Consider the following 72,089-nt stretch of genomic DNA (forward strand, 5'->3'; position numbering starts at 1 on the left):
GCTCGCCGCTCCCGTTGACAAGGAGCCGTTACTGCTATATGTTGCTGCTAATGTTCGGGCGGTCAGTGTAGCTATTGTGGTGGAGCGAAAGGAGGCAGGTAAGGAGCATCCGGTTCAACGTCCGGTTTATTACATCAGCGAGGTGCTCATTGAGTCCAAGCAAAGGTATCCACATTGGCAGAAGCTGGTGTATGGAGTCTTTATGGCAAGCCGGAAGCTTAAACAATATTTCCAAGGGCACTCAATTACGGTGGTCAGTTCTGCTCCTTTGGGAGATATCATCTAGAACCGGGAAGCAACTGGCCGGATTGCAAAGTGGGCCATAGAGCTGGGGCCGTACGATTTGAAGTATGTGCCTCGGACAGCGATTAAGTCCCAAGAACTTGTTGATTTCATCAATGATTGGACAGAAATGCAAGCACCTAAAGAAAAGCCAGATCATACATATTGGACCATCCATTTTGACGGATCCAGGCAGCTGGAAGGCTCGGGGGCTGGAGTCGTATTAACTTCCCCACGAGGTGATAAGTTTTGTTATGTTCTCCATTTAATGTTCCCTTGTACTAACAATGCAGATGAGTATGAAGCCTTGCTCCATGGTCTCTGGATGGTTAAGTAGATGAATCTAAGTCGAGTTAAGTGCTTCGGTGACTCGGACCTTGTGGCCCAGCAAGTGTCTGGCACTTGGGACTCCAAGGACCCACTCATGGCAGCATATCGTCGTGAGGTGGATACTGTCGCAGGTTATTTCAAAGGTTATCAGGTTGATCACGTGGACCGGCGGAAAAATGAAGCGGCAGACGCTTTAAGTCGGCTGGGCTCTCAGCGCAAACCGGTCCCACCCAATGTTTTTCTGGATGTGCTGCACAACCCATCGGTCAAGATCCCTGGTGAAGAGGATTTGGCTATTCCTGATCTGGAGGCTCGATTGGTGGCGGCTCTTCATGTTATTCCGGATTGGACGCTTCCCTACCTCGCGTACAAGAACCGGGGTGAGTTGCCAGAGGATGAAATTCTAGCAAGGCAGATAATCCGGCGATCCAAGTCCATGACTATCATCAACGGCGAGTTGCATCATTGCAGTATATCAGGGGCTTTCCAACGCTGTGTGTCTCCTGAAGAAGGCCGTGAAATCTTGCGTGAGATCCATGAAGGAGATTGTGGTCACCACGCCGGTTCAAAGTCTCTGGTGGCTAAAGCGTTTTGCCATGGTTTTTATTGGTTAACTACTCATGCTGATGCGGAGGATCTGGTCAGATGGTGTGATAGTTGCCAAAGGTTTTCAAGGCGTGCTCATGTACTGGCTCAAGAATTGAGAATGATTCTGATTACTTGGCCGTTTGCGACTTGGGGGCTGGATATGGTTGGGCCTTTCAAAAGGTCCAAAGATAAGAAGACCCACCTCCTGGTGGCGGTTGACAAGTTTACAAAGTGGGTGGAGGCAGAACCTGTTAGCAAGTGTGATGCGGCCACGGCGGTTCAGTTCATCAAAAAGGTGATTTTCCGGTTTGGCTTTCCGCACAATATTATCACAGATAATGGTACCAATTTATCCAAAGGTGCTATGAAGGAGTTCTGCGAACGAGAGCACATCCGGCTCGACGTTTCATTAGTGGCACATCCACAGTCTAATGGTCAAGCAGAAAGAGCTAATCAAGAGATATTGAGAGGCATCAAGCCCCGGATCATGGTTCCTTTGCAGAGAACGCCGGGTTGTTGGGTAGAAGAATTACCATCTGTGCTATGGAGTATCAATACAACACCCAACAGATCAACAGGATACACACTGTTCTTCATGGTTTATGGAGCAGAGGCGGTTCTCCCCAGTGATATCCGGCATGATTCACCTCGTGTCACAGCTTATATTGAAGCGGACAACAAGACAACACAGCAAGACGCTTTGGACCGGTTGGATGAAGAGCGTGACATCGCAGCCGCCTGATCGGCGATTTACCAGCAGGATCTTCGTCGTTATCATAGTCGCCGGGTCAGAACCAGAACCTTTCAGGAAGGAGATTTGGTGCTTCGGCTCATCCAAGATCAGGCTAACATGCATAAGCTATCCCCACCTTGGGAGGGGCCTTTCATGGTCAGCAAGAATCTACACAATGGACGTACTATCTGATCGATATTCGAGAGCATAAGGACTCACGTACATCAGAGGAGGAGACTAACAGGCCGTGGAATATAGCTCATCTTCGGCCTTACTACACCTGAGCCATTGGCTATACTTATGTACATATTACGACAATGTATATATTATGATTAAATATAATAAACCGGAACCTCAGCTAAAGCGGGGTATCTGTTCTTTTACATCATGTGAGGTTACACGGAGTTGCTCTAAAGCGGCCTCCGGTTTACCCCTTGAGTTTGCTTTGCTAAAAGCATCGTGTTATATCACTTGGAGGATTGGTCGTGTCCGAACCAATACCATGCCTCTTGATAGGCGAAAGCCACCAGATCACTTGGGGACTTGGTCATGTCTGAACCAGTCATGCCTCTTGGTCGGCCTAAGGCCACAGAATCACTTGGGGGCTTGGTCGAACCCGAACCATGACCACGCCATTTGGTCGGCATAAATGCCACGATTTCATCTGGGGACCTGGCTGACTAGAACCATAGTTACACCTAACGGGAACTTGGTCGTGTTTAGCCATGGTAACGCCATTTGATCAGTTTAAATAAAACTTTTTCTTTTTGCATCACACTTTTCTTTGAAGGGATTTTTTTTGCTTTTCATTGTGTTTCTTAAACCGACAATTTTTTTTTCAATTGAGGGAACACAGTTCATGTCAATCCGGAGACTATCTGACCGGTTTGATCCATGTTGTTAACATCCTCTTATGGAGTAACACGATACGGTTTACAATGGTAAACCGGCATCATATATATATACAGGAGCTGTCATCTCCTCCAAACAGTGTGGGTTTACAAAACTCCGCTTCAAGATTGGCTAAGCCAACTTCACGATCAATGACGGCAGGTATTATGTATCTCAAAAATTTGGTCATATACTTAAAATTTTGTTTGATTTCATATATGTAGACATCATATTCCGCCTGATGGTACAACCGCGGTGGCACTTGACGAATTTTTCATTTCAGAAAGTATTTGGAAAGTTCATGACCACAGGAAGAGAAAATTATGCACGAAGGCATATCAACATCAAAGGTATCAGCTAGCCTATTACAAGGCAACATGGTGCCCATAAATAATGTAATTGTTTTTCGCAAAGAAGAGGCAGTTTTTAAACCAGCTTCCGGTTCAAGCTTGGTCACCAGCCTGGCCTGATGGTTGCGGGTCATCCTGCGCCGCTTCAGCCTCCGTGTCCCTACCCAGTGGCTGGAAATCCACAGTTGTCCAGTCGATTCCCATTAATGCTTGAAAAACAGCTTCATCGTTGATCAGCAAGGACGAGTCAATATTGGGAGCGTAAGTATGCTTACGGATTGGAGGAATCAAATTTTCCGATTCATGGATTGGTGCAGCTATTCGCTTGTTCTGACTGTCGTATTGCGCTTGATAACGAGACAAGTCTGCTTCCTCAGCCAACTGACAAGCTAGTGGATGCACCTCCCGGTTTATCGCTCGTAGATCCGCTTCACCAAATTCTGATCCGTCTTCCTTCAAGCTGGGATAGCCCTAAGCCGCTTCAACAGGATCAAAATCTGGCACCCAGGCTTTTGCCCGGATTAAAGCATTGATTGCGCCGGTTCGAGCAGCAGATTTTTTTAGCTCTTCAATCCGGGCAGGAAGCACCGACAGTTTCATCAGAGTTTCTTGAATCAAAGTAGGCGCCGGTTTGTTATGAGAGGCGGTACAGATGATCCGCTGGGCACCAGTGTACAGTTGTTCAACCAATGTATAGGCGGCTTTTAGCTTCTTCCGTACACCTGACCCCAAGTGACCAATGCGTGTCCCTGAAATACCATAAAGGGTTAATAAACCGGCGACTTTGTCAGAAGGCAGAGCCAATTCAGTAGGAAAACTGGCTTACCAAAGATAGCAGCAGTCATAGCATGCACGTGTCGCTTTATGCTGGTCAGTTCATCTGCCACTGGTTTTAGTGCAGCCTCAGCATCCTCTACTCGTTTGATCAAAGCTGATTTCTCAGTGGCCCAGTCCGCCCGTTTCTTCTTGAAGTTCTCCTTAAGTTGTTCCATGGCGCTTAAAGCACTGGCCAATTCCTCTTTTGCTTTGGAGGTTTCATCTTGTTGGGTTTTCAGGGCTTCTTGAAGATCGATGACTTGGTTCTCTTTCGTCTTCAGCTCCGCCTGCATGCATACAGATATATGTTTCAACAAATTGGTAGAAGGATTCAAGTACCAACCACATAACAAGTTATGCGCTTAGTACTTGGGGGCTAATGCATATTTGATCTAAAGCGGCCTCCGGTTTACTCCTTCATCTTTCGATTGTTTACAAAGTCCCAAGATCAATACAAGTATTCAACTTGGCACTTGGGGGCTAATGGCTATTTGATCTTCATCTTTCAATTATTTACAAAGTCCCAAGATCAATACAAGTATTCAACTTGGCACTTGGGGGCTAATGGCTATTTGATCATATATATTCTGATGAGGCAGTCTCAGTTACTTAAAGTACCGGTTTAACTACGCTAAAGTTGAAACGGCCCTTGGGCGCTACATCAGCAAAATTCAAAGCAACAAGATTGATATTATTTAAGTCCTGGTTTGAAAGAATATTCTAAACCGGCCCTTGGGGGCTAGGAGAGTCAGGAATGGAAGCATACAAGCAGGAAGGAGCGTATGGAAATTACCTCATATTTGTCTTTCATCATATTAACCAGACCGGCTTCATAGTCACGGCTGGTATACAGCTGGTTCAGATAGCCGGAATGGATATCTTGGGCGTTCAGAGCAGAGTAAGTCGCCAGATCAGCGTTCCACTTGCCTTTACCAAAGGCAGCAAGTTCTTCCTTGGCAGAATGCTTGGATAAAGCGACAGGATTGTTTGGCTCACTATGGCCAGTACCAGTAATGACAACCTCATCATCTTTGGTACCATCGGTTTGCACTGGAGCTGTTGGCTTGTCAGTAGGCTTTGCTGGACCGGTGGAGCTTTCAATCCGGATGGAACCTGTAGGCTGATGGGTAGGACCTGAGGTGTCAGTAGGTCTCTCTTCTGCAATAAGATTGTCATCTTGCTGCGGTGGATCGTTGGGAATATCCTCAGGAATAGCCGCTTCAACATTGGGTGTCTTGTCCGCTTCAAGAATGACGTCATCTTCGCCCGCTTTGTCCAGGCGGGCCTTCTTGCTTGGCCTAGGTTTGGCCCTAAGAAGAATAACAAAATCAAATACAGAATATGTTCTAAGGCAATGTACTGGAAACGTCACAATAAGTATAGCTTACCCAAGCACCGTTTTGAGCGGTGGGAGCTGAGTAGCCGATGATTCGCCAGAAGATGAGTGGGAGGTAACCTGATAATTGGAGTCAGACGGATTAAGAGGTTGACGAAAGCAGCCCGCTTTAGGACAAGCACTGACAAACAGATTAGAGACCTCGGAATGGCGTTTCCGAACCGGACTGTTCGGTAAACCGGCGGAGGTAACTACCTGGCCGCTGTGCTGGGTGGTGCAGCGAGCTTCGTGTTGTTGGGTCTTCATAAGAAGTTTAGGATCCAAATAAGCAAGAGGATGAGAAAATTTAACTTTCCGGTTTTCCTAACGGATTTTTTGTGAAGGCAAAGTTTCTGAATCGGAAGAGAGAATAGTTACCTCTGCGACATCCGCGTGGCTGGCTTCGGCATCATCCTGACAAATATCATCATCAATAAGACGGATGAAAAATAAACCAAGTGAGTCAAGCTCTACCTCAAAGTCCGGATTATCCACCTCATTGTCAGGGGCCGGATTAGAAGATGCAGTGGTTCTTTTCTTATGGGCAGTCTTCTTTACAGCTTTAGTTTTTTGCCGGGTTGCTCTTTCCGGTTTGTCTGGTTTCTCTGGTTTCTCCTGCGGAAGTTTTTTGCTCCAAAATGGATCATCGCCCTGATCATGTAGACACTGATGTTAAAAACAATGACCAGACATATCAATAACAGATTCAGCAAAGAGAAAAATCAAAGTCTTATAGCTGGCGGCTTGTTGGTGGCACAGAAGGGAAGCAGGCCGGTTCTGGCGTAGATGTGTTCCGGTTCATTCAGTATCTTACGTACAGCCTCTGTGATTTCTTCACCGGAGAGCTGGAGTCTTGAGTGTCGCAGTGGGTCATCAACATGATCAGTATACTGGCACATCAAACCGGAGCGCAGGCTAAGAGGCAGTATGCTCCATGATATCCAACAGCGAGCAAGGTCAACCCCTGTTAAGCCGTTGGCCATAAAAGCTCTGAGCTTTGATAGCTAAGGAGCATATTTACTTATCTCCTGTGCAGTCAATCTTTGTGGAGAAGGGTGTGTGTTGCTAAGCCGCTCCGGTCGAAAGCCAGGCAAGGGATTCTCACCAGCAGGGGAGGTGTCCTTGCAGTAGAACCATGTTTGATTTCATTCTTTAGGGTGGCTATGCAGTTTGGCGTGAGGGTATGTGACCTCTTTCCTTTTCTGAATCGCCACACCACCCAACTCCGTATTGGAGCCATCAGTAAATTCAGTATGACGGTTTAGATGGAATAGCTCTCTGAACAGTTCCACTGTGGGCTCCTCTTGAAAGAACGCTTCACAGAGTACTTGGAAGTGACACATATTGGTAACAGAGTTGGGGCCGGTATCTTGTGGATGGAGCTAGAAATCGGCTAAGACATCCCGATAAAATTTAGAACCGGGCGGCTTAAAGCCCCGGGCTAAGTGATCTACGAAAACAACAACCTCTCCTTCTCGAGGTGTAGGATGGCATTCTTTGCCAGGAGCCCTCCAATGGATTGTATCCTTGCTGCCTAAAGCACCAATCAGGACTAAATCATCCAGTTCAGCCTCGGTGACGCGAGAAGGAACCCAATTGCACTCATACACTTGCTTGGCCATGACGGAATCTACAAGGTAAAAGACCCCGGTTCAAAAATGCATTGATTAAAATGCACTGGTATGTACAATGTTAAACCGGAAACAGCCCTATCTAAACCGGAGTTTCATGAAGCAACCTACATCTGGCGGTTCAACAAGGGGACTAATGGCATATACCGGTTTGGAAAATTTTCTATAAGGTTAAACCGCCTGACCTAAACATTGAAGCAATTGAGATTGCGGATGGTTAAGTATGCAGAAACAGGTTTCACAGGATCTTGTTACAGCATTGGATCTGAAGCAAGTTCAGAAAATAAGAAAAATAGTCGAAGATTTAAAGGCAGAGCGGAAGTGAATCAATGGGCAGATATATAGATGAGATCTATGGACTTGAGCAGGAAACTACAGGCGGATGCTAAAAGCTACTGCTACTCAGAGCAGGGTTCCACAGATTTATCCAGGAGTCTGGGTACGAGCATGAACAAGTGATGAACACGCCAAGAACACGAAACCCTAGAACAGATCCATGTTAAGAAGAACAGAAGGCTTACCAGAATCAAGGAAGATGCGGAAAGCTACCGCAGTGCTCTGGTGCGTTCAGGTTGATGCAGCGGCCCGAGACGATGCAGAGGTTAATGGCGGCGGCGGAGCTCCGAGGCTAGCGACGCGAGGAGGACGAAAATAAAGGGGAGAAAGGAAATGACCCTTCGGTCCTATTTATAAGGCAAGAGACATGTGTCAGGCGCGTGAATCAAGGAACCACAAATCTTGGAAGCAGAGCTGTCACCTCGGTCATCGCGAATCTATTAAATAAGAAGATATCATGGATGTTTTTTTATGACAGATGACGTCATGCCGGTTTACAGCAACCAGAGAAGATGACGTCACAGCGGTTCAACAACTACAAGAAGATGTTGAAGACGAATATTTTTTGCTAAGAATTGACATGAACCAGTTCAAATCAATCTGGGGCCTAATGTTGGGGATATTACTACTGGGCATAAACCGGCCTATGTGGGCCGGGTTAACACCATCAGTAGTTCAAGGGTGTTAAAACCCAAGGAGGAAGATAAGGGCCCAAGGCCTGTAGTCGGTTTAAGACCTGTAGCCGTAAACCGGCCTGGCATGTAAACTTGTATTGTAAGCTAGGAATAAGGAGATACCAACCCGGATACAAGTATGAACCGGTGTCGGGACTCTGTGGACCGACGGGCGTCACCCGTGTATATAAGGGGACGACCCAGCGGCGGTTCAGGGACAACAGACAACAACTCGAGACATAGGCAAAGCTTGTTTGCTCCCTAGTCATCGAAACCCCATCAATTCCATCACAACTAGACGTAGGCTTTTCCCTTTCTTGAAGGGGCCGAACTAGTATAAACTCTCTTGCGTCCTTGTGTCTGCTTTAACCCCTTCAAGCTAACCCGTCGCGATGGCTCCACGACTAAGTCCTTTCTCTAGGACATCTGCTGTGACAAAACCACGACAATTACGAAACGAGTAAAGAGACTTGCCGGTAACGAGATTGAACTAGGTATTGATATACTGACGATCGAATCTCGGGCAAGTAACATACCGATGACAAAGGGAACAACGTATGTTGTTATGCGGTCTGACTGATAAAGATCTTCGTAGAATATGTGGGAGCCAATATGAGCATCCAGGTTTCGCTATTGGTTATTGACCGGAGACATGTCTCGGTCATGTCTACATTGTTCTCGAACCCGTAGGGTCTGCACGCTTAAGGTTTTGATGACAGTTATATTATGAGTTTATGAGTTTTGATGTACCGAAGTTAGTTCGGAGTCCCGGATATGATCACGGACATAACGAGGAGTCTCAAAATGATCGAGACATAAAGATTGATATATTGGACGGCTATATTCAGACACCGGAAGTGTTCCGGGTGATTTCAGAGAAAACCGGAGTACCGGAGGGTTACCGGACCCCCCCGGAGAAGTAATGGGCCTTATGGGCCTTAGTGGAGAGAGAGAAGGGCAGCCAGGGTGGGCCGCGCGCCCCCTCCCCCCTGGTCCGAATTGGACTAGGAGAGGGGGGGTGGCGCCTCCCTTTCCTTCTCCCTCCCCACTTCCTTCCCCCTCCTAGTAGGAGTCCTACTCCTAGGAGGAGGACTCCTCCTTTGCGCGCCTATAGGGCCGGCCGGCCTCCTCCCCTTGCTCCTTTATATACGGGGGCAGGGGGCACCCCTAGACACACAAAGTTGATCCACGTGATCATTTTCTTAGCCGTGTGCGGTGCCCCCTTCCACCATAATCCTCGATAATATTGTAGCGGTGCTTAGGCGAAGCCCTGCGACGGTAGAACATCAAGATCATCACCATGCCGTCGTGCTGACGGAACTCTTCCCCGACACTTTGCTGGATCGGACTCCGGGGATCGTCATCGAGCTGAACGTGTGCTAAAACTCGGAGGTGCCGTAGTTTCGGTGCTTGATCGGTCGGGCCGTGAAGACGTATGACTACATCAACCGCGTTGTGCTAACGCTTCCGCTGTCGGTCTACAAGGGTACGTAGATCACACTCTCCCCTCTCGTTGCTATGCATCACCATGATCTTGCGTGTGCGTAGGAATTTTTTTGAAATTACTACGTTCCCCAACAGTGGCATCAGAGCCTAGGTTTTATGTGTTGATGTTATATGCACGAGTAGAGCACAAGTGAGTTGTGGGCGATATAGGTCATACTGCTTACCAGCATGTCATACTTTGGTTCGGCGGTATTGTTGGACGAAGCGGCCCGGACTGACATTACGCGTACGCTTACGCGAGACCGGTTCTCCCGATGTGCTTTGCACAAAGGTGGCTAGCGGGTGTCAGTTTCTCCAACTTTAGTTGAACCGAGTGTGGCTACGCCCGGTCCTTGCGAAGGTTAAAACAGCACCAACTTGACAAACTATCGTTGTGGTTTTGATGCGTAGGTAAGATTGGTTCTTGCTTAAGCCCGTAGCAGCCACGTAAAACTTGCAACAACAAAGTACAGGATGTTTAACTTGTTTTTGCAGGGCATGTTGTGATGTGATATGGTCAAGACATGATGCTAAATTTTATTGTATGAGATGATCATGTTTTGTAACCAAGTTATCGACAACTGGCAGGAGCCATATGGTTGTCGCTTTATTGTATGCAATGCAATTGCGCTGTAATGCTTTACTTTATCACTAAGCGGTAGCGATAGTCGTGGAAGCATAAGATTGGCGAGACGACAACGATGCTATGATGGTGATCAAGGTGTCGCGCCGGTGACGATGGTGATCACGACGGTGCTTCGAAGATGGAGATCACAAGCACAAGATGATGATGGCCATATCATATCACTTATATTGATTGCATGGGATGTTTATCTTTTATGCATCTTATCTTGCTTTGATTGACGGTAGCATTTTAAGATGATCTCTCACTAATTATCAAGAAGTGTTATCCCTGAGTATGCACCGTTGCGAAAGTTCTTCGTGCTGAGACACCACGTGATGATCGGCTGTGATAGGCTCTACGTTCAAATACAATGGGTGCAGAACAGTTGCACACGCGGAATACTCAGGTTATACTTGACGAGCCAAGCATATACAGATATGGCCTCGGAACACGGAGACCGAAAGGTCGAGCGTGAATCATATAGTAGATATGATCAACATAGTGATGTTCACCAATGAAACTACTCCATCTCATGTGATGATCGGACATGGTTTAGCTGATTTCGATCACGTAATCACTTAGAGGATTAGAGGGATGTCTATCTAAGTGGGAGTTCTTTAGTAATATGATTAATTGAACCTAAATTTATCATGAACTTAGTACCTGATAGTATCTTGCTTGTTTATGTTTGACTGTAGATAGATGGCCCGTGCCGTTGTTCCGTTGAATTTTAATGCGTTCCTTGAGAAAGCAAAGTTGAAAGATGATGGTAGCAATTACACGGACTGGGTCCGTAACTTTAGGATTATCCTCATTGCTGCACAGAAGAATTACGTCCTAGAAGCACCGCTGGGTGTCAGGCCTACTGCTGGAGCAACACCAGATGTTATGAACGTCTGGCAGAGCAAAGCTGATGACTACTCGATAGTTCAGTGTGCCATGCTTTACGGCTTAGAATCGGGACTTCAACGACGTTTTGAACGTCATGGAGCATATGAGATGTTCCAGGAGTTGAAGTTAATATTTCAAGCAAATGCCCGGATTGAGAGATATGAAGTCTCCAATAAGTTGTATAGCTGCAAGATGGAGGAGAACAGTTCTGTTAGTGAGCATATACTCAAAATGTCTGGGTGTAATAATCACTTGTTCAATTGGGAGTTAATCTTCCAGATGATTGCGTCATTGACAGAATTCTCCAATCATTGCCACTAAGCTACAAGAGCTTCGTGATGAACTATAATATGCAAGGGATGAATAAGACTATTCCCGAGCTCTTCGCAATGCTGAAAGCTGCGGAGGTAGAAATCAAGAAGGAGCATCAAGTGTTGATGGTCAACAAGACCACTAGTTTCAAGAAAAAGGGCAAAGGAAAGAAGAAGGGGAACTTCAAAAAGAACAGCAAGCAAGTTGCTACTCAAGAGAAGAAACCAAAACCTGGACCTAAGCCTGAAACTGGGTGCTTCTACTGCAAGCAGACTGGTCACTGGAAGCGGAACTGCCCCAAGTATTTGGCGGATAAGAAGGATGGCAAGGTGAACAAAGGTATATGTGATATACATGTTATTGATGTGTACCTTACTAATGCTCGCAGTAGCACCTGAGTACTTGATACTGGTTCTGTTGCTAACATTTGCAACTCAAAACAGGGACTACGGATTAAGCAAAGATTGTCTAAGGACGAGGTGACGATGCGCGTGGGAAATGGTTCCAAAGTCGATGTGATCGCGGTCGGCACGCTACCTCTACATCTACCTTCGGGATTAGTATTAGACCTAAATAATTGTTATTTGGTGCCAGCGTTGAGCATGAACATTATATCTGGATCTTATTTGATGCGAGACGGTTATTCATTTAAATCAGAGAATAATGGTTGTTCTATTTATATGAGTAATATCTTTTATGGTCATGCACCCTTAAAGAGTGGTCTATTCTTATTAAATCTCGATAGTAGTGACACACATATTCATAATGTTGAAGCCAAAAGATGCAAAGTTGATAATGATAGTGCAACTTATTTGTGGCACTACCGTTTGGGTCATATCGGAGTAAAGCACATGAAGAAACTCCATACTGATGGACTTTTGGAACCACTTGATTATGAATCACTTGGCATTTGCGAACCGTGCCTTATGGGTAAGATGACAAAAACACCGTTCTCCGGCACTATGGAGAGAGCAACAGATTTGCTGGAAATCATACATACAGATGTATGTGGTCCGATGAATGTTGAGGCTCGTGGCGGATATCGTTATTTTCTCACCTTCACAGATGACTTAAGCAGATATGGGTATATCTACTTAATGAAACATAAGTCTGAAACGTTTGAAAAGTTCAAAGAATTTCAGAGTGAATTTGAAAATGATCGTAACAAGAAAATAAAATTCCTACGATCTGATCATGGAGGAGAATATTTGAGTTACGAGTTTGGTGTACATATGAAACAATGCGGAATAGTTTCGCAACTCACGCCACCCGGAACACAACAGCTTAATGGTGTGTCCGAACGTCGTAATCGTACTTTACTAGATATGGTGCGATCTATGATTTACCGCTATCGTTTTGGGGATATGCTCTAGAGACGGCCGCATTCACGTTAAATAGGGCACCATCAAAATCCATTGAGACGACGCCTTATGAACTGTGGTTTGGCAAGAAACCAAAGTTGTCGTTTCTGAAAGTTTGGGGCTGGGATGCTTATGTGAAAAAGCTTCAACCTGATAAGCTCGAACCCAAATCGGAGAAATGTGTCTTCATAGGATATCCAAAGGAAACTATTGGATACACCTTCTATCACAGATCCGAAGGCAAGACTTTTGTTGCCAAATTTCGGAAACTTTCTAGAGAAGGAGTTTCTCTCGAAAGAAGTGAGTGGGAGGAAAGTAGAACTTGACGAGGTAACTGTACCTGCTGCCTCATTGGAAAGTAGTACATCACAGAAACCAGTTTCTGTGACACCTACACCAATTAGTGAGGAAGCTAATGATAATGATCATGAAACTTCAGAACAAGATACTACTGAACCTCGTAGATCAACCAGGGTAAGATCCGCACCAGAGTGGTACGGTAATCCTGTTCTGGAAGTCATGCTACTAGATCATGATGAACCTACGAAGTATGAAGAAGCGATGGTGATCCCAGATTCCGCAAAATGGCTTGAAGCCATGAAATCTGAGATGGGATCCATGTATGAGAACAAAGTATGGACTTTGGTTGACTTGCCCAATGATCGGCAAGCAATTGAGAATAAATGGATCTTCAAGAAGAAGACTGACGCTGACGGTAATATTACTGTTTACAAAGCTCAACTTGTCGCAAAAGGTTTTCGACAAGTTCAAGGGATTGGCTACGATGAGACCTTCTCACCCGTAGCGATGCTTAAGTCTGTCCGAATCATGTTAGCAATTGCCACATTTTATAATTATGAAATTTGGCAGATGGATATCAAAACTGCATTCCTGAATGGATTTCTGGAAGAAGAGTTGTATATGATGCAACCAGAAGGTTTTGTCGATCCAAAGGGAGCAAACAAAGTATGGGTTTTGGTTGATTTGTATCTTAAGGTGTTATTCTAGTACGAACTCTAGGGCTGTTTGTGACACTTATTGGAATAGCCCAACGGATTGCTTGGAAAGAATAACTTTGAGGTGGTTTCGTACCCTACCATAATCTCTTCGTTCGTTCTCCGCTATTAGTGACTTTGGAGTGACTCTTTGTTGCATGTTGAGGGATAGTTATGTGATCCAATTATGTTAGTATCGTTGAGGGAACTTACACTAGCGAAAGTATGAACCCTAGGCCTTGTTTCAACGCATTGCAATACCGTTTACGCTCACTTTTATCACTTGCTACCTTGCTGTTTTTATTATTTTAGATTACAAATACCTTTATCTACTATCCATATACCACTTGTATCACCATCTCTTCGCTGAACTAGTGCACCTATATAATTTACCGTTGTATTGGGTGTGTTGGGGACACAAGAGACTCTTTGTTATTTGGTTGAAGGGTTGCTTGAGAGAGACCATCTTCATCCTACGCCTCCTACGGATTGATAAACCTTAGGTCATCCACTTGAGGGAAATTTTCTATTGTCCTACAAACCTCTACACTTGGAGGCCCAACAACGTCTACAAGAAGAAGGTTGTGTAGTAGACATCAAGGTGCTCCTCCAAGATCTGGCGGTCGGTACGCATGGTAGCCATAGTGACCTCGTGCGGCGTGCGGCCGCGATATTCTTCTCTGCTGCCAGATGCTACTGAGCTCCATGTTATATTGCGAGCAAAATGGCTGTGGGCGACGCTTAATCGGAGGAGGGGGACAGTGATTTTGGTGGAAGGTGTCGCGTCGTCGGTCGGGGCATGTGGGATGGGGAAGGAGGAGGGTGTTGTGGGTGGGGTGTGGATTACCTGACGATATCGACGAGGCCGCGCACCAAGAAGAAGGGTCGGCGGAGAGGAGGCCGTGCAATAAGAAGAAGGTTCGCCGACGAGAAGGCGACGCTGCAAGAAGAAGGGTCGCCGGCGAGGAGGCGGCACTGCAAGAAGAAGGGTAGCCGGTGAGGAGGCGGTGCTGCAAGAAGAAGGGTCGCCGACGAGGAGGCTGAGCTGCCAGTAAGCAACCGTGAAGGTTTGAACTTGGAAAGCAGGGAGGAATGGTGGAAATGTGACTTTTAGTGGGAGGGGGGTGCGGGGACATAGATATTTCCGCGGTGGCAGAAAAATTTCACTCGGTGCCGTGAGAAACTAACGTACAAGTGTGGTCCAAGCGGGGTGATGGACTGTAGACGACGAAGCTTCCTGCGTAAGCTAGACAAGACGGTGCACCAAGATATTTTATATCGCATCCCACACGATTCTTTCTAGTAAACTGTTTGTTGTATACCTGAATTTTTCATTATGTTTTGAAAGAAAAAATGTTGTTACGGAGGGAAATGATGGTGTTTGAATTGCTAGAACATTTATGTACAGTGAGCATGCAACTACATGAGTGTCGTGTTTAAATTTGGAATTATTCCGGGTTCGTTTGGCGTTTAATTGAGTTTCTAGGCATTTAATATGCATAATTCAGATTTGAACTACAAGCACATGCAAGAAAATTTGTTGAAAAATCACATGTGTGTCCAGTGCACCAAAGTTTGTTGAAAAATTATATGCGTGTCTTTGGGTGAATTTATAGGTCCCATGCACGAAATGGGAATGAAATTCAAACATCTGGGTGTCGTGGCTCGGCCGGGAACATTGAGAAACTTGATTTTTAAATTCCTAGAAATTCAAAACTCGCCTGAAAATCATGAAACTTGGCACGATGTCATTTCATGGCACCAACATGCAGTGGTAAAACAATTGGCCATATTTGGACAAGTTTTTGGGTATAAGCTTCTCGCAAACCGGAGCTTCTCCCGACAAGACTCGTGGTTCCCGAGGGGGACGTGTCATCTTTGTGTGCGAAACGATATACGCTGCCTTCCCCTTGAGTTTTTAGAGAGGAAACATAAAACTATATGAGTGTCATGTTAAAATTTTGAATTATTCCGGGTTCGTTTGGAATTTCTTATACATTAATTGAATTCTTGGTCATTTAATGTGCATTATTCAAATTTGAACTACAAGCACATGCTCCACTGCACCAAAGTTGGTTGAAAAATCACTTGTGTGTCCTTGGGTGAATTTCTAGATCCCATGCAAGAAATGGGAATGAAATTCAAACATCTGGGCGTCGTAGCTCGGCCGGAAAGATTGAGAAACTTGGTTTTTTAATTCATGTAAATGCAAAAACACGCCTGAAAATATCAGAGAAGAAATACGAGGCTATAAGCAATCATGCATATAAGAGATCAAAAGAAGACCCAAATAACTCTCATGGATATAAAAAGATAGATTTGATCATAAACTCAAAGTTCATCGGATCCCAACAAACACACCGCAAAAGAGTTACATCATATGGATCTCCAAGAGACCATTGTATTGATAATCCAAAGATTGAGAGGAAGCCATCTAGCTACTGACTACGGACCCGTAGGTCTACAAGGAACTACTCACGCATCATCCGAGAGGCACCAATGGAAGTGGTGAACCCCTCCGTGATGGTATCTAGATTGGATCTGGTGGCTCTAGACTCTGCGGTGGCTGGATCGAAATTTCGTTGACTACCCTATGGTTTTTGGAATATTGGCGTATTTATAGAGCACAGAGGCGGTCCGGGGGGCACCCGAGGTGGGCACAACCCACCAGGGCGCGCCTGGGCCCCCAGGCGCGCCCTGGTGGGTTGCGCTCCCCTCGGAGCTCACCTCAGGTGCTGCCGTGGCCCATCAGGTGTCTTCTGGCCCATAAAAATTCTCCAAAAAGTTTCACAGTGTTTGGGCTCCGTTTGATATTGATTTCCTGCAATGTAAAAAATATGCAGAAAACAACAACTGACACTTGGCACAATGTCAATAGGTTAGTACCAAAAAATGATATAAAATGATTGTAAAACATTCAAGAATGATAATATAACAGCATGAAACAATAAAAAATTATAGATACGTTGGAGACGTATCACTCCCGACGGCGACCACCATCTTCCCCCTACCCAAATCAAGAGAGGGTTCAACACTGACCACAAGTTGCGCAACACCGATGCAACATCGTCGACGTTGTGATGGAGCATTTGATGGATTAGAAGCATTGCCGAGCGCCACCAGTGCTTTGATGGAGCTTCCACTCATGCAGGCGGAGCTTCCACGTGTGGACGATGCTGCCATGGAGCATTACACGCAGTCACCAATACTGCAATGGAGTGTTACCAGCTTCTCGACCACCGTCGCGCTACAAGCTACAAGGTCGGCAACCGCAGATGGAGATGGCGAGCAGCAACATAAGGCTGCAAAAAGGATGGGCCCGCAGCAACAGTGATGCTACAAGGAGTGGTGTGAGATGAGCGGCAGAGGTGCTCCGATGTTTTCGAAGGCCACGGGACGGAGACGCTGCAGGGAATAGCGTGAAGCGGGGATGCGGGGTTGTTGTAACAGCATGGTGCGGTGCTACATGATTGTCTCCACAACTAGGCATGTATGCCTGTCCGGACTCTGCTGGGCCACCTGCGACAGTGGGCTTCACACATGTTAATCAAGCCAATATTATCTTCTCTTAAGCCAATTCACGAGGATCTTTGGGATCAATGATAAGTTTGGACGCAATTTAGAAGAAAAAAACCTCAAATCCTCAACAATACGGTGGCTATTTCTGTCGAACGCCTCAAAATCTCGATGAAGTGCAGGCCTTTTAGAAGAACGCTTCGAAAGCTATGCCCAATCCGTGAGGCGGTGTTTTGCAAACAAAAAAAAGCGCCTTCAAAGCTATGTCCAGCTGAGACATTTTGAAAAGACACCTTCAATCCCACATCCAGCCGAGGTGTTTTTGGATATTGCCTTCCTAAACAGAGTTTTGAGGCATTTAGAAAAATGCATTTACAAAAATGTTTGCTATTAGCATCCATGTTGAAGTGTGCCGGGCTGCAATGGAACATCACCGGTGCTTCAAGGGGGTGGTCGCAGCAATGGTGTTGCTGCAACCTGGTGTTGTAACCTAGAGCTTGCTTGTGTTGCAGGCTTCAACCGTGGTCGGTGCATGGCGAGGTTGACAACATTTTTGTTGTGAGCTGACCGACGACGCCGGTACTACAACCTGAGGGTTGCGGTTGGTGCAAGCATGTGCACGCCCTGGGAAGGAGGGTTTGGAGGCGCTCCCGGGAGACATGGGCATGTCAAGATGGAGCGATGGCATGGTTCTTTCATTAGGGGATCTAGCTATCTTAGCCCCATTTACGCCGTTGTACACTACCCGAATGACGACTTTTGGCTCGCTAACGCATGTTCTGCCGTTTGATCATTCTTGGCCTGTGGTATTTTTGGCTTGTTAAAGGCCCATGAAGCCTTTGGGCCATTTTAAGCCCGTGACAAGTTTCGGCCCATAATGATCCGTTATGTCTATGGGTTGCTATAAATTGTGGTTCCTTTCGGCCTGTTAACGGCTCGTTAAGTGTGTGGGGCCATGAATGGCCCCTTGTGCTTTCAGCCCATTTGTGGCACGTGTTGTGTTTTGGGCCTTTGTTTTACGAGGTTATTCAGCCCGCAAGTCGTCCGTGTTAGAATATTGAAATGCTTGACAGTGAAGGAGAAGGAGGCGGCCAATGTGGAGGAGCCGGTGACAGATTTAGCGAGGAGGCACATACATTTGGTCTCGGAGGGCGAAAATGCTTTTTTTTTTTGCCCGGAATGCCGGACTGAAACTTCTGTGATATAGCACATGTAAAAACTATGAACATCCACCTCATTTTGGTTGTGATCGACTGCTATGAAGTATGAACACCGTACTTTTAATTGGCTCTTATATTACTATACGTTTAAATGGTTAGATGAGCGGCTCCTGCATCCATATCCGTGGATGCGTCCGGACGGGTCCGCATTGGAGATGCGCTAATGAAGGAATGGGGAGGGGATGAAGAGCCAAATGTGTATGTAGTCTTCTTTATTTCTTTTTCAGTTGATGACAACATCTAATTCAAGAAAAAGCTGCATTAATTAGGGAAACGATTGGGAACGGCACGCCGGCTGAACATTCCGCCGGTCGCGTGTGGCTCGTTGGATCGAGCGCGATCCTGTGGTTCAGCAGCTCTCTCCCACATCTTATCCCTTCACATCTTCCTCGCCCCCTTCGCAAATCCCGCTCATGGCGACCAGGCAACCACCCGAGAACCAAACGACGGAGCCGTGCCTCCTCTCTGACCTCAAGCACTCCACCGGCAGCCGGTGGAACGAGGTTTGGTTCGCCGCGCGCTGTTGCCAGGCTCCTGCTCCCTTTTCCAAATGCTACAACCGGCATCCTAAAAGGCTACATCTAGTATCTTAAAAAGCTTCAACAGCAGACAAGGAAGCTAAGGGCGGCCATGGCGCAACCGCAAAAAAGCTGCAACCAAAAGATGAAAATTCTACATCTAGCACGTGAAAAAGCTTCAAACGGCACCTGAAAAAAGCGGGATTTGGGACAGAAGAGGGGCTTCAACAGACATGCGTCGGAGCTGCAAACACTACTGAAAAATGCTACGACCGACAACAAAGAAAGCTACAACCAGCTTTGAAAAAGATTCAACTGGATACGGGGTAGCTGGAGGTCGGCCACTGCGCAGCTGCAAATAGCTGCAAACGGCATCGAGAAAAGCTACAAACCGCTTCTAAAAAAGCTTCAACCAAAGAACATCTAGATAACAATGGCGAACGACGACCACGATGGAGCTGCGTGGGGGTGTTGCGACGGGCGTGCTGCAACCGGCAACTGAGGAAGCTGGAACCGGCGGCGAGCGGGCTACAACGGGTGGCAAAAAAAGCTACAAGGGGGGCGTGGCGTCCGAATCAGCAACCATTTTTCTGCTGGAACCAGTGAGCCGAGGTGCTACAACCGGCACCAAAATATGCTACGACCGACAATCCAAAGTGCTACAACGTGTAGAATTTTTTGCTACGGTGGGCGGTGACCGCGGTGACCACGCGTGGGAAAAAGCTGGAACGAGTGAGCAAAAAAGCTTCAATCGGCGGCAGTTTCTCTACAACCGGAGAGCGGCGACCGCGTCGTGCCGCAAGCCACAAGTTGGAGTTGCGACGGGACTCACGGGATGCTGGAACCGGTGACAATGTTGCTGGAACCGGCGGGAAGATTTGCTAGAACCAGCAGCCAAAAATGCTACCAATGGAGTCCGTCCTGCTGGACCAGCATCGTTTTGCTACAACCCTAGCCTGTGTTTGCTACCACCGGTGACCATTTTTGCTACATGCATGCACACGGTGTTCGTCGATGGCGGCGATGTCCTTTTTTTTGCTGCAACAGGTTTGGAGTTTGCTGGAACCGGCGTACAAAATAGTTGGAACAGGCTCTTTTTTACTTCCTTTTGAAGGTGACCATGCCGATCAGGGATGTGAACCGATTTGCTGCAACCGGCAAACCAAAAAGCTACCACCATTGAGCTGATTTGCTACGGCGCTGTGTACAACCATTTGTGTCAGTGCTACATGGGCTCGTCGCCAGCGAGGCTTCAAGCACGAACATGCGGGGGAGCCACGGACAGCGGCTGGATATTTTGTTGCAACCGGCGGCGAGCACCCGTGCTGGGGCGGCGGCGAGCGGGTCTGCAACCCATGGCGGGGTGGGTGAATGTTACATCCATGGCCGGCGGGGAACTTCAATCTGTCAGCCGGGGTGGGGAGGGAGGAGGGAGGGGGAGATGCGTGGCCTTTGCCCGATGCGAGCGGACGGCGATGCCGCGAAGCTACGGTGGATGGGGCTAATCAGGGGGAAGCGCGTTGACTCAGATTGAAGATGACGGGAAGGAAGAAGATGGGATCCAATCCGACGGCTGTGCGCACATGCATCGGGCGGCTGCGGTGCGACAGGCTGAAACTTTCGGCCGGCGCACCGACGCAGATTACTGCCCCATTAATTAGGGATTACTGGAAGCCCACATCCTAGTTCAGTTGGGGCCGCCTGTATCGTCGCTGCATCTCTCGGGAGCGAAGTGGATCTTGCCGGCTGTGATGTCATAGACGAAGCGCGTGTCCACCTGCTGCATCGCGCCGATGATGGTCATGTGCTCGCTCGGCACCACGGCGAGGCAGATGTCGCGCTGAACGAAGACGAAGAGTTGTTGCGGCCTTATCACGAGGTCACCGTCCTCCTCCCCGCCCTCCTCGAAGTGCAGCGTCATCGTCGGCAGGTGCGGGAAGGCGGCCTGAGTCGCGCCGCTGAAGCACAGGCGATACCCGTGGCGCCTCACAAGCGGCATCCCCAGTCTCTTGACGTGCTCCTCCACGGCGTGCTCCAGGACGTTGTACGCGAGCTGCGTCATCGTCGTCCTGCCCGTCCCGGGATCGATCAGGCACCCGCCGTACCACCTACCGCCCGACTTGTGGCGCTGGAATAATTCGCTCATGCGGCGTCCAGGTGGCCCGACCAGGCGCTTGCCGGCGACGCTGACTCCGAGGAGTTTCACGAAGTAGGCGCTGAAATCCGGGCTGGTCCAGCGCATGTAGAGGATGTTGGTGCTCTTCATGTGGCCGGTGGCCGGGACATCGGCGCCGAACCGGAGGAAGCCGTGCCTCTCCGGACGCGTGGGGCCGAAGAGGCAGTAGGAGAAGCGGCCGTCCTGCCGGTGCTGGCGGAGCCGAGTCCAGATGAGAGACGGCATCTGCTTCCCCAGGCCGAGGACGCCGGCTAGTACTACACCAACCTCCGCGGCTGCGGCGCGCCCGCCATCGTCCGCGAAGGCGAAGGTCTCGATGCCGAGCACACCGCTCGCGTGCGCGCCGTCGAGGCGAGTGGCCCGGAACTCGCAATCGTTGCCCCTGGATGGCTTATGACACAGGTCGCTCCCGTGCGGGACGCGTCTGAACGACGTCGAGACCTCCGGGTTGAAGGGCGGCGGCATCTGTGGGAACGGATGCGCAATCGGCAAGCACTGCATCCATGTCAGGCTGCTGACCGTGTCCAGCACCAGGTCGTAGGTGCGGCGGCCGCGGCCCGTCCCGACGGTGGTGGCCACGCTGTATGTCAGCCCTCTCGGCCCGTGGAAATGCGGCCGAAGCGCAGTGGTGGCTGCCTGCTCGTTGAGGTGCAGGAAGCCGCCGCCGTCGACGTGCATGGTGCTGTTCCAGCCGGCGCTGGGCACCAGGGCGCAGGCTGAAGCCTCCGCTGGGGCGTGGCATGCCATGGGTTGCAACGGCAGGCTGGAGGAACATCGCCAGCGAGGCAAGCACCAGCGGGAGGAGGGCGAGAGCGTGTGTGTCAAGCTCCATGGTTGCAGCAACACAGTCACAGTAGCAAGCTAGAGCACCGCACCTTACTTGGTGGCTTGAATGCAAGCAGTCTTGGTGGCTTGTACACGGAGAGTTAAACGTTGAGCGAGAACTAATTGTGGTGCCAAAATCCATATCTTCATTTAATGTGCATATCTATACTACTATTATCCATATCTTCATTTAATGTGTGCCGATTCATATGAGTATACTGCAAGTATGTTTGTCTTTGCCTTACACTGAGTCATAATTTGTTGAGCAAGAGTTTTGGGCTGCATTAACTATGTAGAGAAAATTTCTATTTTAGATTTGCATATCCCTTCACTCTCACTCATGTAGGAGATACATACCCATTAACTCATGCAATCATGAATCGAATCCTAATGCAAAGCCATATCCAATATGATCAATTTACTCTAAGCGAGATACACTTTGCGTAGGTAGAGTTAAATGTTGAGCATGGATTTGGCCACGTTAACTTGGTAGCGAAAATCCCCTTTTAGATTTGTATATTTGTTGCACAACATGAATTAACTCACGCGGGCATGAATCCTATATACCTAACAGAGTCATCCCCACTACTTAAATCTCAACATGCAAGTTGGTACCTCATCTTATAATTTGAATGGGATAAGACCCACCTCAACATGCAATCTTGCATGTGAAAAAAACCACCAGAACATTCAACCATACATGGGAAAATATTTTCCATTCAATTATTCTACTTATGTTCAATAAATATTTTACAACTATACATAATCAAATATAATAAATCATATGTATTTTCAATTTTAGTTCTCATGTTATGGACCAAACATTTCATCAATCAACCCGCAACAAACGGGTGGGGTATCCTCTAGTTAAAGAATAATGTTAAACTCCAGTACTGCAAGCGCTTATCAAAGCTAGGTTGTGACAAATTAATTTATTCATTTCAGCTATCTTGTGCTAAAAAGCAATGAAACTGTACATCCAGATTTTTCGCTGCGAGCGGTAGCCCACACATATTTCCTTGCGATACGGGTCGAGTAGGCATAGCTTGTCGTGGTCTCGCGTGCTCATTGAAGAGGAACTCGATCGTCCCGAAGCGCATGTAGTAGACGTAGGGCGGGGGCGTGACGTCCAAGGGCCGTCCCCAACTATCAAGCACTAGCTCGAAAGAGCCGAAGGTGAGGGTCTGGCTTAGCGTGAACTTGTAGGCTTCATCTGGATCTCTATCCCGGATTCGGTTTCCGACAGAATTGATAGTGCACAAAACTGTCAGTTCCCTTGGTAGGGTGGTGAACTTGGTCGGAATTACCAGGATGGATCTTGCATGCACAAGTTACCCAGGTTCAGGCGTCCGAAGAGTAATACCCTACATCATGCCTCTTCTTGTTATTCATGGTAGATGGATACCTCATGCAATGGAATACAATGATGTAGACGAGATTCCTACCGAGAGTTGGTCTATCTAACAATAGATTGGTATGAGATCCCGCTAGCCACCCCTTATATACATGGTAGATGCTAGGGTTTTACAGAGGGAGATGCAATCCATGTAGCTGCCGTTGCTAACTTGGAGAACAAGATGGTCATCACGTGCATATCACCTTCTTCGGGTTCCCCATGGTCGCTGGGCCTTGCGGGCCTTCTGGCAGGTCTCCTGCCAGGCTCCCCTTGGTTAGCCACCCCTGGTGTATGCCACCATCAATAAGAAACACAACCGGCTTGTCCTTAGCAAACATAACGATGGGGCCAGTTGCTGCATTCTATTAATTTTGTTTCTATCTTCTTACAGATTATCTTTACAACATTTCCCTTATTTCATAAAACAAATTTCGCTCATTTTATAAAGGTTTGAAATAATCAGTTTCACATCTTTAAATAACTAGTTTCAATTTTTTTAAACTTTCATAAATTCACAGCAAAATATGTGCCACGTTTATGAAAAACACATTTATCCCATTTCAAAAAATTGGTTTCACCAAATCCAAAATACTTACTCCACTTATTCTATAAAACTTATTTCACTTATTCCAGAAAACTTTCACTTATTTCAAAGTATCAGTTAAAAACAATTTCACTCGTTTCAAACATAGACTCACTCATTTTATGAAATAATTAGAAATACCCAGCTTCACATTTTTTAAATAACTAGTTACATATTTTTGAAATAACACACTGAAATGTGTTTCATATGTCAGAAAACCCAATTTCAGTCATTTCAAAAAATTGTTTCATTCAATTAAAAATACTTATTTCACTTATTTTAGAAAACCTATTGCTGTCATTCAAACATTGTAATTTGAAAATGTCTGAATGTATTCAAGAATGATCTTGTTCTAGAGGTCTTAGCTACTGGAGTTCAAATATATAAAAAGTTGTAAAAACGTAATTGTGGTTTAAAAGATATGATGGGTTTGAATTAGCACCGGTTGAAAAAGGATGAATTTGTTATGTGGGAGAGGAGAGTGAGAGGGTTTGTTTTATTTTTGTCATGCATGCATGTGGAGGAACGAGATAGAGATAGGACACATTGTGAGCGCCTAGTGGGCTGAAAATACAAAGATACTCCTGCTGGAATAATATGCGGTAGATGAATGAAACAATTAAATTTGACTTTACAAGTAAAGTGGGCCTACAGCCAAATGAATCACGAAGTGGGCCTACAGCCACATGCCCGCATGAGTTTAACATTATTCTTTTTTTTCCAGGAAACTTAGAGCTTTATTCAATCATCAACAGCTCCAGCATGGTCAGCGAGAACGTTGGTCATGAGGAAACTGGGGGGAGAGTCCATCCAACATCCCGTCACCTTCAGCGTACAAGCATGTTTTGCACACAAATGAGCGGAGGTGTTGGCATTTCTCATTACATGTCTAATAATAAAAGAAGAAAAAGATGAAGCAACACTAGTACGAGTCGGTGCTATACGAACGGTTTTAACCCTTTTCTGCGACGGCATTTGGAACCGTCACCTAGTAAGTATGGGCGATAGAGGAGTCCTTCCCACACGACCCAGAAACCGTCGGGGATAGGGAGCCTTGATGCATACAATTATCCCTATATAACCGTTTTCCATATCTCGAATATCCCAAACGCTTCATCCTTACTACTCGTTTGTGCTCGCATTGCCATCGCAGTCGGAGTTTTGTGGTTTTACCTAAATCCAGGCGGATTCCAGGCACGGGAGCTTTCCAGGCAGATTCCAGGCACGGGGGTTTTACGATGCCTGGCATATCTCAAATAGTTCATGATTATAAACCATGTACGATAGGTAGATAATCACACACATTTAGTTTTCCCGCACCATATGTGATAGTGTCTGACATCACAAACTTTGCAAACGGCAACTGTGTGCATTGTTACACACGTTTCCTCTCCATGAACTGTGTCGGATTATGATGTATATTGCACACGCTGTGCTTTATTAACCGTGTGCGCCGTAATGACCTGCACACTCTATTTTCGCCCTAATTTAATTGCTGCTATTTACAATTGTATCTAATTTAAACTTGAAAGTAGGCTTTACCTTTATTCATATCCATCAGGTTCAAACAACCAATGCATTATTCGATTCACAGGTACATATGTTTAAAAATTACATAAGCACCAAATAAAGAATGATGAACCAGGATTCTATACTTATAGTATTACAGATGGTAAAGAAAGAGGCGACAGACATTCCGGTTGCTGAATAAGGTGAAGCGGAATGGCCATATTGTGCTCTCCTGGATGCAAAAGGCATGTAGGACTCTAGTCCAATCCCTTGTGATGGCGAGGTAATCTTGAGTAAACTGCTTCAGGATCCACTGCAAAGAAAAAAAGATTCAGACATTGTCATCTAACACAACTCATTACGAGCAGTAAAAAGAAGGCTACAGGGTTCTTACTTACCATCATGCAGTTCACTGTTGTCTTGCATAAAGTGTAAACAAATAGTTTGATTGACGTCTTTGGACCCATTTTAATAACAATCTTTATCAGTTTCCTCACTTGATGTTGGTTCATGAATATCTCATTGTCCCAGAAAGGATCGAGGTGTGGAACTTTGGCAATGATATATGTACCTAAAAGTGATACGTCTCCAACGTATCTATAAACTTTTATTGTTCCATGCTATTATATTATCAACCTTGGATGTTTTATATGCATTTGTATGCTATTTTATATGATTTTTGGGACTAACCTATTAACCTAGAGCCCAGTGCCAGTTTCTGTTTTCCCTTGTTTTTGAGTATCGCAGAAAAGGAAAACCAAACGGAGTCCAATTGACCTAAAATTTCACGAAGATCATTTTTGGACCAGAAGAAGCCGACGGAGTACCGGAGATGGGCCAGAAGAGTCTCGAGGCCACCACGAGGGTGGGGGGCGCGCCCCTTATCTCATGGCCGCCTCGGGGACCCCTCCTGACTTGTTCCCGACGCCAAAACCTCTTATATATACCCAAACTTCCAGAACATAACCTAGATCGGGAGTTCCGCCGCCGCAAGCCCCTGTAGCCACCGAAAACCACTCTAGACCCGTTTCGGCACCCTGCCGGAGGGGGGGGGAATCCCATTCCGGTGGCCATCTTCATCATCCCGGCGCTCTCCATGACGAGGAGGGAGCAGTTCACCCTCGGGGCTGAGGGTATGTACCTGTAGCTATATGTTTGATCTCTCTCTCTCTCTCTCTCTCTCTCTCTCTTGTACTTGATTCGCATGATCTTAATGTATCGCGAGCTTTGCTATTATAGTTGGATCGTATGCTGTTTCTTCCCCTCTACTCTCTTGTAATGGATTGCGTTTTCCCTTTGAAGTTATCTTATCGGATTGAGTCTTTAAGGATTTGAGAACACTTGATGTATGTCTTACATGTGCTTATCTGTGGTGACAATAGGATATTCACGTGATCCATGTGATGTATGTTTTGGTGATCAACTTGCGAGTTCCGTGACCTCATGAACTTATATATAGGGGTTGGCACACGTTTTCGTCTTGACTCTCCGGTAGAAACTTTGGGGCACTCTTTGAAATTCTTTGTGTTGGTTGAATAGATGAATCTGAGATTGTGTGATGCATATCGTATAATCATACCCACGGATAATTGAGGTGACATTGGAGTATTTAGGTGACATTAGGTTTTTGGTTGATTTGTGTCTTAAGGTGTTATTCTAGTACGAACTCTAGGATAGATCGAACGGAAAGAATAGATTCGTGTTATTTTACTACGGACTCTTGAATAGATCAATTAGAAAGGATAACTTTGAGGTGGTTTTGTACCCTACAATAATCTCTTCATTTGTTCTCCGTTATTAGTGAATTTGGAGTGACTCTTTGTTGCATGTTGAGGGATTGTTATATGATCTAATTATGTTATTATTGTTGAGAGAACTTGCATTAGTGAAAGTATGAACCCTAGGCCTTGTTTCCTAATGTTGCAATACGTTTTCGCTCACTTATATCATTAGCTACCTTGCTTTTTTATATTTTCAGATTACAAAAACCTTTATCTACCATCCATATTGCACTTGGATCACCATCTCTTCGCCGAACTAGTGCACCTATACAATTTACCATTGTATTGGGTGTGTTGGGGACACAAGAGACTCTTTGCTATTTGGTTGCATGGTTGTTTGAGAGAGACCATCTTCATCCTACGCCTCCCACAGATTGATAAATCTTAGGTCATCCATTTGAGGAAAATTTGCTACTGTCTTACAAACCTCTGCACTTGGAGGTGCAACAACGTCTACATGAAGAAGGTTGTGTAGTGGAGCGCTCTTGTTCCGCAAAACACGGGCATTCCGCTCGCTCCAAATGGTCCATGACACGGGCATGATTAGAGAGGCAATGCGCTTCCTATTGGAGACTCCGGCGCCGGTCCTATTTGTCCACCAGTCCTTGACCGAGCCCTCAAGATGCCACATAGAGGTGTCCATTTGATGAAGCCCGAATTTTACAATGACCAAGTTCCATAGCCTAATAGGGAAGCAACATTTGAAGAAGAGACGTGGTCCGCTTTCTCGCTCACGCTTGCAAAGAGTGCAAAGTTCACAATTTGGCCATCCATGTTTTTGTAGCCTATTCGCAGTCCAAATTCTGTCTTGGATAGCCAACCAAACAAAGAATTTAGCCTTTGGTGGCGCCCAAGTTTTCCAAACCATTAGAAGAAGTCAAGGTCCTCCTCATTAGATGGATTTACCAAGCCCACCCACAATTTTTTTGTGTCGTCCATTCAAACCATGGCCATCTCAATCGTAAGGCCCGCACAAATTTATCAGTGTTGAGAACCCCTAGGCCGCCATATTCGCACGGGCGACAAACCGTATCCCAGTTTACCTTGCACTTGGCGCCCGTCTTCTTATCCGATCCCGACCAAAGGAAAGCACGCTCAAGTTTGTTGATATTGTGAAGAATGCCCGGCGGTATGACCAAAGATGTGATGAAGTAGACCACTTGCGAGGTGACGACAGACTTAACAAGGGCCGTGCGTCCAATGATGGTGATATTTTGCCCCTCATAGGTGACCAACTTGCTCGCATTCTTGTCCTCAAGAAATTGCAAGTCCACCTTTTTAAGCTGCCAGACGGACAATGGAAGACCCAAGTATCTTATGGGGAAGGACGCCCTGTTAGCAGGCAAGCCTTGCAGAATGTGCTCCAGGTTTAGGTGATGGCATCGAATTGGCACAACCGAGCTCTTGTGAAAATTGGTGCAAAGTCCGGTGACCTCCCCGAATCCGTGCAAAATGGCTGAGAGGTTGTCAATATCTTTTCTGATTGGAGCCACGAGAACAGCCGCATCGTCTGCATAGAGTGAAGTTCGCACCATGACCCCTCTCCCATGATTCTTGTGGAGTAGTCCTTTTCGGGTTGCTAGCTCAAGCAGTTGTTGGAGTGTGTCAATTGCGATAACAAAGAGGAGCGGGGATAAGGGGTCCCCCTGCTGAAGGCCCATACCGTGCTTGATGGGGTTGCCAGCCACCCCATTCAACAGAATCGTAGAAGATGATGTGCACAGAAGAGCCGCGGTCCAATCGCGGATGTATTCCCATCTGACCGAGTTGAAGGCTTTGCAGATATCCAGTTTGAACAGGAGAGACGGAGTCGTGCATTTGTGTAGCCTACGGGCCAAGTTCCGGATGCACATTCTTTATTTGTTTTTCATTTGGTAGACAGTTGATGGCATACAATTCAAGAAAATACTACATTGGAATTACAGTTCTTTTTAAATAACGGTTTGCTAGAAAAAATTAGGTCAATTCTGTCCCGCTGTATCATCACTGCATCTCTCGGGGGCGAAGCGGATCTTGGCGGCTGCGATGTCATAGACGAAGCGCGTGTCCACCTGCTGCATCGCGCCGATGATGGTCATGTGCTCGCTCCGCACCACGGCGAGGCAGATGTCGCGCTGAACGAAGACGAAGAGCTGTTGTGGCCTGATCACGAGGCCCGCGCCCTCCTCGAAGCGAAGCGTCACCGTCGGCAGGTGCTCAAAGGCGGCCTGAGTCGCACCGCCGAAGCAAAGGCGGTACCCGTCACGTTTCACGACCGGCAGCCCGAGTCTCGTGACGTGCTCCTCCACGGCGTGCTCCAGGACGTGGTACACGGGCTGTATTATCGCCGTCGTGCCCGTCCCGGGATCGATGAGGCACCCGCCGTTCCACCTACCGTCGGGCGACTTGTGGCGCCGGAACAAATCCCTCATTTGGCGTTGTCCGGGTGGCCGGACCAGGGCCTTCTCGGCGACGCTGATGCCGACGACGCTGATGAAGTAGGCGCTGAAATCCGGGCTGGTCGTGTACTGCATGTAGAGGATCTTGGTGCTCCTCATGTGGCCCGTGGCGGGGATGTCTGCGCCGAATCGGAGGAAGCCATGCCTGCTCGGACGCCCGGGCCCGAAGAGGCAGTAGGAGAAGCGGCCGTCCTGCCCGTGCTGGTGGAGCCGAGTCCAGATGAGCGACGGTCTCATCCTCCCCAGGCCGAGGACACCGGCGAGTACTCCGTGGCTGTCGAACCCCGTCGCGGTGTGTACGCAGCCAAACACGACGCCACGAACCTCCGCGGCCGCGGCGGCGCCGCCATCGTTCGCGAAAGCAAAGGTCTCGTTGCCGAGCAGACCGCTCGCGTGCGTGCCGTCGAGGCGGGTGGCCCGGAACTCACATGTCTGGCGCGGTGATGGCCCGTGACATAAGGAGCTCTTGCGCGAGACGCGGCTGAACGACGGCGAGATGTCAGGGTTGAAGGGCGGCGGTATCTGTGCGAACGGGTGCGCGATCGGCACGCACTGCATCCACGTCAGGCTGCTGGCCGTGTCCAGCACCAGGTCGTACGTGCGTCGGCCGCGGCCCGTCCCGACGGTGGTGGCCACACTGTACGTGAACCCTCTCGGACCGTGGATCTGCGGCCGAAGCGCAGTGGTGGCTGCCTGCTCGTTGAGGTGCAGGAAGCCGCCGCCGTCGACGTGCATGGTGCTGTTCCAGCCGCCGTACGGGACCAGGCGGAGGCTGAAGCCTCCGCCGGGGCGTGGCGTGCCATCGTTTGCAGCGGCAGGCTGGAGGAACGTCGCGAGCGAGGCGAGCACCAACGGGAGGAGGGCGAGAGCGCGTGTGTCAAGCTCCATGGTTGCAGCAACGGAGTCACAGTAGCAAGCTAGAGCACCGTACCTAACTTGGTGGCTTGAATGCAACCAGAGTCTTCGCTGTCCTTTTGTACACGCAGAGTTAAATGTTGAGCGAGGGTTTGGCTGCACTAATTAATTGTGGTGCCAAAATCCATATCTTCATTCATTGTGCATATCTCCTTGTAGTACTATATGCATATCTTCATTCGATGTGTGCCGATTCATGTGAACATGAATTGGAGTATACTACAACATGTCTGTCTTTGCCCTACTGAGCAAGACTTTTGGGCTGCATTAACTATGTAGAGAAAATCTCCTTTCTATATTTGCATATCCCTTCACTCTCACTCACGTTGGAGATACATACCAATTAACTCATGCAAACATGAATCGAATACTAGAGCGAAAGCCGTATCTAATATGATCATTTTATTCTAAACAAGTTACTTTGTGTAGATAGAGTTGGTCATTTTATTCTAAACGAGTTACTTTGTGTAGATAGAGTTGAATGCTGAGCAAGGGTTTGGCTACATTAACTATGTAGCAGAAATCCCTTTTTAGATTTGTATATCGCTTGCACAGCATGAATTTACCCATGCAGGCATGAATTGAAGAATAGTGTTAAACTCCACTGCTGTAAGCGGTTATGAAAGCAGGGTTGTGACAAAGTAATCTTATTCATTTCAATTATATTGCGCTAAAATGCAAAGAAACTATACAACATATATGCATGATATATAAAAGATGATCATCCTGGATTGAGCAAATTACCGATTTCTGTGTTCGGTTCAGTCGACCCCTACTTTCTAACTGTCCTGAAACAAGCAAGGTACTTCATTTACAAGTCCTAACCGAACCTAACTAGTAAAGAATATCTCTGATGCATGATAACATGGAGAGAGTGTGACCATTGCTAAATTGTGAAGATACTAGGATGTCGCTACAGAGAAAACCTAACCAAACCTTAGAACCCGTAGAAATCTCTCAAGGAATCGCTTCCCACCATCCATGAGTTCCACAAACAGTGCCACCCTATGATCATCGAAGCAAGCATCACATATGGAGCGAATGGACTCCGACCTCCAGGAGAGAAGCTTCAACCACATAGAAATGTGACGCGTGAGAAAGGGGGAACATCATCAGGAGAAAATTAGTGAGGGTGGACAACACGCACTTGTCATGAACTTAAAAGCGGTTTGACTTTTCAATGAACTAACACACCTTACATTTTGGAACAAAGGGAGTAATTTTTTTATGAAAACACAACAACACCAACCACACAACAAAGCATGCATAACCCTTTTAATGCATATTGTCTCTCGTTTTCGTAGTTGTTGCTAGAAAGCGAGTAAAATGCAATCCATGGTTGCTGAATTCGTCATAATTGTTATACAAAATAAGATCAATACGGTCAGTAAGTATAGCTTCACGTGATTATATGATCACTGGCTCATCATATAACTCCAAATATTTATATGCATGTCAGTCTATTGACCGATCAAAATGTCCACATGGAAAATAATGCAGCCTCGCAGTGGGCCAAAGAAAGAAACAATAGAAACTAAACTAAAATTATGCTAAAGTGAGGAGTGGGGACATCACATTGGCCGCCGCCGCACACTAGCCATATGATCACACACGACTTTATATTAACGGGAACTAAGTAAACAACCCAGTTAGACAAGCTACCATATTTTTCTATGGATTCCGTTTATTACAAAAAGACATAAATCCGTTATAGAAGTTCAGGAAACTACAAAAGCACCTCAAACATAATAAAAATTACATCAAGGTTCCTGGACATTTGAATGACCACCGCCGCTAAAACGAGCTACCGGCGCATCGCTATCGCTGCCCAATACCAGAGCTGACTTGACCTTATTGATGACAGCCGAGAAGCTTCATGCACGCGTCCCTAATGAGCATCGTTCTAGAGCCGCAGTCGTCGTATTTAAACCCTTGAATCGATCTGATGTGCCTCACACCAGATGACACCCTCGCACACATATGGCGAGAAACCCTAAGCTCGATGCACCAACTAGAGGCATTAATCTACACTGGAGCTTCATCCACTCCGTCCTGACTAATGAATTGAAGGAGGTTCGAAGCCTGTAACACCAACTCGAAGATGAAGCATCTGAAAGCTAGAGAAAGAGAGATGATTTGCTGCACAGTTTTCTTATTGACATCACGGGTATAAATACATGTACAAGGGCTGCATGGATCAGCTAACCACCGAGCTAATCTAGGAAGAAAGGATAAGTGGATAGCTATCCTATACATGCGCTAACAAACCGACTGCCATGGCAGCGTATAGCACGGGCAGTTTCAACACCCCCCCGCAGTCGAAGCCTTGCCGTCGGTGATGCAGAGACTGGACCGAAAATCCGTGAAGACGGACGGCGGCAGCCCCTTAGTCATAATGTCGGCGAATTGCTGCAAGGTGGGAACATGAAGAACCCGAATGTGGCCGAGCGCAACTTTCTCTCGTACAAAATGGATGTCAAGTTCGATGTGTTTCATCCGGCGATGATGCACCGGGTTGGCGGACATGTAGACCGCGGACACGTTGTCGCAGTACACCAACGTGGCGCGGCTGACCGTGCAGTGCAGCTCCGCGAGAAGCTGCCGCAACCAGGAGCACTCAGCGACGGCGTTCGCAACAGCACGGTACTCAGCCTCAGCGCTCGAGCACGAGACCGTAGGCTGCCGCTTTGAAGACCATGAGATGAGTGCCGGGCCGAGGTAGAGGCAGTAGCCCGAGGTTGAGCGGCGTGTGTCCGGGCAATCCACCCAGTCGGCGTCGGAGTAGGCGACGAGGTCGAGCGATGATGATGCCGGCAGCGTGAGGCCGAGGGCTGGTGTGCCGCGAATATACTGAAGCACCCGCTTCACCAAGGCCCAGTGTACGTCACGGGGTGCATGCATGTGCAAGAAGACCTGCTGCACCGCATACGTAAGATCAGGGCGCGTCAGTGTAAGGTACTGCAGTGCACCAACAATGCTGCGGTAGAACGAGCCATCGGCGGCGAGAGCGCCATCCGTCGAGGACACCTTGCCCTTGGTGTCAACTGGAGTGGAGGCGGGCTTGCAGTTCATCATACCAGCGCGTTCGAGGAGCTCCAATGCATACTTGTGCTGGCAAAGGAAGAATCCATCAGGGCGCCGTTTCACTTCCACGCCTAGGAAGTAATGCAGAGCGCCTAGGTCTTTCAACGCGAACTCGCCCTGGAGCCGTGAGATGAGACGGCGAAGGAGTGTGTCGCTGGAGGCCGCCAGCACGATGTCGTCGACGTATAGTAGGAGATGCGCGGCGTCCCCTCCTTGCTGGTACACGAACAAGGACGCGTCGGACCGCGTCGACACGAAGCCCAGCTCGACGAGGAAACCGGCGATCCGGTGGTACCACGCCCGCGGCGCCTGTTTGAGGCCGTAAAGTGAGCGCGAGAGGAGACACACATCGCCGGGGCGGCTGGCATCAACAAAGCCGGCCGGCTGCTGGCTGTAAACGCGCTCTGCGAGATGGCCGTGGAGGAACGCGTTTGACACATCCAGTTGGTGGACATGCCAATTGCGCGACACGGCGAGCTGTAGGACGCAGCGAATGGTCGCCGGCTTGACGACCGGCGCGAAGGTGTCGGTGAAGTCGACGCCGGCGCGTTGTCGAAACCCGCGCACCACCCATCGGGCTTTGTAGCGCTCGAGCGTCCCGTTAGGCCGAAGTTTGTGACGGAAGACCCATTTGCCGCTGATTACATTTGCACGCGGCGGACGGGGAACCAACTGCCAAGTGTGGTTGCGTTGGAGCGCCTCGAACTCCTCACGCATGGCTGCGGACCAGTGGGGATCACGCAACGCGGCGTGCACACTCACCGGAAGAGGAGCTGGCGTGGAGGATGAAGTGGTGGCGATGCAGACGTACTGGTCATCAGGGTAACGACGGCTCGGGCGATGCACTCCAGCACGAGCGCGTGTGAGAACACGAGGCCCTGCCGGAAATGGAGCCACACCCACAGCACTGGAGCTGGTGCCTCCCGCAGTTGCAGCCACGGCAGCGGGATCAGGTGCAGCCGAATCGGCTGCCACGCCAGCCGAAACGCTTGCCATGGCAGCAGAATCGGTGGCTGCGGCTGCAGAATTGGTCGTCGTAGCAGCAGCCCCGCCCGACGCAGGCGACGGGCCAGGTGGTGTAGCAGGGGTGCCCGGCGACCCACGTGAGCATGGTGGTGAGCCAGGTGACGTCGGAGCACGCCGAGTGGAGCGAGGCCGCCGGGAGACCGTGGCCTCCAAGGGCAGCACGACACGCGACGAGCTCGAAGGCAACGGCGAGGGCGGCGGAGCGGCGACAACCTGCTTAAATGGAAAAACCAGCTCATCAAAATACACATGCCGAGAGATGATCACGCGATGGGAGGCCGGATCATAGCAACGGTAGCCTTTAGTATTCGTCGGATATCCAAGAAAGATGCATGGGAGGGATCGCGGTGCAAGTTTGTGGGGTGTGGTGGCGGTGATGTTGGGGTAGCAAAGGCAACCGAATACAGGGGCGCCCACGTCCTTCAGCTCGTCTGCAAGAACTTTGATGCGAAGGCAGTAGTTGAACAAGCTCATCCCATCCTGCGTGAGAGTGTAAAACTCCGTGGTGAGCAGTACCTGACGTTGCAGCTGGTTGTCCAGGAAGAGTTGGCAGATCGAGGTCCATGCCCCCACCGCGGTGTCGTTGTCGCGGATGACGTGCGAGAGGATCTCACGGCTCACCGTGCGGTAGAGCCACTTGACGATGGTGGCGTCCACCGCGAGCCAGTGATCGTCGCCGAGCATGGCGAGCGCGTCGATCGAGCCATCAACGTGATCGCGGATCCCAAACTCCCGGAAGGTGAGAGAGAAGTAGGTACGCCAGGTAGAGAACGACGGGGTGTGGAGATCGACTGTGATGGGGACGTGGTCCTGGATGTGGAGGTGGCGGAGGGAGGCGGCATTGACGGGCTCAACAGCAGCGAAAGGATTGACGTCGCCGCCAGAGACGGAGGAGTGAGGAGAGGCCATGGCCGCGAGAAGTCAGCGGAAGTGAAGACGATCAAGGATGAGCGTCTGATACCATGAAAGCTAGAGAAAGAGAGATGATTTGCTGCACAGTTTTCTTATTGACATCACGGGTATAAATACATGTACAAGGGCTGCATGGATCAGCTAACCACCGAGCTAATCTAGGAAGAAAGGATAAGTGGATAGCTATCCTATACATGCGCTAACAAACCGACTGCCATGGCAGCGTATAGCACGGGCAGTTTCAACAGCATCACCATCCGTTCAAGTGTCATACCCGAAAGGACTAAAAAACAATAAGCTAAACTACTAACCAGATCCGACGGATTGGGACCCCCCCACCCACCATTGGAGCGGCAAGCGGAGTGGAGAAGAATCCATGGGCTGGCAGGTCGAGCTTGGAGGAGAGAAAAACTTTGCCCTAGCTACATATTTCCATTTGAAAATATATGTATTACCTTTTTATTGGTCCAGGTCTCAAGAATGCATGTCATGCATTGGACAATAACTTGTGAGTTGATCTTTGTTGATTAACTCAATTTAATCAAATCATTGCGCTTAAGAGAAAAAATAATATAGGGTTTACTATAGGAACGCACGGCCTCCAAATATTTTCTGAAACAAATAAGGTACTTCATTTGCTTTGACAATTGGTAAATAGTTAAGGTAGCAAGGCAATGCCACTGAGGACAACTATTTGCAGTTAACAACGATGTGTCCAAATGTCCAGTATCACATCGTTTAGCTTACTCCACATATCAAGTTGTCGCTCCATCACTACATTATATATCAGCTACTGTTTACCATTTAGTACATGTCGTTAGTTACTTTACGACTAGTTTACCTATGTTAGACCACCAATACTCTCTTTAAGCGGCTACATAAGATTGCCTATGGCAAGGCAACACATTCATTTTAGTATTGCTACAAGGACATATATTTCTGATATATAGAAGATGTGCCACCCTGCGATAATCAAAACAAAAGCATCACACGTGGAGTGGGCGAACTCCGGCCAGGAGAGAAGTTCCAGCCATGCAGAAGAAGAGAAAACAAGAGAAAGGGCCTTGTAGTAAAAGGGAGTAGCAGGTAGAAATTAGCGACTAGGGGTAGATCTTGGGGGTGTCAAGGTGTCATGAAAGCCCCTGGAAAACTGAAAAATACTTTGCATAATATACTTAACACTAATTTTACAGAAACTTAATGCTATTTATAGACTATTGTTTGGATTTACTATGATGTTTAACTCAAATTATACTATTTTAGTGGAAATTCACATATTTTTTACACTGATATTTTGAAGTTGTGTTGTTTATACATTGTATATATCAACTGTGGCACCCTAGGTCCATCATTGTTAGCAAGGGCAGACGACTGATGACGTTGATACCCGTTCTGAACTCTGAAACAAGTAGTGGCGACTGGTCTGCTCTTCCCATGCAGGCGGGCCATGAGCAGATCTAGCATGGCTAAGAGTGCTCATGAATTTTTGGCTAAACATTTGAAGTGAATTAACTTATATGGTGTCAAATATTGGACACCACATTTAAAAATAAGGAAAATGGTTCCTTTTCTATTACTCTTCACTAAAGGCAGTGCGTACTAGATGCTTGAGTGACCAGCTTATACAAATACAAAGGAGCAAAGAAACAACCAACACCAACTAAGAAACAGAAAAACCAACCAAACCGAGGAGATTTCACACTCAAGTGCAACACTATAGAAACTGGACTACAGGGAAAACCCCTTGTACGCCCTCTACAAACAATCTATCAAATTATTGGTTCGAAGCTTGAGCACATGTCCTTCTATATATTCTTCTGTGTGGACCATAGAATCTTCCCATTCCTACATAATGTTGATCACCATGTAGAGATACATAATTAAAGAAGTAACACAACTTTAGACTTTTGACCACAAATAAGATATTAAATTTAGATATGAACACGAAGGACACCTTCTCAAATGGTAACAGTTCCGTCTAAGAATGAGGAGTCAAACGGATCTGCCATCGACAGATCATGGGCATGCTTGCTGATGCTATAATTGGAGCCAGTCGAAGCAAACTTTTTGAATACAAACCGAGCACCTGGAGAAGCTCTGTCTTCGACTTGTAGCTTCCTGCTTTGATTGTCCCTCCATTTGTCTATGTCATGGCCATTGATTGAACTCTCAACGATTCCAAATTCCATTCTCCCTAGCACTTTGGCATTCAGAACAAAGAACCTGGCAAAGTCAACTTCTTGACCATTGCCATAGTAGATCTTCAACGACATTGTCTTTAGATGGTGCTCAAGGCATTCAATTGGATTACCTAGTGAGGCATACTTCCTCACAGTTTTGATATTCTTCGGTGGACACCAATGACGACACGCTTTCAATGGATCTAACTGGAGACAGAAAGAAAAAAACTTTTTCGTAACAATTTGACAACATGATGTCTTGACATTTTAAGCAATATAGCGAATATGAACACTCACGGTGATATAGAGCGTCTCCAAGTAGGGGAAGCACTTGACATCCAAATCAGGGCCAACATGATCAAGAGCGAAAACCTTCACTGTGCGCATTGTGGTTGTCAAGCTTCAGCCTGGATGTGACGAGCGGGCTTTTGGCCTGGCTCGCAGCCAGTTAAGGACCGGACCGTACGGTCCTGGACCGTTAAAAAAGTTGGTCGGTCCGAGCTCAGGAATCAGGCCCGATAAAGCTTCGGTCCGGTCCTGTTTTTAACCGGGCTAACCGAGCGGACCGAGACTTGGCCCAGTCCAGCTCCAACACCTGTTAACTAGGGCACACACCGCCTAGAGAGAGGGAGAGAAGGAAGAGAGAGAAGACTTGACCCGGTCCGCGTCCAGTTCAAGGCGGGCGGTGACGGTGCCTTATCCCTCTCCCATCCCACCGGTGAGCGCCACCACCGTTGTCACCAGGCCCTCCACTCGCCCAATCTCTCCTCTCCATCCCTCCCAACTTGTTGGCATCGCCCCTCTCCTCTCCTAGAGTGCCACCTCGCCTTGCCCGAGCATGAATGCCACTGCGCAGAGCATTGAGGGCCACCGGCGCACATCACGCACGGCCGTCGGCCAGCCCGTGGCGAACCACCTTGTCCAGTAGCTCTGCCACCTTGAGATCTACTTCCTAGTGCAAGGAATCGGCCGAATGGGCACCAAAGCCGTCACCTTGTTGCGAGAAAACCTGGAGAAGGGCCAGCCTAGGACTGAGCAAAGCAGTCTCTATGTTTCAGGAATCGGTCTAATTGCAACTACCATGAAACAAAAACAAAATACAACACCCCTCATGTTGCGAGTCGAGCGTGGACTTGCAACTAGTGCAACTATAAAAACTACACCCCGAGTTGCGAGTCGAGGGTGGACTTGCAACTAGGGCAACCATAAAACTATATCCTCGAGTTGCGAGTACATGGTTGACCTGCAACTGGGGAGATTACAAACTACATCCCTCGAGTTGCAAGTCGGGGGTGGACTTGCAACTGGGGTGAAAACCAAAACAACACCCCCGAGTTGCGAGTCGAGGGTGGACTTACAACTGGGGTGATTACAAACTACATCCCTCGAGTTGCGAGTCGGTGGTGGACTTGCAGTTGGGTGATTACAAACTACATCCCTCGAGTTGCGAGTCGGCAGTAGACTTGCAACTGGGGCATAGAAAACTACCTCCCCGAGTTGCGAGTACATGGTGGACTTGCAACTTGAAAACAAACAACACCCATCCTCCAAGTTGCGAGTCGAGGCTGGACTTGCAACTGGGCCAACAGAAAGCATTCGTTGCAGGTCGAGGGTCTAATTGCAACTACCATGAAACGAGGAGAAAAGACAACACCCCTCGAGTTGTGAGTCGATGATGGACTTGCAACTAGGGGAACTACGAAGCTTACATACCCGAGTTGTGAGTACATCGTTGACCTGCAACTGGGGCAATACAAAACTACATCCCTCGAGTTGCAAGTCGGGGTGGACTTGCAATTGGGGTGATAACCAAAACAACACCCCCCCCCCCGAGTTGCGAGTCGAGGGTGTACTTGCAACTGGGCCGACAGAACCCCTAGTTTCAGGTTAATGGTCTAATTGCAACTACCATGAAACAAAGACAAAAGACAACACCCCTCGACTTGCGAGTCGAGTGTGGACTTGCAACCAGGGCAACTATAAATACTACACCCCCGAGTTGCGAGTCTAGGGTGGACTTGCAAGTGGGCCGACAGAAACACCTAGTTGAAGATCAAGGGTCTAATTGCAACTACCATGAAACAAAAACAAATGACAACACCCCCGAGTTGCAAGTCGAGGGTGGACTTGCAACTAGGGAAACTATAAAAACTACACCCCCGAGTTGCGAGTCGAGGGTGGACTTGCAACTGGGCCGACAGAAATCCCTAGTTATGGGTCGAGGGTCTAATTGCAACTACCATGAAACAAGAACAAAAAAACACCCTCGACTTGCGAGTCGAGGGGTGGACTTGCAACTTGGGCAACTACAAAACTACACCCCCGAGTTATGAGTCTATGGTGGACTTGCAACTAGGGCAATGATGACCCACAAGTATAGGGGATCTATCGTAGTCCTTTCCATAAGTAAGAGTGTCGAACCCAATGAGGAGCAGAAGGAAATGGTAAGCAGTTTCTAGCAAGGTATTCTCTGCAAGTACTGAAAGAAGTGGTGACAGATAGTTTTGTGATAAGATAATTTGTAACGAGCAACAAGTAACAAAAGTAAATAAGGTGCAGCAAGGTGGCCCAATCCTTTTTGTAACAAAGGACAAGCCTGGACAAACTCTTATATGATGTAAAGCGCTCCCGAGGACAGATGGGAATATCGTCAAGCTAGTTTTCATCACATTCATATGATTCGCGTTTGGTACTTTGATAATTTGGTATGTGGGTGGACCGGTGCTTGGGTCCTGCCCTTACTTGGACAAGCATCCCACTTATGATTAACCTCTATTGCAAGCATCCGCAACTACAACAAAAGTAGTTTTGCCTCCCAACGTTTTACCTCAAGGGTAATGTCAACAGTAATAGTTCATGAAAACTCACATCCAGTTAGCCATATATACCAGGATCTTTCCAACATATTGTGCTTGCCAAAGGATAAAATGTAAAAAGAAAGGGTGAAGATCACCATGACTCTTATGCAATGTAGGAGATAAAAGTAAAAGATAGGCCCTTCGCAGAGGTAAGCAGAGGTTTTCATGCGCTTTTATGGTTGGATGCATAAAATCTTAATGTGAAAGAACGCCACTTTATATTGCCACTTGTGATATGAACCTTTATTACGCAGTCTGTCGATTTTATTTCTTCCATATCACACGATCGTATAAAGCTTATTTTGTCCCACACTAATAAGTCATACATATTTAGAGAGCAATTTTTATTGCTTGCACCGATGACAACTTACTTGGAGGATCTTGCTCAATCCATAGGTAGGTATAGTGGACTCTTATGGCAAAACTGGTTTAAGGGTATTTGGAAGCACAAGTAGTATCTCTACTTGGTGCAATGAATTTGGCTAGCATGAGGGGGAAAGGCAAGCTCATCATGTTGGAAGATCCAAGACAATATAATTTATCTCAGATGTAAGAAAACATAACCCATTACGTTGTCTTCCTTGTCCAATGTCAACTCTTTAGCATGTCATATTTTAATGAGTGCTCACAATCATAAAAGATGTCCAAGATAGTATATTTATATGTGTAGACCTCTCTTTCTTTATTACTTCCTATTAATTGCAACGATGACCAAAACTATGTTTGTCAACCCTCAACAACTTTTATTCATCATACTTTTTGTATGTGAGCTCATTACTTTCCATAAGACTCACATGATCTCTTTGTTTCTTTTTATTTCTTTCTCTTTTCTTTTATTCACTTAGGATCATGGAAAAATAATCAAGCCCTTGGCTCAACACTAATCTTTATTATATAGCTCACGGACTCAATTACATAGAAGGATAATAAATCAAAACTCACAACTAGATCATACTAAGAACTTTTATTCTACTAGATCAAGATATTACCAAAAGGATCGAACTAAGAAAAATGATAAAGATAAAAATGATGGTGATACGATACCGGGGCACTCCCCCAAGCTTGGCAGTTGCCAAGTGGAGTGCCCATACCCATGTGATTATGTCTCCTTTGCTAGTGAAGAAGGTGGGGTTGTTGATGATGGATAGTCGCACATCGAGCGTAGGAGGTCTTCTAACTTGCGGATAATGCCCTTGAGTGCCATGATATGCTCCTTCAACAAAATATTTTCACGTGTGAGATACTTATTTTGTATACGAGCTAACTCAATCATCTTGAAAGCTTCGATTTCTGTTAGGGTAAGAAGATTGTGATCCAGTTGAAGGGTATCTTCTATTGCCAGAACTTGGTCCTCCATGGCCTTCTTGATCCCTTCATCCTTGTTGATCTCCATGGGTTCTTCTCTCTTCAGCTCTATCTTCATTAGCCAAGCATCGTTGCCCTTATGGTTGGAGGAGGAGGGAGATGACATAGTGCCTGGCCTTGACAACCCTGACAGAAAACAGCTCGATACAAAGACAGGAGATTTTTTGCGTGATATGGGAGTCAAAACCCCAGGGAGATTATATAATGAATTTTACCGACCAAAATACGTGTCCTGTAAGGAAACGGAGTCCGGAAAGCGCACGAGGTGCCCACGAGGTAGGGGGCGCGCCCAGTAGGGTAGGGCACGCCCTCCACCCTCGTGGAGCCCTCGTGTCCTTCCCGGACTGCTGCTTATTTTTCTATTTTTTCTAAATATTCCAAAACGGAGAAATATTGCCTTACAAACTGTTTTGGAGTCGGTTTACTTACCGTACCACCTACTTATTCCTTTTCGGAGTCTGAAACGTTCCGGAAAGTGTCCCTTATGTATTCCTTCGGGGTTACGGTTTCAATAACATTGGTTTCAACATTTATGGGGTTATCTGAGATATAATGTTTGATTCTTTGACCGTTCACCACCTTCGGATTTGTGCCTTCGAAGTTGTTGATTTTTATGGCACTGGAACGGCAGACCTCCTCGATAACGTAAGGACCTTCCCATTTAGAGAGAAGTTTTCCTACAAAAAATCTTAAACGAGAGTTGTATAGCAATACATAATCACCTACATTAAACTCACGCTTTTGTATCCTTTTGTCATGCCATCTTTTAGCTTTTTCTTTAAACAACTTGGCATTTTCGTAGGCTTGGGTTCTCCATTCATCGAGTGAGCTAATATCAAATAACCTCTTCTCACCGGCAAGTTTAAAATCATAATTAAGTTCTTTAATAGCCCAATAAGCCTTGTGTTCTAGTTCGAGAGGTAAGTGACATGCTTTTCCATAGACCATCTTATACGGAGACATACCCATATGATTTTTATATGCAGGCCCATAATGCATCATCTAGTTTCTTGGACCAATTCTTTCTAGACCTATTAACCGTCTTTTGCAAAATTAATTTGAGTTCTCTATTACTCAATTCTACTTGACCACTAGACTGAGGGTTATAAGGAGATGCAATTCTATGATTAATATCATATTTAGCAAGCATTTTACGGAAAGCACCATGAATAAAATGTGAACCACCATCAATCATTAAATATCTAGGGACTCCAAACCTTGGAAAAATAACTTCTTTAAGCATTTTGATAGAAGTGTTATGATCAGCACTACTAGTTGGAATAGCTTCTACCCACTTAGTAACGTAATCAACATCAACTAAAATATGTGTATGACCATTAGAGGAAGGAAAAGGTCCCATATAGTCAAAGCCCCAAACATCAAATGGTTCAATAACAAGTGAATAATTCATAGGCATTTCTTGACGTCTACTAATATTACCTATTCTTTGGCATTCATCACAAGATAAGACAAACTTATGGGCATCCTTGAAGAGAGTAGGCCAATAAAAACCAGATTGCGGTACCTTATGTGCAGTTCTATCTCCAGCATGGTGTCCTCCATAAGCTTCGGAGTGACACTTGTGTAGGATCTATTCATGTTCATGCTCAGGTACACAACGTCTAATAACACCATCTACTCCTTCTTGATAAAGATGTGGGTCATCCCAAAAGTAATGCCTCAAATCATAGAAGAACTTTTTCTTTTGCTGGTATGTGAAACTAGGTGGTATAAACTTAGCAACAATGTAATTAGCATAATCAGCGTACCATGGAGCAGTATGAGAAGCATTTATGACATTTAATTGCTCATCAGGAAAGCTATCATCAATAGGTAGTGGGTTATCAAGCACATTTCCTAACGTAGACAAGTTGTCTGCAATGGGGTTCCCAGCTCCCTTTCTATCAACAATATGCAAATCAAATTCTTGTAGCAGAGAACCCATCTAATAAGTCTAGGTTTAGCATCTTTCTTTTCCATAAGATATTTAATAGCAACATGATCAGTGTGAATAGTAACTTTAGAATCAACAATATAAGGTCTAAACTTATCACAAGCAAATACAAATGCTAAGAATTCCTTTTCAATAGTAGCATAATTTCTTTGAGCATTGTCTAGAGGTTTACTAGCATATTGAATAACATTTAGTTTCTTATCAACTCTTTGTCCTAGAACAGCACCTATAGTATAATCACTAGCATCACACATAATTTCAAAGGGTAAATTCCAATCAGGTGGCTGAACAATAGGTGCAGAAATCAATGCTTTCCTAAGTATTTCAAATGCTTCTACACAATCATCATCAAAGACAAATGGTATATCTTTTTGTAATAAATTAGTCAAAAGCCGGGAGATTTTTGAGAAGTCTTTAATGAACCTCCTATAAAATTCGGCATGGCCAAGGAAACTTCTTATACCTTTGATGTCCTTGGGACATGGCATCTTTTCAATAGCATCAACCTTGGCTTTATCAACTTCAATACCTCTTTCAGAAACTTTATGCCCCAAGACAATACCTTCATTAACCATAAAGTGGCACTTTTCCCAATTCAAGACAAGGTTAGTTTCTTCACATCTCTGTAAAGCTCGATAAAGGTTGCTCAAGCAATCATGAAAAGAAGATCCATAGAATGAAAAGTTGTCCATGAAAACCTCACAAATCTTTTCACAAAAGTCAGAGAATATAGCCATCATGCATCTTTGAAAGGTAGAAGGTGCATTACATAAACCAAAAGGCATACATCGATAAGAAAAAGTACCAAAAGGGTATGTAAAAGTAGTCTTTGATTGGTCCTTAGCTGACACAGGTATTTGAGAGAAATCAGAATAACCATCTAGAAAGCAAAAATGTGTATGTTTAGATAACCTTTCTAGCATTTGATCGATAAAAGGTAAGGGGCAATGATCCTTTTTAGTAGCCTTATTTAATTTGCGAAAATCAATTACCGTCCTATAACCTATAATAATTCTTTGAGGAATCAATTCATCTTTATCATTGGGAACAACAGTAATACATCCCTTATTAGGGACGCAATGGACAGGGCTTACCCATTGACTATCAACAACGGGATAAATTATACCTGCCTCAAGGAGCTTTAGTATCTCCTTTCTTACTACTTCTTTCATTTTAGGATTCAGCCGGCGTTGATGATCACGAACTGGTTTAGCATCTTCTTCCAAATTAATTTTATGTTGACATAGAGTGGGACTAATGCCCTTAAGATCATCAAGAGTATACCCAATAGCAGCACAGTGCTTCTTCAGAGTTTTCAATAATCTCTCTTCTTCATGTTGTGAAAGGTTAGCACTAATAATAACAGGGTATATCTTTTTCTCATCAAGATAAGCATATTTAAGAGTATCTGGTAACGGTTTAAGCTCAAACACGGGATCACCCTTGGGTGGAGGAGGACCCCCTAGGATTTCAACAGGTAAATTGTTTTTCATAATAGGTTCCTGTTTAAAGAATACTTCATCTAATTCCCTTCTTCCATTCATAAACATATCATTTTCATGGTCTAGCAAGTATTGTTCTAAACGATCACTAGGAGGTACGGCAATAGAAGCAAGACCAATAACTTCATCCTTACTAGGTAATTCTTCTTCACGGTGTTGTCTACTAAATATAGAGAAATTAAATTCATGAGTCATATCATCTAAACCGATAGTAACAACATCCCTTTTGCAATCTATGGTAGCATTAACAGTATTTAAGAAGGGTCTACCAAATATAATGGGACAAAAGCTATCTTGTGGGGAACCAAGAACAAGAAAATCAGCAGGATATTTAGTTTTCCCACACAAGACTTCAACATCTCTAACAATTCCCATTGGTGAAATAGTATCTCTATTGGCAAGTTTAATTGTAACATCGATATCTTCTAACTCAACAGGTGCAATATCATGCATAATTTCTCTATAAAGGCTAATAGGTATTGCACTAGCACTGGCACCCATATCACATAAGCCATGATAACAATGATCTCCTATTTTAACAGAAATAACAGGCATGCCTACCACAGGTCTAGGTTTATCTTTATCACGGGGTTTAGCAATTCTAGCAGTTTCATCACAGAAATAAATAACCTGTCCATCAATATTATTAGACAAGAGATCTTTAACAATAGCAATATTAGGTTCAACTTTAACTTGCTTAGGAGGTGTATATGTTTTAATATTGCTTTTATGAACCACAGTTGAAGCTTTAGCATGATCCTTTATCCTAACAGGGAAAGGTGGTTTCTCAACATAAGAAGTAGGAACAATAGGATCATTATAAGTAATAGTCTTTTCTTCAACTTTAATAGGTGCAGCTACTTTTACTTCTATGGGAGGATGATATTTAAACCACTTATCCTTGGGGAGATCAACATAAGCAGCAAAAGAATCATAGAAAGAAGCTACTATCTCAGAGTCAAGTCCATATTTAGTGCTAAATTTACGAAAAATATCGGTATCCATAAAAGATTTAACACAATCAAAACTAGGTGTCATACCTGACTCCTTACCATTGTCGAGATCCCAATCTTCGGAGTTGCATTTAATTCTCTACAATAAATCCCATTTGAGTTCAATAGTCTTCATCATAAAAGAGTCAGCACAAGAAGTATCAAGTATGGTGCGATTGTTACCAGAAAACCGAGCATAAAATTTTTGAATAATCATTTCTCTTGAGAGCTCATGATTGGGGCATGAATATAACATTGATTTAAGCCTCCCCCAAGCTTGAGTGATGCTTTCTCCTTCGCCAGGACAAAAATTATATATGTAATTGCGATCACGATGAACAAGATGCATAGGATAAAACTTCTGATGAAATTCCAATTTCAATCGTTTGTAATGCCAAGACCCCATATCATCACATAGCCTATAGCATGTCGATGCATCTCCCCTCAAAGATAAAGGGACGACCTTCTTCTTAACAACATCTCCTAAAAAAGGATTAGCTAGAAGTTTTTCTATCATACCTGAAGGAACTTCAAAGCAAGCATTTTCATTTTCATTTTCATTTTCAGTAGGTTTAGTAGGTTGAGGACCAACTCTTTGCTATACTGGTCGGGGTGAAGATACCCCGAGCAAGCCTCTCAAAGGATTACTTTCCATGGTAACAAGTGACAGTAAATTTCAGCACACTATATAAATTTTTCCTTACCAAATTCCACCTACCAAAGGCGCTTCACTCCCCGGCAACGGGCCAGAAAAGAGTCTTGATGACCCACAAGTATAGGGGATCTATCGTAGTCCTTTTGATAAGTAAGAGTGTCGAACCCAACAAGGAGCAGAAGGAAATGATAAGCGGTTTCCAGCAAGGCATTCTCTGCAAGTACTGAAATAAGTGGTAAGAGATAGTTTTGTGATAAGATAATTTGTAACGAGCAACAAGTAACAAAAGTAAATAAGGTGCAGCAAGGTGGCCCAATCCTTTTTGTAACAAAGGACAAGCCTGGACAAACTCTTATATGATGTAAAGCGCTCCCGAGGACACGTGGGAATATCGTCAAGCTAGTTTTCATCACGTTCATATGATCCGCGTTCGGTACTTTGATAATTTGGTATGTGGGTAGACCGGTGCTTGGGTGCTGCCCTTACTTGGACAAGCATCCCACTTATGATTAACCTCTATTGCAATCATCCGCAACTACAACAAAAGTATTAAGGTAAACCTAACCATAGCATGAAACATATGGATCCAAATCAGCCCCTTACAAAGTAATGCATAAACTAGGGTTTAAGCTTCTGTCACTCTAGCAACCCATCATCTCCTTATTACTTCCCAATGCCTTCCTCTAGGCCCAAATAGTGGTGAAGTGTCATGTAGTCGACGTTCACATAACACCACTAGAGGAGAGACAACATACATATCATCAAAATATCGAACGAATACCAACTTCACATGACTATTAATAGCAAGACTTCTCCCATGTCCTCAGGAACAAAAGTAACTAATCACAAAGCATAAACATGTTCATAATCAGAGGGGTATTAATATGCATATAGGATCTGAACATATGATCTTCCACCAATTAAACCAACTAGCATCAACTCCAAGGGGTAATTAACACTACTAGCAACTTACTAGCACCAATCCCGGACTTGGAGACAAGAATTGGATACAAGAGATGAACTAGGGTTTTGAGATGAGATGGTGCTGATGAAGATGTTGATGGATATTGCCCTCTCCCGATGAGAGGAGCGCTGGTGATGACGATGGCGATGATTTCCCCCTCCGGGAGGGAAGTTTCCCCGGCAGAACAGCTCCGCCAGAGCCCTAGATTGGTTCCGCCAAGGTTGCGCCTCGTGGCGGCGGAGTTTCGTCCGAGAAGATGGCTTATGATTTTTTTTCCATCGAAAGACTCCATATAGCAGAAGATGGCCACCGGAGGGCCACCAGGGGGCCCACGAGGTAGGGGGCGCGCCCATAGGGGTAGGGCGCGCCCCCACCCTCGTGGGCAGGGCGTGGCCTCCCTGGTGAAGTTCTTTCTCTCAGTATTTTTTATATATTTGGAAAACGTCTTCCGTGAAGTTTCTGGACTTTTGGAGCTGTGCAGAATAGGTCTCTAATATTTGCTCCTTTTCCATCCCAGAATCCCAGCTGCCGGCATTCTCCCTCTTTATGTAAACCTTGTAAAATAAGAGAGAATAGGCATAAGTATTGTGACATAATGTGTAATAACAACCCATAATGCAATAAATATTGATATAAAAGCATGATGCAAAATGGACGTATCAGGCAACTACAAAACTATATCCACGAGTTGCGAGTACATGGTTGACTTGCAACTGGGGCGATTAAAAACTACATACCTCGAGTTGGAAGTCGAGGGCCCCCCCGAGTTGCGAGTCGAGGGTGGACTTGCAACTGGGGCGATTACAAACTACATCCCTCGAGTTGGAAGTCGAGGGTGGACTGGCAACTGGGGTGAAAACCAAAACAACACCCCTTGAGTTGCGAGTCGAGGGTGGACTCGCAACTAGGGCGATTACAAACTACATCCCTCGAGTTGCCAACATCACTGATGCATGGAAAAAAGGTTTGCTCAACAGTGAGGAACCCTACCCACATTTTGGGACACTGGAGGACAAACGCTAGATCGATGAATACACAAAAACAAAAAGAAAACAAGGTGTTAAAACTGTGAAAACCTATACATTTGGGCATTGATGCACAAATCCTAGATCATTAACACACAACAAGAAAGAAGAATGATGTGCTAGATCTGTGAGCTAATCGCATAGACACACAACAAAAAAGCGGCGGGGGAGGGGGGGGGGGAAGAAGGAAGAACATGGCAACTCACTCCGATCGTGTCTCGCTTTCCTTCTTGCTCTCCAGAAATTGTCACCGCTTCGAGAAGCAACAGCCGAAGGGGAACAGAGGGGAATGGGTGAAATGAATGTCGTCGGGAAGGAGAATGCTATAAAGAGGGGGGAAATGGATCACACGCTCCCTCCTCTTCAAAAACTGCTATCACAAAGACAAAAAATGGCAGCCCAACAAAAAACAGCACAACACCCTGCGCCGCCTTTCGCATCCGCTCGACAAACGGGGCGCGAGACAGACAACAACGCAATGCCACGGCTCGCTAGTAGCAACCACTCGAAAATGGGTCGCGAGACACACAACGAAGGGTGCCCCTATTTATCGCCTTATGCGAGAGTGGCAAGCCTCGCGTCGGGGGCAGCACCAGATGGGCCGGCCTAGCCGCGCGGGTGGGAGACAAGGGCCTGTTATTTTTTCTGTTTTTTGTTCTTGTTTTTTGATTTACTTTTGTACTTCTATTTATATTTTCAAATATTCCACACACACACACACACATCAAAAAACACTCTTCAAAACACATTTGAAAATTGTTGAACAAGTATTTGAAAAATATTGAATAAGTATTAAAAAAATTGTTGAACGAGTATTTGAAAAATGTTGAATTGACAATGTTGAACATGTATACAAAAAATGTTGAATGAGTATTTAAAAAGTGTTGAACGAGTATTAAACAATTGAACAAGTATTTGAAAAATGTTGAATAAGCATTCGAACAATGTTGAACATATATACAAAAAATGTTGATCACTTATTTAAAAAATTGTTTTGACATATACGAATATGTAGATTAAAAACAAAAAAACATAAGAAAAAAAGGAAAACAAAAAATGAAGAGGAAAAAAATAAAATCAAACAAAAAACGAAGAAAAGCCACTAAAAAAAGAAAACCAAATAAAAAAGAGAGAAAAACGTAGAAACAAATGCAAAAAAGAATGGGAAAATGAAGAGAAAAAAACAAGATGAAACAAAAAGAAAGAAACGGCTTGATCCGCTTAGGATGCCTCCCTTTACATAGCACGAACTGTAGGATGACAGGTTGGCTGTGGACAGGAAAGCCAACCAGGTTTCTTCCCTGCGACCAGTGTTTCTATCCCTCAAGCTCCCCCTTTTCTTCTCTTTTTATTTAATAACAAGTTCGTGAAAATGGGCCTCCACGCGAGCGGACAGGAAAGCACCAGCGACGAGGGCAAAATCCAAAGAAGTGTGACAGAAAACGTACGCACGAATCTTAAAAGACGGAGAACATCCAAAGGCTATGGACTTAGATGTGAAATAGCAAATCTGATACTTGTTCTTGTCGGACCCGACTAGAAAAGCCGATGCTTTTGAGAGTCGGAGAGCTTATGTAGAGTCTATCAGAGCCCACATTCTTCTGCAGCTGAAGGCTCTCCAACCTAGGGCAGCCGGCGAGCATGGCGCTCAGAGCCTCCTCCGTCAGGGTGACACTGTCCAGGGTAAGCTGCTGGAGGAGCGGGAAGTGTACGACTAGGTTGGACGGCAGACGGCAGCGCCGAACCTGGCTATGCGGAGCTCGAGCGCGTTCTGGAACACAGATGACGGAAACACGTCGGTGCAGTAGCTGCCGTGACCGTGGACGACTATGAGGTCCTGGATGCTGGCGAGGTCATCACGGGAGCGGAGGCAGCCGTCGAGCCTGGCATCGCCGGCGTCATCAACCATCTGGCTACCCGTGCAGCGGTGGTAGCGGTAGGGGAGGGGGTCCATGCTGATCGCGATGCGGCGGATGGGGCCTGGGTGAGCAGAAAGAATGCGGGAGACAATCTTTTTGGACAAGCCGGCGTCGAGAATGAGCAGTGCGGAGCGCCAGATGTGGCGCCACCCGCGGGAGAGTGCCTGCGTGCGGCAGGCGTCCTTGGTTGGCAGGAGGGACACGATAGTGCCAAGCAACTCGTCTGGGAGCTTGCCGATGAGATCGTCGTGATCTTTCGCCATGTGCGTGGTGTAATCGCCGGCGACGGGAAGGAATATGTGGAGTGTATTTTTCAGATCAGGGGAGGAATAGGTGAAGGGGACGGTCTGACAGACGACGAGGTCTTTCGCCTTTATGTGCTGGTGCCGTGGGCTGTTCTAATCGTGTCGCGGGCTAGGTGTGCCGTGTGCGTCCGAGTTGCTTTTCAACACGGTTATGGTTCCAGCGTAGGTACACTTTCCCAAAAAAATAAGGGAAATGATTCTAATCACCCGACGGATCCCACGCTAAACGTCCACCGTCTTCTCCCATGTGCCCATGTGGGCCTGCACCACCTCTCTCCTTTTCCTTCTTATTATCTCCAACGAACAGATCTCATCCATATCTTCCCCAACCTCGTCTCCTACCTCCAATTCAGTCCCATGAATACGCATCAAACCGATGCTGCTCCACCTCCCGCGCGGCCGCACCCCTCCTCTTCTCCTACCTTCTCCTTTCTCTCTTTCCTCTGCGAGGCACACCGCCACTGGAGCCACGCCGCCGCCGTCCTAGAGGAGCACCAGCGTAGACAGCCATGGTGTCTGCGATGCGGTGACATTTTCAGCAACATGGTCTTTGTTGCAAAAAAATGCAACAACGGTCTTGTTGTAAGAATAAAGAGAAGAGGCTGGCGATGTTGTTGCAAATTTGGCAACAGGGGTCTTGTTGCAGGAATTGTTTCTGCAACCCAGCCGTTGTTTCAGGAATTGTTTATGCAATCTCTAATTTTTTGTAACATGGTAGTTGTTTCTGCAACGCAGACGTTGTTTCAGGAATTGTTTCTGCAACGCAATTGTTGTTTCAGGAATTGTTTCTGCAACGCGACTGTTATTTCTGCAACTGGTTTGTTGTTTCAGGAATTAATGTGTCGGGAAGGCAACGCGCTCGTGCGAGGATTTAGATCGGACGGCTCGCGCGTAGAGATCTGACGACTGTCGAGGTGGTGGATGTTTACTAGACATCTACCGACGGACGCGTAGCGGCTCCCAAAAAATAAAGACGAATATATTTGTAGGACACTAGGAAACATACCCGTGTTTCAGAATTGGAGAAAATAAATAAGGAAACGTTGGCTTCCGGCGCACCGGCTAGCGATTGGGCCGGTCTCGTGCGCGACGTTCGATCGCCCCGATCCAGCGAATACCACGCATGCCACATGTCCTTTGTTGCTCCCGCAGCCGCCCTCCTGCTCCTATCCTTATCCTATCCTTTCCCATGAACTCCTAGCCGTATCTTCTTGGAAAACGTTTACAATCAACCGGATGATTTCTATCTCTCATAAACCTCCTTCACAGCACGCCACGTGTCCGACAGGCCCACATGCCCACGCGTCCTCCACCTTATCTCTTTGCCGAAGGATCTGGTCTTCCCTGGAGCGCTTCTCGTCATCCCCATCTCTTCTCTGTTCCATCTCCTCCCTCTCTCTCTCACCCCTCAATCCCGTCCAACCCACCGCCGGAGCCATGCCGCCGGCGCCAACAACCTTCCTGCTCACCTTCTCTCCCTCCGGCGAAGCTCCAACACAAATCCTAGGACCCATGTGAGAGATCCATCGCAGGGCATCGCTGCTCCAAAGGGCGGCGAGGGTACGGTGTGGCCACCGGAGCTGCAGAAGACGATGGTGTTGGAGGCGGGTCACCACTCGCCGCACATGCTGCAGTGGGGAGTTTGAGGAGAGGAGCATCACAACATCGGGCCTCGAGAGCTCTGTCGCCACTGCGTCTGCATCGCAGCATCGCCGTCGCCGCTCGCCGCACTGTTGTGTCACAACATCTGCCATCGCGGTCGCCTGATTCGTCGTAGCACCTCGACGCCATCGCGTTGCGCTGCAGTGAAGCTTCGCCGGCACCCGTCTGGTACTTCGGTGGAGCTTTGACGGAGCAGGCGGGCAGCGGTGCTGCGATGGAGCACGACCGCGTGGTGGTGGTGACAATGCAATGAAGCTTCGCCGGCGGCCGTCGGGGTGCTACCATGGAGCACGACTGAGGTTGCAATGAAGCTCCGGCGAGGTTGCAATGAAGCGTGCTGGGTAACGTAGTAATTTCAAAAAATTTCCTACGCACACAGAAGATCATGGTGACGCATAGCAACGAGGGAAGAGTGTGATCTACGTACCATTGTAGACCGACAGCGGAAGCGTAAGCACAACGCGGTTGATGTAGTCGTACGTCTTCACGGCCCGACCGATCAAGCACCGAAACTACGGCACCTCCGAGTTCTAGCACACGTTCAGCTCGATGACGATCCCCAGACTCCGATCAAGCAAAGTGTCGGGGAAGAGTTCCATCAGCACGACGGCGTGGTGACGATCTTGATGTACTACCGTCGCAGGGCTTCGCCTAAGCACCACTACAATATTATCGAAGATTATGGTGGAAGGGGGCACCGCACATGGCTAAGAATATGATCACGTGGATCAACTTGTGTGTCTAGGGGTGCCCCCTACCCCCGTATATAAAGGATCAAGGGGAGGAGGCCGGCCGGCCCCTCTGGCGCGCCAAGGAGGAGTCCTCCTCCTAGTAGGACTCCTACTAGGAGGGGGAAGGAAGTGGGGAGGGAGAAGGAAAGGGGGGCGCCGCCCCCACTCTCCTAGTCCAATTCGGACCAGGGGGGAGGAGGCGCGCGGCCCACCCTGGCTGCCCCTCTCTCTCTCCACTAAGGCCCATATGGCCCATTACTTCTCCCGGGGGGGTTTCGGTAACCCTCTGGCTCTCCGGTTTTCTCTGAAATCACCCGGAACACTTCCGGTGTCCGAATATAGCCGTCCAATATATCAATCTTTATGTCTCGATCATTTCGAGACTCCTCGTCATGTCCGTGATCACATCCGGGACTCCGAACTAACTTCGGTACATCAAAACTCATAAACTCATAATATAACTGTCATCGAAACCTTAAGCGTGCGGACCCTACGGGTTCGAGAACAATGTAGACATGACCGAGACACGTCTCCGGTCAATAACCAATAGCGGAACCTGGATGCTCATATTGGCTCCTACATATTCTACGAAGATCTTTATCGGTCAGACCGCATAACAACATACGTTGTTCCCTTTGTCATCGGTATGTTACTTGCCCGAGATTCGATCGTCGGTATCTCAATACCTAGTTCAATCTCATTATCGGCAAGTCTCTTTACTCGTTTTGTAATACATCATCTTGCAACTAACTCATTAGTTGTAATGTTTGCAAGGCTTATGTGATGTGCATTACCGAGAGGGACCAGAGATACCTCTTCGACAATCGGAGTGACAAATCCTAATCTCCAAATACGCCAACCCAACATTCACCTTTGGAGACACCTGTAGAGCTCCTTTATAATCACCCAGTTACGTTGTGACGTTTGGTAGCACACAAAGTGTTCCTCAAGTAAACGGGAGTTGCATAATCTCATAGTCATAGGAACATGTATAAGTCATGAAGAAAGGAATAGCAACATACTAAACGATCGGGTGCTAAGCTAATGGAATGGGTCATGTCAATCACATCATTCTCCTAATGATGTGATCCCATTAATCAAATGACAACACATGTCTATGGTTAGGAAACATAACCATCTTCGATTAACGAGCTAGTCAAGTAGAGGCATACTAGTGACGTTTGGTTTGTCTATGTATTCACACAAGTATTACGTTTCCGGATAATACAAATCTAGCATGAATAATAAACATTTATCATGATATAAGGAAATAAAATAATAACATTATTATTGCCTCTAGGGCATATTTCCTTCAGTCTCCCACTTGCACTAGAGTCAATAATCTAGATTACACAGTAATGATTCTAACACCCATGGATCTTTGGTGCTGATCATGTTTTGCTCGTGGAAGAGGCTTAGTCAACGGGTCTGCTACATTCAGATCCGTATGTATCTTGCAAATCTCTATGTCTCCCACCTGGACTAGATCCCGGATGGAATTGAAGCGTCTTTTGATGTGCTTGGTTGTCTTGTGAAATCTGGATTCCTTTGTCAAGGCAATTGCACCAGTATTTTCACAAAAGATTTTCATTGGACCCGATGCACTAGGTATGACACCTAGATCGGATATGAACTCCTTCATCCAGACTCCTTCGTTTGCTGCTTCCGAAGCAGCTATGTACTCCGCTTCACATGTAGATCCCGCCACAACGCTTTGTTTAGAACTGCACCAACTAACAGCTCCACCGTTTAATGTAAACACGTATCCGGTTTGCGATTTAGAATCGCCCGGATCAGTGTCAAAGCTTGCATCAACGTAACCATTTACGATGAGCTCTTTATCACCTCCATATATGAGAAACGTATCCTTAGTCCTTTTCAGGTTTTTCAGGATGCTCTTGACCGCTGTCCAGTGATCCATTCCTGGATTTCTTTGGTACCTCCCTGCTAGACTTATAGGAAGACATACATCAGGTCTGGTACACAGCATTGCATACATGATAGAGCCTATGGCTGAAGCATAGGGAACATCTTTCATTTTTTCTCTATCTTCTGCATTGGTCGGACTTTGATTCTTACTCAATTTCACACCTTGTAACACAGGCAAGAATCCTTTCTTTGCATGATCCATTTTGTACTTTTTCAAAACTTTGTCAAGGTATGTGCTTTGTGAAAGTCCAATTAAGCGTCTCAATCTGTCTCTATAGATCTTGATGCCCAATATGTAGGCAGCTTCACCGAGGTCTTTCATTGAAAAACTTTTATTCAAGTATCCTTTTATGCTATCCAGAAATTCTATATTATTTCCGTTTAGTAATATGTCATCTATATATAATATAAGAAATGCTATAGAGCTCCCACTCACTTTCTTGTAAATACAGGCTTCTCCAAAAGTCTGTATAAAACCAAATGCTTTGATCACACTATCAAAGCGTTTATTCCAACTCTGAGAGGCTTGCACCAGTCCATAAATGGATCGCTGGAGCTTGCACACTTTGTTAGCTCCCTTTGGATCGACAAAACCTTCCGGCTGCATCATATACAACTCTTCTTGCAGAAATCCATTCAGGAATGCAGTTTTGACATCCATTTGCCAAATTTCATAATCATAAAATGCGGCAATTGCTAACATGATTCGGACAGACTTAAGCATCGCTACGGGTGAGAAGGTCTCATCGTAGTCAATCCCTTGAACTTGCCGAAAACCTTTTGCGGCAAGTCGAGCTTTGTAGACAGTAACATTACCGTCAGCGTCAGTCTTCTTCTTGAAAATCCATTTATTCTCAATTGCTTGCCGATCATTGGGCAAGTCAACCAAAGTCCATACTTTGTTCTCATACATGGATCCCATCTCAGATTTCATGGCTTCAAGCCATTTTGCGGAATCTGGGCTCACCATCGCTTCTTCGGAGTTCGTAGGTTCATCATGATCTAGTAGCATGACTTCCAGAACAGGATTACCGTACCACTCTAGCGCGGATCTTACTCTGGTTGATCTACGAGGTTCAGTAGTATCTTGTTTTGAAGTTTCATGATCATTATCATTAGCTTCCTCACTAATTGGTGTAGGTGTCACAGAAACTGGTTTCTGTGATGTACTACTTTCCAATAAGGGAGCAGGTACAGTTACCTCGTCAAGTTCTACTTTCCTCCCACTCACTTCTTTCGAGAAACTCCTTCTCTAGAAAGTTTCCGAATTTAGCAACAAAAGTCTTGCCTTCGGATCTGTGATAGAAGGTGTATCCAATAGTTTCCTTTGGATATCCTATGAAGACACATTTCTCCGATTTGGGTTCGAGCTTATCAGGTTGAAGCTTTTTCACATAAGCATCGCAGCCCCAAACTTTCAGAAACGACAACTTTGGTTTCTTGCCAAACCACAGTTCATAAGGCGTCGTCTCAACGGATTTTGATGGTGCCCTATTTGACGTGAATGCGGCCGTCTCTAGAGCATATCCCCAAAACGATAGCGGTAAATCAGTAAGAGACATCATAGATCGCACCATATCCAGTAAAGTACGATTACGACGTTCGGACACACCATTACGCTGTGGTGTTCCGGGTGGCGTGAGTTGCGAAACTATTCAACATTGTTTCAAATGTACAGCAAACTCGTAACTCAAATATTCTCCTCCACGATCAGATCGTAGGAATTTTATTTTCTTGTTACGATGATTTTCAACTTCATTCTAAAATTCGTTGAACTTTTCAAACGTTTCAGACTTGTGTTTCATTAAGTAGATATACCCATATCTGCTTAAGTCATCTGTGAAGGTGAGAAAATAACGATATCCGCCACGAGCCTCAACATTCATCGGACCACATACATCTGTATGTATGATTTCCAACAAATCTGTTGCTCTCTCCATAGTACCGGAGAACGGTGTTTTTTGTCATCTTACCCATGAGGCACGGTTCGCAAGTACCAAGTGATTCATAATCAAGTGGTTCCAAAAGCCCATCAGTATGGAGTTTCTTCATGCGCTTTACACCGATATGACCCAAACGGCAGTGCCACAAATAAGTTGCACTATCATATCAACTCTGCATCTTTTGGCTTCAACACTATGAATACGTGTGTCACTACTATCGAGATTTAACAAGAATAGACCACTCTTTAAGGGTGCATGACCATAAAAGATATTACTCATATAAATAGAACAACCATTATTCTTTGATTTAAATGAATAACCGTCTCGCATCAAACAAGATCCAGATATAATGTTCATGCTTAACGCTGGCACCAAATAACAATTATTTAGGTCTAATACTAATCCCGAAGGTAGATGTAGAGGTAGCGTGCCGACTGCGATCACATCGACTTTGGAACCATTTCCCACATGCATCGTCACCTCGTCCTTAGCCAATCTTTGCTTAATCCGTAGTCCCTGTTTCGAGTTGCAAATATTAGCAACAGAACCAGTATCAAATACCCAGGTGCTACTGCGAGCATTAGTAAGGTACACATCAATAACATGTATATCACATATACCTTTGTTCACCTTGCCATCCTTCTTATCCGCCAAATACTTGGGGCAGTTCCGCTTCCAGTGACCAGTCTGCTTGCAGTAGAAGCACTCGGTTTCAGGCTTAGGTCCAGGTTTGGGTTTCTTCTCTTGAGTAGCAACTTGCTTGCTGTTCTTTTTGAAGTTCCCCTTCTTCTTCCCTTTGCCCTTTTTCTTGAAACTAGTGGTCTTGTTGACCATCAACACTTGATGCTCCTTCTTGATTTCTACCTCCGCAGCTTTCAGCATTGCGAAGAGCTTGGGAATAGTCTTATTCATCCCTTGCATATTATAGTTCATCACGAAACTCTTGTAGCTTAGTGGCAATGATTGGAGAATTCTGTCAATGACGCAATCATCTGGAAGATTAACTCCCAATTGAATCAAGTGATTATTATACCTAGACATTTTGAGTATATGCTCACTGGCAGAACTCTTCTCCTCCATCTTGCAGCTATAGAACTTATTGGAGACTTCATATCTCTCAATTCGGGCATTTGCTTGAAATATTAACTTCAACTCCTGGAACATCTCATATGCTCCATGACGTTCAAAACGTCGTTGAAGTCCCGATTCTAAGCCGTAAAGCATGGCACATTGAACTATCGATTAGTCATCAGCTTTGCTCTGCCAGACGTTCATAACATCTGGTGTTGCTCCAGCAGTAGGCCTGACACCCAGCGGTGCTTCTAGGACGTAATTCTTCTGTGCAGCAATGAGGATAATCCTCAAGTTACGGACCTTGTCCGTGTAATTGCTACCATCACCTTTCAACTTTGCTTTCTCAAGGAACGCATTAAAATTCAACGGAACAACAGCATGGGCCATCTATCTACAATCAAACATAAACAAGCAAGATACTATCAGGTACTAAGTTCATGATAAATTTAGATTCAACTAATCATATTACTAAAGAACTCCCACTTAGATAGACATCCCTCTAATCCTCTAAGTGATTACGTGATCCAAATCAACTAAACCATGTCCGATCATCACGTGAGATGGAGTAGTTTCATTGGTGAACATCGCTATGTTGATCATATCTACTATATGATTCACGCTCGACCTTTCGGTCTCTGTGTTCCGAGGCCATATCTGTATATGCTTGGCTCGTGAAGTATAACCTGAGTATTCTGCGTGTGCAACTGTTTTGCACCCGTTGTATTTGAACGTAGAGCCCATCACACCCGATCATCACGCGGTGTCTCAGCACGAAGAACTTTCGCAACGGTGCATACTCAGGGAGAACACTTCTTGATAATTAGTGAGAGATCATCTTAAAATGCTACCGTCAATCAAAGAAAGATAAGATGCATAAAAGATAAACATCACATGCAATCAATATAAGTGATATGATATGGCCATCATCATCTTGTGCTTGTGATCTCCATCTTCGAAGCACCGTCGTGATCACCATCATCACCAGCGCGACACCTTGATCACCATCGTAGCATCATTGTCGTCTCGCCAATCTTATACTTCCACGACTATCGCTACCGCTTAGTGATAAAGTAAAGCATTACAGCGCAATTGCATTGCATACAATAAAGCGACAACCATATGGCTCCTGCTAGTTGCCGATAACTTGGTTACAAAACATGATCATCTCGTACAATAAAATTTAGCATCATGTCTTGACCATATCACATCACAACATGCCCTGCAAAAACAAGTTAGACGTCCTCTACTTTGTTGTTGCAAGTTTTACGTGGCTGCTACAGGCTTAAGCAAGAACCAATCTTACCTACGCATCAAAACCACAACGATAGTTTGTCAAGTTGGTGCTGTTTTAACCTTCGCAAGGACCGGGCGTAGCCACACTCGGTTCAACTAAAGTTGGAGAAACTGTCACCCGCTAGCCACCTTTGTGCAAAGCACGTCGGGAGAACCGGTCTCGCGTAAGCGTACGTGTAATGTCGGTCCGGGCCGCTTCGTCCAACAATACCGCCGAACCAAAGTATGACATGCTGGTAAGCAGTATGACTTATATCACCCACAACTCACTTGTGTTCTACTCATGCATATAACATCAACACATAAAACCTAGGCTCGGATGCCACTGTTGGGTAACGTAGTAATTTCAAAATTTTCCTACGCACACACAAGATCATGGTGATGCATAGCAACGAGGGAAGAGTGTGATCTACGTACCCTTATAGACCGACAGCGGAAGCGTTAGCACAACGCGGTTGATGTAGTCGTACGTCTTCACGGCCCGACCGATCAAGCACCAAAACTATGGCACCTCCGAGTTCTAGCACACGTTCAGCTCGATGACGATCCCCGGACTCTGATCCAGCAAAGTGTCGGGGAAGAGTTCCGTCAGCACGACGGCGTGGTGACGATCTTGATGTACTACCGTCGCAGGGCTTCGCCTAAGCACCGCTACAATATTATCAAGGATTATGGTGGAAGGGGGCACCACACACGGCTAAGAATATGATCACATGGATCAACTTGTGTGTCTAGGGGTGCCCCCTGCCCCCGTATATAAAGGATCAAGGGTAGGAGGCCGGCCGGCCCCTATGGCGCGCCAAGGAGGAGTCCTCCTCCTAGTAGGAGTAGGACTCCTACTAGGAGGGGGAAGGAAGTGGGGAGGGAGAAGGAAAGGGGGGCACCGCCCCCTCTCCTAGTCCAATTAGGACCAGGGGGGAGGAGGCGCGCGGCCCACCCTAGCAGCCCCTCTCTCTCTCCACTAAGGCCCAGATGGCTCATTACTTCTCCCGGGGGGGGGGGGGTTCCGGTAACCCTCTGGCTCTTCGGTTTTCTCCGAAATCACCCGGAACACTTCTGGTGTCCGAATATAGCCGTCCAATATATCAATCTTTATGTCTCGACCATTTTGAGACTCCTCGTCATGTCTGTGATCACATCTGGGACTCCGAAGTAACTTCGGTATATCAAAGCTCATAAACTCATAATATAACTGTCATCAAAATCTTAAGCGTGCGGACCCTACGGGTTCGAGAATAATGTAGACATGGCCGAGACACGTCTCCGGTCAATAACCAATAGCGGAACCTGGATGCTCATATTGGCTCCTACATATTCTACGAAGATCTTTATCAGTCAGACCGCATAACAACATACGTTGTTCCCTTTGTCATCGGTATGTTACTTGCCCGAGATTCGATCGTCGGTATCTCAATACCTAGTTCAATCTCGTTACCGGCAAGTCTCTTTACTCATTTCGTAATACATCATCTTGCAACTAACTCATTAGTTGTAATACTTGCAAGGCTTATGTGATGTGCATTACCGAGAGGGCCCAGAGATACCTCTCCGACAATCGGAGTGACAAATCCTAATCTCGAAATACGCCAACCCAACATTCACCTTTGGAGACACCTGTAGAGCTCCTTTATAATCACCCAGTTACATTGTGACGTTTGGTAGCACACAAAGTGTTCCTCCGGTACGGGAGTTGCATAATCTCATAGTCATAGGAACATGTATAAGTCATGAAGAAAGCAATAGCAACATACTAAACGGTCGGGTGCTAAGCTAATGGAATGGGTCATGTCAATCACATCATTCTCCTAATGATGTGATCCCATTAATCAAATGACAACACATGTCTATGGTTAGGAAACATAACCATCTTCGATTAACGAGCTAGTCAAGTAGAGGCATACTAGTGACGTTTGGTTTGTCTATGTATTCACACAAGTATTATGTTTCCGGATAATACAATTCTAGCATGAATAATAAACATTTATCATGATATAAGGAAATAAAATAATAACATTATTATTGCCTCTAGGGCATATTTCCTTCAAAGCGCCACGGCGGTTGTTGGAGCTCCGGCGAGGTTGCAGTGAAGCTCCGGCGAGGTTGCAGTGAAGCGTCGCGGCGGTCGTTGGAAGCTCCGGCGAGGTTGCAATGAAGCACCGCCGACGTCGGCGGTTCGACAATGCTTCATCACAGCACCACGACATCGACAGTCCGGCGACACTCCACCGTAGCAGCGACGACCCCCAGTGATGTTTCATTGCAGCTCCACCACGGCACTGTCAGCCAAGTGATGCTCCATTACAGCAGCGGCGACCTCCGGCGATGTTCCATTGCAGCTCCACCACGACACCGACCGTGTTGCATGCGGCCGATGGCAAGCGCTGCTCGCTCTGATCTCGGTAGCGTCTGCCATTGAACAATTTGTATCAGTTAATGTCGCGGGGCTGTGGACGTGCTGTGATGCGGGGATACAAACAGATGGCCTTGATTAATCATATTGGACGGTAGATAATGCGGCTTATAACTGCAAGTTATCAACCGGATGACGCCTAGCAGGCGCCTATCTTCTTTCTTCCCTCTCCTTCAACCTCCTGCCTGCCCCCATCAAGTTATGCTCCTTCTCTTCCCTTTTTCTATAGCAGCCATAGCCGGTGGTGCTTCCTTCCTTTTTTCCATCCTGCACAACCACCATGAGCGGTGCTACTAAAGGCATCGGATGCTGCCCATTTTTCTCTCGCGGAGCTACTACAAGGGGGTGGTCCTTGCACACGCGCTACCGCGACAGCCCAAACACCGCTACTACATGCGGCGATGAGCATGCTGCAACCAGCGCTCGTCGCCATGGCTGCCCGCAGCTGGTCGCGCTCCTGTCCATGACCACCGCAACAAGATTTTTGCTACCACCGTGTTGTTTTTTTGCTGGAACCGACCCATGTTTTTGCTACCACCCACTCACCTCAAATCTGCTACCATGGTGATTTTTTGCTGGAACTAGCGAACCACTTTGCTACAACCGTTTTTGGGTTTTGTTACTACTGGTGTTTTGTGAATTTTTGCTACATCCATCTCCATGACATAGCCTATTTTTTCCAGTCAATTTTTCTACAACCATGCTTTGATTTTGCTGGCAACGAAGACAAATTTTGCTACAACCATATTTTGATTTTGCTGGAACCGAAGATAATTTTTGTTACATCCACCAGGCGGCGATGGCTTTCTTTTTGCTGCAACCGTCTCGGATTTTTGCTATTATAGGAGTTTGCCATTTTGCTCCTACCATAGTTTTGTTCCAAGCATCAGGAGTTTTTGCTACCACCCCCTTTTATTTTTGATTTGATTTGCTGGAACCAGCCTAAAAATTGCCCCAACCGTCGTTCGATTTTTCTGGAACCGGCATTTTTTGCTTCGCCAGTGGCGGTGAAGGCCGGTGGCGTTTTGCTTCGCCAGCGGCGGCTAGGCTGCGAGCGCCGGCGGCGAGTAGAAGCAACGAGGTTCCAAAGGAGGGCAGCGGGGGCTAGCGTGCGGGATCCCGCGAGCGGCGGCAGCGCTCGCTTTCCCCCCCTTTTTCCCTATGCGGAGGACGACGAAACGAGATGCGGGACAGATCAGACGGTCCCGCGCGTCCAAATTGAGGGGCTCGGTTTGGACCGGCCGAAACTCGCGCCGGTGCACCGGCGCATAGTACTGCCTAAATAAATATCACACACCTTTCCACCACTACTGGAATTTTTCTCTTTGCCGAGTGTTAGGCTCTTTGCCGAGTGCATTATATCGGACATTCGACAATATTATCTTTGTCGGGTACCTAACTTGGCAAAAACGCGAAACACGGCAAACAGGCACTTTGCCGAGTGTTGTGGATAAAACACTCGGTAAAACAACAAAACACGGCAAACAGGGCTTTACCGAGTGTCACACTCGGCAAAGGGGGGGGGGGGGTCTTCCCTAAACTGCATGATTTTGGCTGTACAGGTTGCATACGACCTCGGATGAAGATGGTCCAAAGATCAAATTTGTTCATTTTGACGAGACGAATAGTTTTCATGTTGATAAACTTTTTCATTTAAGCCATATTAATTACACTTTTGGCATGCTAAATATCAATATAGTCTCGAAGGATCAAGGTGATGGTAATATTCATTGCATAGTTTATTATAATGTTCCCAAATTAGACACATAGGTGCATATTAACATTACAAACAATGTTGCTAAATAGAGTTTCCTACTTTTTTATACAAAAAAATAAATTTACATTTTCTGAGTGTCAAAACTGGGTGTTTTTTGTGAAGCAACTACAAAAATCAGGGTGCAAAATGGCACCACTGAAAGGATCGATATGGTTGACTAGAGGGGGGGTGAATAGGCAACTACCAATTTTTAACTTAACTTTATCAAATTAAACTTTGCATCAAAGTAGGTTGTCTAGATGTGCAACTAGGTGAGCAACCTATATGATGCAGTACCAACAAGGAAACAAGTAAGCAAGAGAAGTAACAGTAAAGAGCTTGCACAAGTAAGGGTAAGAGATAACCAAGAGTGGATCCGGTGAAGATGAGGATGTGTTACCAAAGTTCCTTCCCTTTGAAGGGAAGTACGTCTCCGTTGGAGCGGTGTGGAGGCACAATGCTCCCCAAGAAGCCACTAGGGCCACCGTATTCTCCTCACGCCCTCACACAATGTGAGATGCCGTGATTCCACTATTGGTGCCCTTGAAGGCGGTGATCGAACGTTTACAAACAAGGTTGGGGCAATCTCCACAACTTAATCGGAGGCTCCCAACAAAACCACGAAGCTTCACGACAATGGACTATGGCTCCGTGGTGACCTCAACCGTCTAGGGTGCTCAAACACCCAAGAGTAACAAGATCCGCTAGGGATGAGTGGGGGAATCGAAAATCCCTTGGTGGAAGTGTAGATCGGGGCCTTCTCAACCACTCCCGAGCAAATCAACAAGTTTGATTGGCTAGAGAGATAAATTGGGCGAAAATGGAGCTTGGAGCATGTAATGGAGCTTGAGCAATAAATGGAGCTTGAGGGGGAAGAGGTAGGTCAAAGGGAAGAAGGAGACCCCTTTTTATAGTGGGGGCAACAATCCAACCGTTTCCCCTCACCAACCAGCCCCGCACAGGGCGGTACTACCACTAAGAGTGGGCGGTACCACCGCTAGGTCAGCGGTACTGCCGCACCAGCCAGCGGCACTGCCGCGCAGAGAAGACTAGTAGGGAATAGGACCCAACGCGGTACTACCGCGGTGGTAGGGGCGGTACTACCGCTCCTGAAACGGTACTACCGCCTCTACCACCGCAACTAGTGCCGCAAAACCTGACACAAGAAAAAGAGCCCTCGAGTCGAGGCGGTAGGAGCCAGACAGCCCAGCGGTACTACGGCAGCGGGGTCACGGGCGGCACTACCGCAATGGAGCGGAACTACCGCTTGTGACCCTTCGGCCGTACTACCACTGGTAGTGTGGTACTACCGCTGGGACACAGAAGAGAGAGACAGAGAGAGAGAGAGAGGGAGAAAGGATCTCTCCAAAGAGGCTGAGGACGAGGCAGTGGTGCCAGGCACCCCAGCGGTACTACTACTGTGGAGTCACGGGCGGTACTACCGCTGTGGAGCGGTACTGCCGCTTGTGGCTCCTCAGCGGTACTACGGCTGGGTTGCACGGTACTACCACTGGGACCCAGACAAGACAAAGAGAAGTGGAGAGAACTCTCCAATGGAATGGAAAAGCTCGGAGGGTGAGAAGATGATGTGTACGTGTTGATTCCACCCATGCAATACCCCAGCGGACTCCCTCTTGATAGTACGGTGCCCTCTACGCAACTAGTCCACCGAGAAAGAAATGAAAGAGCTACACCGTCTTGAAATACACTCTGAAGGGAAGAAAACGTCTCATGCCAGGGGTGAATCTGTGAACTATTCAAAGCACATGATTAGTCCGCAAACATGTTGTCATCAATCACCAAAACTACCTTGAGAGAGATATGCCGTAACAATCTCCCCCTTTTTGGTGGATTGATGACAACTAGGGATTTGCGCAAGGAAAAGAAATAAATGTAAGAAAACTAAGAATTACAAAATATAGACGGGCTCCCCTAGAATGTGTGCACCTAGCTAGAGGAGCATTCGGAAAGCAAGACACACACATCCGGATCAACACTCCCCCTATATTTTATAGTCCAACAATACTAAGCACAAGATATATGAGAGAGGAGTATAAAACAGGACAAGCATGCAACTCATAATAAACTACAGTACTGAATAGACATAAGTAATAAGGTAGCGATAGGGAGCATATGTCTCACACCATATGTCTAGAACTTAGGTCTCACAGGCACCAAACCAAACCAAACAAAGACACCGAGAGAACACACAAGAAAACACAAGACGACAAACACAAACTCAAAGCACGGCAACAACACAAATCCCTACACTCTCTCTCCCTTTGGCAGCGAGACACCAAAAAGGGCAAAGAGTGACGCTACGACTCCAGGTGATGGGAAGATGAGGATCTCGAACATCACATCTCAGCGTGATCGTCTGCATCTTCATCGTGGGTCGAAAACTGCTCGGCATCGGAGTCGGTCCAGGGGCAATGCTGATGAATCCATTCCTCCTCTTTAGTGATCTGACCCTCAGAACCACTGGCAACTGTCGCTCCCATCTGACGCATGAGCTCCTTGTGGCGCATCCTGGCATGCTTCTCCGCCACATGAGTCATGTACTGACCATGAGACTCCATGCAGAAAAGCTTCTTCATCTTGCGTTTAATCTTCTGTGCCCACGACGGTTCTGTACTAGAGGGCCCAAAGTCCTCCTCGTGATCATCAGTGGCAGCCCCACCCTCGGTCCCCACGGCAGCAGCAGCAGTAGACGGACCCCCTATTTGAGGCGCTCGGGTGACCCAATTGTCCTTCTTCCTCAGACGCTTGATCTCATGAGAAACCAAGTCTCCATTTTCTAGCAACACTTTGGGATAAATCTGTGCCCAGGCCCTCTCAATGAGCCTCATGATGAAAGGACCATATATCGGGCACTTGCGCTCAGACACGGCAGAGAGAAGTTCAGACTACATGACATGAGAAATATCCAGGCTCTCTCCAGTGTTTGCGTCCTTCTCATGCTGACAGAACATAAGCATGTCCACGAGATAAGAGTGGACCATATCTAGATTCCCGATGCGAGGAAAGAGAGTCTCGCGGAAGATACGATGAAGAATGTCCAGATACGGAGACAGCTCATAGGTTTTCTTCTTAGTCACTAGGTGAACTTTCACAGTGCAGTAGGGCCAAAGGGCTTGCTTGTGGGTGGACGTATCATTGCGGTGAGGGCGGAAACCGACTGGAGCCTCAAGCCCGTGATCCACCACATCAAGTAACTCCATGAAAGCCTTCCACTTGACGGAAAGAAGCTTGCCATTGGTCATCCATGTCAGAGTTCTGTCGACATCTGTCCCAAGATGAACGGTGGCAAAGAATTGAGCCACCAAATCTGCATCGAAATCCTTGTTGAATTGCATGATCCTGAGAATGTTCAGCTGAGTGCACATCTGAAGGGCTTCGCCAAAGTACTCCGGGTCCTTCTCCATAGCATCAGTGTCAATGGAGCGAACATCAACAAAGAGATTCTTCTTGGCCTTGATCACATCAAAATAGATGGCAAACTGAAAACGGTTCTAGAACGGGCGGTTGACCAAAGTGGGTTCTTGGTCCACCTCATAGGGATTGCGGCGACACTTTTCCCAAAACTCCTTGTTGGTCATCTCAGTCACAGTCTTCCCCTTTGGCTTGTTGGCGGATCTCTTCGATTGCTGAGGAGGTGGAGGAACACTTGCAGATGCACTTGCTGGAGGCGGTTGGGTGCTAGAGGAACCACCGGCTGGCTCAGAGGTGCGGTAGCATTTTGATGTTGCACGCCCGGGGTTGATGCTTAGAATGATCATCACCTGGAGCCAAACACAAGAACACGAAAAACAACCAGAAAGAATGATCATAAGCCAACAAACACAACAAAAAGGATCAAGGTAAGGCAGGAATATGATGGGATTTGGCAGGCAGCGGTAGTACCGTGACATGACCGCGGTAGTACCGCCCAAGCGGTAGTACCGCATCAAAGAGAGCGGTAGTACCACTCGAGGTCAAGCGGTAGTACCGCTCCAAAGAGAGCAGTAGTACTGCTCGAGGCGGAGAAACAGCGGTTTCCAACAACACGAGGCGGAGAAACAACAGTTTCCTACTACCGTGGTCAGATCCGGCACTACCGGCCTGCCAAATTCAAAAATAATCCTACCAAACTCTAATCGAGATAGTCTAGTTGCCTTCTCCAACCAACTCAAGCCTAGATTTAGCCAAAAATCTAGAGATGCAACCACCATTGCCCCTAAGAAACAAGATCTGAAAACAAGACAAAAGGAGAGAAGGAACGGGGGCAATAGCGGCATCCATGGCAAGAGAACGGGGTGGGGATAGACTCCACCAAAGCAAATGGAGAGGGACGCTCCGGAGACGGAGATCCCCCGGAGCCCTCCCGCGGCGAGTTGAGGCTGGAGAGAGGAAGAGGAAAGAGGGGGCGAAGCGAATGGGTATGGGGGAGAAGAAACCTCCCCCTGCCCCGATATAACCCCTGGTCCCGTCCCTCAGTGGTAGTACTGTGCTGGGGGGCAGTGGTACCGCTTGTGAGCGGTAGTACCGTGCACCACCAGTGGTAGTACTGCCAAGCACGCCACAGCAACCTAACAACATGGCTTTTGCTTAAAGGGAAAACAAAAATGGCAAGAAAAGAGAGCACACCAGCAAACGACCAAGACACACCTCTTCAAAAGAGGGCGTTGGCCGAGGCCACCTACGTTTGAGTCAAGAGGTATGGAGCCGTGAAGATTTTAACCTTGGGCCCATGACCAAAACTCGTCTTTGAAACACAAGTACCATCAACAATGGCTAAAGTGAAAGACATGATCATTATGCATAATGGGGGGAGGGAGAGTTCATTGAGAGAAAAACACTCCCCCTATGTCCATGCCTACACCTAAACTAGACAGCAAATTGAGCGTGGTGGGGTGTGCAAGGGTTCAAGCCACATTGCTCGAATCAATGATATTTAGCTCATGCCTTAACTCGCGAAATCTTGATTCATCCAAGGGCTTCGTGAAAATATCTGCAAGGTTGTCATGAGTGTTGACATAGTTGAGCTCGATCTCTCCTCGCGTAATGTGATCCCGGATGAAGTGATACCGAATCTCAATATGCTTCGTCTTGAAGTGTTGCACCGGGTTGAGAGAGATCTTGATGGCACTTTCATTGTCACACCAAAGAGGCACTTTGTCACAAATGACACCATAATCCTTTAAAGTTTACCTCATCCATAGGAGTTGTGCACAACAACTACCGGCTGCAACATACTCCGCCTCAGTGGACGAGAGAGACACACAACTTTGCTTTTTGGAAGACCAACTTACCAAAGAGCAACCAAGGAATTGGCACCGTCCGAAAGTGGACTTCCTATCCACTTTGTCTCCCGCCCAATCGGAATCCGAGTACCCTACAAGCTTGAAGTTTGATCCTATTGGGTACCATAAGCCAAAGTTTGGGGTATGAGCCAAATATCGAAAGATTCGTTTGACCGCCACATAGTGACTTTCCTTAGGTGCGGCTTGAAACCATGCACAAATTCCCACACTCAACATGTTGTCCGGTCTAGATGCACAAAGGTAAAGCAAGGATCCAATCATGGAATGATATACCTTTTGATCCACCACTTTACCATTGGGATCTAAGTCAAGTTGGCACTTGGTGGGCATTGGAGTGGAAGCCGGCTTGACGTCACTTAGTTTGAATCTCTTGAGCATGTCTTGAGTGTATTTGGATTGATTGATGAAGGTTCCTTTTCTTCTTTGCTTCACTTCGAACCCTAGAAAGAACTTCAACTCTCCCATGGAGGACATCTCGAACTTTGAGGTCATGAGAGCGGCAAATTCCTCATTGAAAGCTTTGTTAGGAGAACCAAAGATAATGTCATCAACATATAATTGGCACACAAACAACTCCCCTTTGACCTTCTTAGTAAAAAGAGTGGGGTCGATTAGCCCAACTTCAAAACCACAATCTTGTAACAACTCGTTAAGGTGGTCATACCACGCACGTGGGGCTTGTTTAAGGCCATAGAGTGCCTTATCGAGTTGATACACATGATCGGGAAGGTAGGGATCCTCGAACCCGGGGGGGGGGGGGTTGCTTGACGTAAACCAATTCATTAATAGGACCATTAAGAAAGGCACTCTTCACATCCATTTGTTGTAACTTAAAGTTATGATGAGAAGCATATGCAATCAGCATGCGAATGGATTCAAGACGAGCAACGGGAGCAAAGGTTTCACCGTAGTCGATACCCTCGACTTGGGAGTAGCCTTGTGCTACCAAATGAGCCTTGTTGCGAATGATCATCCCATGGGCATCTTGCTTGTTCTAGAATATCCACTTGGTTCCAATGACATTGTGGTTCCCCGTTGGCCTTGGCACCAATCTCCACACTTTGTTGCGCTCGAAGTTGTTGAGTTCTTCATGCATGGCATTGAGCCAATCTGGAACTTCTAGCGCCTCATAGACCTTGTGGGGTTCCACACAAGAGACAAACGTGTGATGCTCACAATAATTTGCTAATTGTCTACGAGTGCTTACCCCCTTTCTTAAGCTTACAAGGACATTCGTCATGAGATGATCCTTGGTGGAGAGCTTGGATGCAATCTTGGTGGTACGGCGCTCTAATTCCTCCTCGGTGGTGAGTTGAGGAGCGGTTACTTGATCATCTCGCCGTCATGAACTTGTTCTTGATCTTGAACTTGCTCGGGGGAGAGAACTTGACCTTGGGCATCACTTGGTGTGTCAACCCCGTCTTGAGTATGATCTTGCCCTTGGTCTTGTTCATGAGGTTGAGGGCCTTCACTTTGTTCTTCGGAAGCGTGTGGGCCTTGGGTTGGTGATGGCTCCACTTGAGTGGAGCATTGTCCTTCTCCTTCGGTCACAAGGGGTTCCTCAATGGGTAGGATAAAACCAACACCCATTCTTCTTATGGCTTGAGGAGGAATTTCATCACCTAGATCACAAGTGCCACTTTGCTCCACTTGGGAGCCATTATTCTCATCAAACTCCATGTTACACGTCTCCTCAATAAGTCCCGTGGATTTATTGAGGACACGGTAAGCATGAGAGTTTGTAGCATAACCAACAAATATGCCCTCATAAGCTCTAGCCTCAAATTTAGACAACTGAACACCTTTCTTGAGAATGAAACACTTACACCCGAATACCCGGAAGTACTTGAGGTTGGGCTTGTTACCGGTGAGTATCTCATATGGAGTCTTGTTCAAGCCCTTGCGGAGGTAGATCCGATTGGATGCATGACACGCGGTGTTGATGGCTTCGGCCCAAAAGTTGTACGGAGACTTGAACTCCGCCATCATGGTCCTTGCCACATCCATCAACGTCCGGTTCTTCCTCTCCACAACACTGTTTTGTTGAGGGGTGTAGGGTGCGGAATATTGATGCTTGATTCCCTCATCACTAAGAAACTCATCCAAGGTGTAGTTCTTGAACTCGGTGCCGTTGTCACTTCTTATTGTCAAGATCTTTGCATTGTGTTGACGTTATGCTTCATTTGCAAAGTTAATGACAGTTTGTTGGGTCTCGCTCTTCCTCTTGAAGAAATACACCCACGTGTACCTTGAGTAGTCATCCACAATCACCAAGAAATACTTCCTACCTCCAAGACTATCGAAGGATGGAGGCCCAAAGAGATCCATGTGAAGGAGCTCCAAAGGCCTCTTTGAATAAATGATAGTCGTGGGAGGGTGACCCTTCTCATGTAGCTTTCCTTTGATACAGGCACTGCAAGCACGATCTTTAGCAAAACTAACATTCATTAGTCCACGGACATGGTCCCCCTTGAGGAGACTTTGCAAAGATCTCATATTGACATGGGCCAAACGGCGATGCTAAAGCCATCCCACATCAACTTTAGCCATTAGGCATGTCACGGTCTTAGTGGGTCACTCCGAAAAGTTAATCACATATAGACCATTCTCGACATGCCCAACAAAGGCTACTTTAAGAGTCTTGCTCCACAAGAGGGCCACGGTATCGATATCAAAGAAAGTGGCAAAGCCCATG

At 46.6% G+C, this 72,089-nt stretch overlaps 1 protein-coding gene and 1 pseudogene across 1 annotated transcript; both read right to left on the bottom strand.

The window, feature by feature from the left end:
- Positions 1 to 20,484: 20,484 nt before the first annotated feature.
- Positions 20,485 to 22,006, bottom strand: LOC125539331 (aspartic proteinase nepenthesin-1-like; annotated as a pseudogene).
- Positions 22,007 to 28,989: 6,983 nt separating this feature from the next.
- LOC125539340 (aspartic proteinase nepenthesin-1-like) lies at positions 28,990 to 30,596 on the bottom strand. The gene has a single exon (XM_048702780.2). The coding sequence runs from the start codon at positions 30,523 to 30,525 to the stop codon at positions 29,161 to 29,163; it is 1,365 nt and encodes a 454-aa protein (XP_048558737.2). The 5' UTR covers positions 30,526 to 30,596; the 3' UTR covers positions 28,990 to 29,160.
- Positions 30,597 to 72,089: the final 41,493 nt, after the last annotated feature.

This window comes from Triticum urartu, chromosome 1A, assembly GCF_056163025.1.
Source record: "Triticum urartu cultivar PI428250 chromosome 1A, HENAU_Tu73, whole genome shotgun sequence".
Classification (NCBI taxonomy): domain Eukaryota; kingdom Viridiplantae; phylum Streptophyta; class Magnoliopsida; order Poales; family Poaceae; genus Triticum; species Triticum urartu.

Excerpts from the sequence above, each read along its gene's own strand:
- LOC125539340 (XM_048702780.2), bottom strand. The coding sequence starts at position 30,525 with ATGGAGCTTGACACACGCGCTCTCGCCCTCCTCCCGTTGGTGCTCGCC.